The sequence below is a fragment of the Muscardinus avellanarius genome (assembly GCF_963383645.1).
Source record: "Muscardinus avellanarius genome assembly, chromosome: 2".
Lineage (NCBI taxonomy): Eukaryota > Metazoa > Chordata > Mammalia > Rodentia > Gliridae > Muscardinus > Muscardinus avellanarius.
This window is the reverse complement of record NC_137787.1, coordinates 149,236,257-149,303,525: the sequence shown is the minus strand read 5'-3', so window position 1 is coordinate 149,303,525 and position 67,269 is coordinate 149,236,257. Positions and strand designations below refer to the sequence as shown.

Here is a 67,269-nt window from a genome sequence, read left to right as displayed (position 1 = left end):
GCAAGCAAGCAAGCATCCCTAGGTCGCAGAGGATTTGGCTCTTGCAGCTGACTGGGCAAACCCAGGTCGCCCCGGCCACGCCCCTCCAGGCCACGCCCCTCCCTTCTCTGCGCTCCCGGGACCCGCCCGCGCATGCGCCCTGAGGGGCTCAGGAGGCGGCCCTGCCTGTCATCTTCCGGCCCGCGCTACTTTTCAGGGTGGTCCAGGCGAGCGAAAGTGTTCCGTGGAGACCCCTGCTGTCGCCGGCTTGCCAGACGGCCCCGTCCTGGCTGCCTGGCTTCAAGTCTGAGCCTCTGAAGGAACGCGGCGCCTGCGGCCGACTCTCGGCTGCAGCGGCAGGTCCGGGCGCCTCCCGCCGGCCGCGATGCCCGGCGTGCAGCTGCCGCCCAAGGAGAGCGCCCTCTTCAAGCGCGTCGTGGTGAGCGTCGGGTGCCGGGGCCGCGGGCGGCGGCGGCGCGGCCGGCCCGGCCTCCGTCCGCTCTATTTATCCCGGAGCCGACCGCCCCGCCCCGCCCCGCCCGGGCGCCGCGCCGACCTCCCCGCCTCTGCCGCGCTTTACGGAAACCTCCGCGGCTCTCCCCAGGCCCCCGGGCAGCGCCGGAGCTGTCCCCGGCCGTCCTCTGGGCGTCTCCGCTCAGGGGTGCCCAACGCTGCACGGAGCACCCCAATACCTGTCCAAGCGGGACCCCGCTGGAGGGGCGGGGCCGGGACTCGGTCGCCCTGCGGCCAGCCTGGCGCCTTCTCCCCTCTGAGCGAGGCCGGTGAAGTGCGGCTTTCGTACCCTTCTTGAGAAGTGAATAGGTGACTTACATTGCAGTTCTAAGTTGTCATGAACTCCAACATCTGGTTTGCTTTGAACTTGCACGAGTAATGAAAACAGCGCACATTGACGTTTTGCAGTCGGAGGACAGCATTTATTTTGTTTCCGAGCAGAAACTTGAATGATGCTTGCTGTTGAGCCGAGAGGGGTTTTCTTTTGGGTTGTGTACCAGCGTCCTGAGCTTTTCGCGGTTTTCCAGCGATATGCTTTGCTTTTCTCAATACACACTGGGCACCAAGTATTTTAAACTAATACTGTTAATAGATAGCTGATTTTTTCTTTATTTGTAGTACTGCAGATTGAGTTTCGGAAGCGTTCTACCCCTGAGATAACTCTCCCAACCCCCAGGTTTTTAAAATGCTCTGTAAACCCGGCGTGGTGGCGCAAGCTCGTAATTCCAGCATTCAGGAGGCCTGAGACTGGAGGATCGCGGTTTGCGGGCAGCCTCAGCTACTTAGGTCCTTTGCAACTCAGCGAGACCCTGTTTCAAAATAAAGAATACAAAATGGGTCTGGGGTTGTAGATTCGAGGTAGAATGCCCCTGGGTTCCATCCCCACAACTGCAAAACAAAAACAAACACAAAAAAAACCTCTGTAAATTGTTAGTTGGATTTAAGGATATTTGGCCTTATATCTAAAGGATGATAACACTTTTCTCTGGATATGGTCATTTTCTAGTTAAAATCATGTATCAGTATAAACAGTTACATGTTGTATTTCATTCAGGTTACAAAAAAGAAGATGCTGCTAAATTATCACCAGATAAATTGGAAAATGATATCTCTTTTCTTTCTGCTATACTGGGAATGGAACCCAGAGGCATTCTACCTCTGAGCTACACCCCAGCGCCCCCCTCCCTTATTTTGGATCTGGGGATGGAACCAAGAGACATTCGACCTCTGAACTACACCCCCTGCCCTATTTTTTATTCTTTTTTTATTCTTTATTTTGAAACAGGATTTCATTGTTGCACAGGGCCTCACTAAGTAGCTGAAGCTGTCCTCCAACCACGATCCTCCTGTCTAAGCCTCCCAAATGGTTAATCCTGCGTCACCATGCCCAGCACTAACCATTTTCTTATCTGGATATATAATGAATATTTGTTTGTTTATTTGTTTGTTTATGGTGCTGGGAATTGAACCCAGAAGCATTCTACCTCCAACCTACAACACAAGCCATATTTTAATTTTAGTTTGAAACAAAGTCTGGTAGTTTGATGAGATTCTCACTACTTGCTGAGGCTGTCCTTGAACCTGTTATGCTCTTGTCTCAGCCTCCCAAATACTAATATTACAGGCATGCACCACCACACCTGGCTTATTTTTTGTTTTGAAACAAGGTCTTGGAGCTGGTGCCTGTAACCCCAAAACAGGAGGATTGTAGGTTCAAGAACAGCTTCAGCAAGTAGTGAGATTCTCAACCTAACAAGATCCTGTTTCAAAACAAAATAGGGTTATGGCAGGGCGGGTGGGCTGGGGGAGAGGGTTTGGGAGAGGGTGGGGGTGTAGCTTGGAGGTGGACTGCCTCTAGGTTCAATCCCTAGTACCACTAAAAAAGGGGGGGTCTTGCTAGGTTTCTGAGAGTCCACTACTTGCTAAAATATCCTCAAACTTGTAATCCTCCAGTCCCAGCCTTCTAAGTATTGGGGTTACAAGTGTGCATCGCCACAACTGGCTTTATGATGTTTATAATAAAGTTGCATGAATTGGGCTGTGCGTGGTGGTGCACACTTGTAATCCCCGCTTGGGAGGTGGAGACAGGAGGATCGCGCTGGTTCAAAGCCAGCCTTGCTGGCTTAAGAGACCCTGTTTCCAAACAATAAGCGTGGGTAAAATTTTCCTATAATTCCATGGGACACAAAAGTCTATAAAAGCTAATTTTTTAGCCAGGTGTGGTGGTGGAGGCCTATAATTCCAGTACTTGGGAGGCTGAAACAGGAAGATGGCTAGTTTGGATGTCTAGGTCTCAATTTAGTGAGACCTTGTTTCAAAATAAAATATATTTAAAAAATGGCCTGGGGAAATAGCTTGGAGGTAGAATGTCCTTAGGTTCAATCCCTATTACCAAAATAAAAATTTTTTTTTATGGTACTGAAGATAGAACCTAGGGTCATTCTACCTTTGAGCTATACCCCAAGCCAGATTTTATTTCTTATTTGTAAACAAGATCTCTCTAGATAATGAGGTCTCACTAAATTGAGACCTAGGCATTCAAACTACTTGCTGAGGCTGTCCTTGAACCTGTGATCCTCCTGTCACAGCCTCCCAAGTACTGGGATTACAGGTGTGTGCCACTTCACCAGTTGAAAAGTTATTTTTTAAGTTTGGTTAGTGGACCAAAGTGCTTTGCACCAAGAGTAGTTTTTTTTTCTATTAATTATCAGTGTACTGAAATATATCCACATAGATTAACCACCTAGTTTATTACATATTCTGCTTGGCATACGTCTTAAATTTAGTAACTGTGTATCAAATTATCCATTTAAAGTGGATATAGAGCCAGGCTTGGTGGTGCACCAGGCTTGGGAGGCGGAGACAGGAGGATTGTGCAGTTTCGAAGCCAGCCTTGCTCTCTTAAGAGACCCTGTTTCCAAATAAAAATATAAAATAGGTCTGGGATTGTAACCCAGAGAAGGGTTCCATCCCCAGTACCACCAAAATAAATAAATAAATAAATAAATAAATAAATAAATAAATAAAATAAGTAAATAAAAAATAAAGTGGAGATAGTGTGTCTCATAGGTTTTCCTGGAACTTAAAGATTTTAAGAGAATCATGCCTGAAACTTAGCTTCAAATAGAGACATTACTTGGAAACAGGATCTCCTTAGTGTTGAGAGCAACCTAATGCTAAGTTACCGAGGTTGGCTTTGAATCTGCAATCCTGTCTCAGCCTCCCAAATACTGGGATTACAAGTGTGTGCCACCATGCCTGGCTTAAATCCAAAATCTTGATAGATAAGATTCTTAAACATGAAAAAATACTTTCCAGATTCCAAGGCCTACAGCTCTCTGTTGAGTGTATATATGTTCAACATATATAGTTAGGCTCATAAGAGGGATTCTACAGTTTTGTTATGCTTTAATATGTAGAGAGTATCTATTATTATTATTATTATTATTATTTTTATTTTTATTATTGGTTCTGGGGTTCCTGGAAGCCCTTCTACGTCTGGGCTACACTCCCAGAACTATTTTTTTACTTTTTTATATTTGGAAACAGGGTCTCTTAAGCCAGTGCGGCTGGCTTTGAACCTGCGTGATCCTCCTGTCTCAGCCTCCCAAGCGTGGGGATTACAAGCGTGCGCCACCATGCCTGGCTGTAGAGAGTATCTTTTAGAAAAGAGGTGGATGGTTGATCTATTTGGGAAAATTAGATGAGGTAAAACATAGGTTGAATATCCTTTATTTGAAATGCTTGAAACCAGAAGTGTTTCATATTTCAGACTTTTTCAGATTTTAGAATATCCATAGACTACCAGTTGAATATTTCTAATCCAGAAATCTAAGTTTTGAGAACATATTGAATCCATTGGTACTCAGAAAGTTAATGGATTTTGGAGTATTTTGGATTTTGGAGTTTTGGATTAGTTATGCTCAATATGTATAAGCATTTTTACATACCTGATTTCCTCTCTTACTTTGAATAGAACATTATGTTTATTTCTTGATTTCCTGTGCATAAAATTAGGACTATTTGCAACACAGAAGTTGTGTGAAGCTGGGAGTGGTAGTGCTTGTAATCCTAGTACTTGGAAGGAAGAGATGGAGGATTGCAGGTTCAAAGTCAACCTTAGCAACTTAGTGAGGCTCTCAGCAACTTAGTGAGATCCTGTTTCCAAATAAAAAATAAAATAGGTCTGGGGGTGTAGCCTGGAGGTAGAAGTCCTCTGGTATTTACCCCTTACTACCATACACAAAAAAAGTTGTGTGAAGAGACAAGAATTTTTATCTTTTGTTTTTTGTTTTTGGTGGTACTGGGGATTGGCCCAGGGGTATTCTACCTCTGCCCTGTACCCCCAGCCCTTTTATTTTTATTTTTTTGTTTTGAAATAGGGTCTTACTAGGTTGCTAACAGTTTTAATCAGTTGTTGAGGCTGGTCTTGAATCTGAGATCCTTTATCAGCTTCCCAAGTACTGGGATTACACGTGTATGCTATTACGCTCAGTTACATGCATTTTTTTCCTTTGGTAGATATGCTTTTTTATATATTTGCTGACTTTTTGTGTATAAATAATACCACTGTTCTACCATTGGATTGTTTATGTTGTATTGTTTTCTAGCACTGGTGTGGATAATGTCTGTATTTGTTTCATCCTTTTCACTGATACTATTTGTGAATCAGGTTACACATACAAATTACAATTCTATAGCTAGTTGATGTCTCTGAATATCCTGAGACCATTTTATTGGGAAAGAGGCAGACCCTGCTTACCTTTTTAGTAATGTTTAAAAGAATCTTTGAAGGAAGTGAAAAAAAGTCTTCATGTTATGGAATTTCAGAAATTTAAAGTGTGTTTTCAGGCTTTTTAGTTTTGGGACCCTTATGTAAATGGAGTCTGGAGAAAAGCTGAATCTGTAAGAGATGATAGATAGTGGTTATTAGGGCCTGAGCCAGGGGATCACCCTTCTGAAAACTAGAGTCTGTAGAGATCAAATTTTTTTTTTTTTTTTTTGCGGGCCTGGGGATGGAGCCCAGGGACATTTGACCTTGGAGCTGCATCCTTTGTCCTATTTTTTATTCTTTATTTTCAAACAGGGTCTCACTAAGTTGTGGAGGGCCTTACTTAGTAACTGGGGCTGGCCACAAACCGCGATCCTGATCCTCTGGTCTCAGCCTCCCGAATGCTGGGATTACAAGTGTGCACCACCACGCCCAGCGTAGAGATCAATTTAAAAATCACTGTTCATCTAGTTCCTTTGTTGTGGATTACTCAGAATCATTTTATTCGAAACCATCTTTATCTTCCATTAACTTTTTTTTAAAATTTTTTATTGGTGCATACATTGTAGTCATACATCTTAATGGGGTACGAGATGGTAGAGACGTACATGCCCACATCACCCAGTTAGTCCTTACTCAATTCCATTAATTTTCTTTTTTTTTTTTTTTTTTGTTGGTGATACTGGGGGTGGAACCCAGAGGCTTTTCTACCTCCAGGCTATATTCCCAGACCTTTTTTATATTTTATTTGGAAACAGGGTCTCACTAAGTTGCTGAGAGCTCACTAAGTAGCTGAGGCTGGCTTCAAACCCTTGCAATCCTCCTGTTTCAGCCTCCCAAGCGCGGGGATTACAAGTGTGCGCCACCACACCCGGCTCTCCATTAATTTTCAAACATACTCTTGGGTTGTCACTATGGTATTCCACTATTGTCCTTTTGAAATGTAAACTGATGTCCATTAGCCTAAGTAGAAGTAGTTGAAATGAATTTGTTCAAAATGAAATCTGTTCCAGTATTGAATAGGGTAACTCTTATGTCTCTCCCTTTATTAAGGTAGATTCGGTTTTTTGTGAGGTATAAAATAGATGCTGATTGATTAGAATTGATCTCAGGAAAGCTGTGAAATTTTTGTAGTAGATTCAATTCAGAAAGACTAAGGTGTCTGAATTGTTAATTTTTTCAGCAGGATAATATCAACCTCCTTTATAGCATCATCTAAAGGGAAGAAAGTATTTTAACAATTCATACTATCCTAAGGAATTTTAGGAAAGGACTTGGACTATTTTTTAAGCGAGAACTTAAGGAGTTTTACCTTTTGTGCTTAGAAATAATGAGATTAAAAAGATGGTGGCGCACGCTTGTAATCCCCATGCTTGGGAGGCGGAGACAGGAGGATCGCGCTGGTTCGGAGCCAGCCTCGCTGGCTTAAGAGACCCTGTTTCCACATAAAATAGTTAAAAAATAGGTCTGGGAGTGTAGCCCGTGGGAGTGTATCCTGGAGGTAGAAGAGCTTCCAGGAACCCCAGTACCACCAAAAAAAAAAAAAAATAAATAACAGAACAGAACAGTAATCCTTCACATTTCAAATACTAAAATAATGCTAAGAGAATAATTTGAATCTTTCATGTATAAATAGGATTTAATATTATTTTTCAGAGACTTTGGCTATGAAAGGATTAACATTGAACTGTTTAGGAAAAAAAGAAGAAGCATATGAATTTGTTCGTAAAGGACTTCGTAATAATGTCAAGAGTCATGTCTGTATCCTTTTGCAGAAGTCCTATGGCTTAATTTCATTCATTTAGTTTTTTCTAAATCAAAATAAAAAACTTTGCTATGGAAACTTCTTAATATACATAGAAGAGTATTTAGTGAAGTCTTTTTTTCTGGGGATTGAACCCAGAGGTATCCTATCTCTGAGATATACCCCAGCCCCATTTTTTATTCTTTATTTTAAAACAGGGTCTCACTAAGTTGATGAGGGCCTAAGTAGCTGAGGCTGGCCTTAAACCTGCAATCCTCCTGTTTCAACCTTTCAAGTACTGGGATTACAAGTGCACCACCAGGCCAGCTTGGTTTTTGTTGACACAGGGACATAGCTGATATTTCACTGAATTTTTCTTTTCATTTCTTTCTTTTTTTTTTCTTCTTCTGTTTTTGGTGCTAGGAGCTTGAACCCAGGGAGTTTATCACTTAGCTATACCCCCAGCCTTTTATTATTTTGAGACATGGTTGGCTAGTATTTTAGTATGTAAAAAAGTAAAAGTTCTTTTTAAGGATGGATCTTTGAAATTGATTTTCATTTTTCTTTTGCCCATGTACATGTTTATTCACAGTCTATTCATATAGGGTCCTTGTATCTTGATTTTTTTTAACATTTAATCCACTTAGTGGTTGTCTAGTATTGAACATAAGTAGTTTTACTAATGTTTTTATATATTTGGCTTAGGGTTCTCTCAAAATACTAAATACTTATTTTTCTATCCCAACTTACTCCAGAGTGAAGAGAAAGGGCATGTAAGTATGATAGTTATTTTTCTTTGTTTTTTTTTTGGGGGGGGCTCCAAGACATGCTAAGACTTTAATTTATGATAAGTAGAACTTAAGACCATTTTTATTATCTTTAATATCACTGCTTTATGATGGGTACATATTCTTTTCTTTCTTTCTTTTTTTGCTTCTGAAGATTGAACCCAGGTGCATTCTACCTCCGAGCTACTCCCCCAGCCCTATTATTTTTTTTATTTTGAAACAGGGTCTCCCTAAGTTGCAGAGGGCCTCATTAAGTAGCTGACACTGGCCGCAAACCTGGGATCCTTCTGTCTCAGTCTCCCAAGTACTGAGATTATAAGTGTGTGCCACAATGCCTGGCTACTTAGAATTCATTGAATGTAAACTTTTTTTAAAAGATGACTGCAAGCCAGTGTGGTGGTACATACCTCTAATCCCAGTACTTGAGCTGGATCACAGGATCCAGCTTCAAGCAGGAGGATCACAGGTTCAAGCATAGCCTCAGTATGTAGTGAGACTTATCAACCTATGGAGACCCTGTTTCAAAATAAAAATAAAATAGGGCCTAGGGTGTAGCTTGGAGGTAGAATGCCCTGGGCTCAATCCCCAGTAAACACACACACAGACATACACATACACACACAATGATGATTGCAGGCTTGGGGCATAGCTTAGTGGTAAAGCATGTGCTTAGCATGTGTGAGGCCCTGAACTTGATCCTCAGCACCATAAAAAAGAAAATAATAAAATAAAATTTACTCTTAAAAAAGACAATTGCATAGCCAGGCGCATGCTTGTAATCCCTGCACTTGGGAGGCTGAGACAGGAGAATGGTGCAGGTTCGAAGCCAGCCTCAGCTACTTAGTGAGGCTCTCAGCAACTTAGTGAGACCCTGTTTCCAAATAAAATATAAAAATAGGTCTGGGAGCATAGCCTGGAGGTAGAAAGCCTCTGGTTTCCATCTCTTCCGCAAAAAAAGACAATTGCAATTTTTGTATTGAGGTTACTGGGATAGATAAAGGGAAAGAGGTTAGAAAAAAAATATATAAAGGTATTTTTCCAAGAGTTTTCTAAAGTTACATTAAAAAATTATGGAAAGCCGGGCATGGTGATACATGCTTATAATCCTAGCATTTGGAAGGCTGAGATAGGAGGATTGCGGTTTGCGGACCGCCTCAGATACTACTTAGTGAGACCCTTTCTAACTCAGCGAGACTCTGTTTCAAAATAAAGAATAAAAAATAGGGCTGGGGGTGTAGCGCAGAGGTAGAATGCCCCTGGGGTTCCATCTCTGGTACCACATACAACACAAAAAAAATTATGGAAAATTTCAAACATGTAGAAAAGTGGAGAGAACTGAATAATAATCCCCTGTGTGCCTATGCCCTAGCTTCAACAATTTAACAGTTGTTAGTCAAGGCTGATTCAATTTCATCTTTACTCTTCAAAGTCTCTTTCCTTCTGGTATCTGGTTATTCTGAAACAAATCCCAGATAAAATGCTATTTTATTAAGGTTTTATGTGAGAGATAGAGCATAGTATATTCTTGTGTCTGTGAATGTGTCTATTTCCTTAACTTAATAGGTTGGCATGTATATGGGCTCCTGCAGCGTTCTGATAAGAAATATGATGAAGCTATTAAGTGTTACCGAAATGCCCTCAAGTTAGATAAAGATAATCTGCAAATCTTGAGGGACCTATCTCTGTTACAGATCCAAATGAGAGACCTTGAAGGTTTCAGAGTAAGTATTTTAAACATATATGTATTTTCTGTTGACATTAACATAGATGAAAAGCATGTGAATTCAAAATGTGATCATCATAAGCCAAGATCATGTATATTTGATTCATTAGAATCTGTAGTAAAAGCCAGGCATGGTGGCTCACTCTTGTAATCCCAGCATTTGGGAAGCTGAGATAGGAGGATCGTGTTCATGGACAGCCTCAGCTACTTAGTGAGTGAGACCTGGTTTCAAAATAAAGAATAAAAAAATAGGGCTGAGGGTGTAGCTTGGAGGTAGAATGGCCTTGGTTCAATCCCTAGTACCGAAAAAAAAAAAAATCTGTAGTAAAGCCAGGCATGATGGCGCTTGCCTATAATACCAGCACTTGCAGCACTTGGGAGACTGAGATAGGAAGATCGCAGTTTTGAGGCTAGCTTCAGCAACCTAGTGAAACCCTGTTTCAAAATAAGAAATAAAATAGGCGTGGGAGTATAGCTCAGAGATAAAATACCTCTGGGTTCAGTCCCTAGTACCACAAAAAAAGAAAAAGAGAGAAAGAAACCTAAATTAATTAATTAGCTTTCTTTATGATAGGATAGTAAATAATAATGGATGAAGGATTGCCAGTCACTCTTTGCCATTCACACCTCTTCAGACTTGAATCTTCTGCTCTCTGCTAGTCATCTCTATGTTTTTACTCCACTTAGTGCCTCAGAATCAGTATGCCACAGTGGAATCCTTTCACTTACGTGAAGGAACCACCAACTCTTTACAGCTCTCTGTAGAGACCCTTTAATTTCTTACTTTTGCACTCCTACCCAGATAAGCGCTTACATACCACACCCAGTGTTCTGGAGCAATTTTAAGGGTTCAGCTGAACTTCATAATAGCACCATGCTTCAGGGCGTGTGTGTGTCTGTTTTGTTTTGCTCTGCATTGTCTGGGTGTGATGGGAGTTAACATCAGTTATCTTCAGGAATGAGGCATAGAAATTAAGAATATTGGTAAGGTAGTGGTTCTTCAACTGGAGTGAAGGTGGGAATGCCACCAAGCAACAAGAGGCTGGGCAGCATAGGGGCAGTGGTCAGGGAGTGAGATACCTGGACATAAGGTTTCTAGGGTGTAGCTGTGGGAGTGAGGCCCTGGAACAGGGTGGAGAAGATCATTGATGAGGAAATCTTGGAGCTAAGGTATAACTATTGGATGGGTGACTCACATCCGTGTTGGAATTGCTCAGGATAATGATAGGATTTGGCAGAGAGAAGAAAACTGACTCAAGCTTAAATGGAATGGGAGTGACAGAGAAGCAACAGTGAAAAAAGGGAGAGAGTGATATAGGTAAATGTCATATGCTAGAAGGTAGAGCCCAAGTCATTTTGTCAAAATTATCTTGTTTTTTTTTTTCCTTTGTCAACTGCATTTTTCTTTTATTTAATTTGGCTAAGTTCTTTATTTTGTGTGTGGTACTGGGGATGGAACCCAGGGACATTCTACCTCCGAGCTATACCCCCAGCCCTATTTTTTATTCTTTATTTTGAAACAGGTTCTCACTGAATTGCAAAAGGACCTCACTAAGTAGCTGAGGCTGTCTGCGAACCACGATCCTCCTGTTTTTGTCTCCCAAATGCTAGGATTACAAGTGTGCACCACCATGCCCAGCTGGCTAAATTCTTAAAAGGACAGTCTTACCATGAAAGAGTTATACACAATTTAAACTGTGTACATATTAAATGTTTTTTCCACAAAATACTTAAAAATTTAAAGATTTTTTCTTTGCAGTACTGGGGATGGAAACAAAGGGCATTCTACCTCTGAGCTATACCCCAACCCTATTTTTATTCTTTATTTTGAAACAGGGTCTCACTGAGTTGCAAAGGGCCTCACTAAGTACCTGCTCAAGAACCACGATCCTCCTGTCTCAACCTCCCAAATGCTGCGATTACAAGCATGTGCCACCATGTGTGGATCTTAAATAAAGATTTTATTAGTGCATTGTAGTTATATATCATAGTGAGATTCAATGTGACACATCCATATATGTATACAACATCTCTTGGTACCTTTTTTTTCACTCCCACCTCCCCAAAGTGACCTTTTGTAGAAAGGATGTGAAAAGAATCCTTGTAGTATATAGTGTGGATGGACTCACTTGGCACCCACTCCACTCATCTAACAGTAGAGTCATGGAAACTGAATGCTACATTTCCCCTGCTTCTTGAAGTGTGACACCTATTTCTACAGGCATTGGCCCTTCCCTAAGACTTGGAGAAATGAATAGAAATGAGCATGGAGAGATAGGGCTGTGTAGTAGGCTGGACTTTCTGTTAGGGAAGATAATTTGATTTTTCTAGGGGAGCCATTCTTCATGGACAGTTGTATAATGACTATAACAGAGTTTTAATGTAATTCATGGAGGAATGTAAGTAAATAAGCATAAAAAGTCTTTATTGCTCTGTGACTTCTATTTGTTGATTGAATTAATTGGGAAGGTGTTAAAAGTATTAGATTATTTTCTCTTTTTTGTGGTGGTGGTGACTGAACCTTGGGGCATTCTACCACTGGGCTACACCCCCAGTCCTATTTTATTTTAATTAATTAGTTAATTAATTTTTTTGCAGGTCTGGGGATGGAACCCAGGGGCATTCGACCTCCGAGCTACACTCCCTGTCCTAGTTTTTATTCTTTATTTTGAAACAGGGTCTCACTAAGTTGCGGAGGGCCTCACTTACTAGCTGAGGTTGTCTGCAAACTGCGATCCTCTGGTCTCAGCCTCCCGAATGCTGGAATTACAAGCATGCACCACCACACCTGGCTTTATTTTTTAATTTGAAACAAGGTCTTGCTTAGTTACTGCACACTGACCTTGAGCCTCTTCTCCTCCTGCCTCAGCCTCCCAAGTAATAGGATTAGAGGTATGTGTCACTCCATTCAACTAGATTATTTTCTTAAAATTCTGATAATATGTTGGGCATGGTGGTGCACACTTATAATCCCAGCATTTGAGAGGTTGAGACAGGAGGATTGCAGTTTGTGTCCAGCCTCAGCCACTATTTAGTGAGGCCTTCTGCAATTCAGTGAGACCCTGTTTCAAAATAAAGAATAAAAATTAGGACTGGGGGTGTAGCTTGGAGGTAGAATGCCCCTGGGTTCCATCTCTGGTACTGCAAAAAAAAAAAAAAAAAAAATTCTGATGAAATACAAACATTTTAGAGAAAGTTAAAAAAGCAAAAAGATTTAAAAAAATTTTATTGTTGCATTATATTCATACATCGTATAGGGGTAAAAAACTTGTGTGTACATACATGTACACATCACCCATTTAGCCCCTACTAAATTCCCACCCCATTCCCTCCCCATCCCTCCTTCCCTTGCTTGGCTTAGTGGTTGACTTCTATATGTTTAAGTCCATCAACAGATGAATGGATTACAAAACTGTGGGATATATATACACAATGGAATTTTACTCAGCCATTAAAAAAACTCAATTACATCATTTTCAGGGAAATGGATGGAACTGGAGGACATTATGCTAGCGAGATTAGTCAGTCACAAAAAATAAGAAATCGGATGCTTTTCCTAATATGTGAAAGCTAAGGAGAAATGGGTCATTTTTTTTTTTTTAAGGAGACAAGATATCAGCTTCTTCAGTTGCGCCCAACACAGCGTGCTTCCTGGATTGGATATGCCATTGCATACCATTTGCTAAAAGATTATGATATGGCACTAAAGCTACTAGAAGAATTTAGACAAACTCAGCAAGTAAGAACTTTATTTTAACATTGTCTTCTATCTTTATAGACTAAAATAGTTGACTTCAAAGTTGATTCTCTCACAAACTTGCCTTAGTCTTTGGAACTTATGGAAAACTTGTGAATTTTCTGAAGTAATTGGAAAAAGTTAAAATGTATAATTCCTCAGACAAAATGAATAATAGAAAAATTTTATTCATTATAATTTCAGTAATATTCAAATAGATAAAGAAGACATGTAAAAATGAAAATAGTTATGGAATTGTTACACTGATACAATTTTATATGATTGGGTGGGTATATATATATTTTTTTCTTTTTTTTGCGGATCTGGGAATGGAACCCAGGAGTATTCAACCTCTGAGCTACATCCCCTGCCTTATTTTTTATTTTTTTTATTCTTTAGTTTTGAAACCGAGTTTCACTGAGTTGTAGAGGGTCTCACTAAGTACCTGAGGCTGTCAGCGTCTCAGCCTCCCGAATGCTGGGATTACAAGCGTGCGCCACCACGCCTGGCTATGACTGGGTATATATGTAGCTCAATGGTTGAGTGCCTGCTTAGCATGTGGGTAAAAACCCTAAGTTTGATCCCTATTATTACTTTCTGAAATGTGTATATACACACACATAGGCACATTATACATATATATTTATGTATCTTATGTATATAATCTATAGCTTATATGGAAATAGATTTATATGTAAAAGAAAATACAAAAGATATTTGTATATCATCAGAGAAATTAAGTAGATATATTAACATTTTTTATAATTGCTCCAAATTTCATTTAAAAAATAAAATAGATAACAAAAGTCCTTCCATGTGTCTCTCCAGAGGTAACTAGTATTCTGAAATTGGTGTAGATCATTCCTTGTTATGTTTCTGCATAAACCTATAAAATATACAGATTATGTATTTATTTATTTACTTACTTATTTATTTGGTGGTACTGGGGTTGGAACCCAGAGGCTTTATACTCCGAGCTATACTCCCAGTCCTATTTTATATTTGGAAACAGGGTCTCACTAATTTGCTGAAAGCCTCACTAAGTAGCTGAGGCTGGCTTTGAACTTGTGCGATCATCCTGACTCAGCCTCCCAAGCACGGGGATTACAAGCATGCTCCACCATGACTGGCTCAGATTATGTATTTTAAAATTCATGTGAACAATAGTTTTTTAATTTTAGCATTTTTTGGAGACATATCTATTTTTTCTCTTTCTTTCTTTCTTTCTTTCTTTCTTTCTTTCTTTCTTTCTTTCTTTCTTTCTTTCTTTCTTTCTTTCTTTCTTTTGCATGTCTGGGGATGGAGCCCAGGGACAGCTACACCCCCTGCCCTATTTTTTATTCTTTATTTTGAAAAAGGGTTTCACTAAGTTCCCGAGGGCCTCACTAAGTAGCTGAGGCTGTCCGCGAACCATGATCCTCTGGTTTTAGCCTCTCAAATGCTAGGATTACAAGCTTGCACCACCATGCCCGACTGAGACATATCTATTTCAATATACACAGAGCTAGTTTGTTTTTTTTTAGATTGAGGTTGACTAGGAATCAGAAGTACTTGAGCTCCCTATAGTTTGTCCATTTTTATAACAGTTTGGCGGTCCATTTTATGTACAAGTTTGTCCATTCCACTTTGTTTCTATTAAAAATAGTCCTGTGGTAAAGTGGGCATGGTGGCACATTCCTGTAATCCTGGTACATGAGAGGCTCAAACAGGAGAATCACAGGTTTGAAACCAACCTTAGCAATTTAGTGAGACTGTCTGCAACCAAAATAATAAAATAGGGCTGGGATGTAGCTTAGAGGTAGAATGCCCCTGGGTTCATTCCTCAGCACCACAACCAAAAAAAAAAAAAAAAAAAAAAAAAGTGCTATGGTGAACATCTTTGCTGTTTCATTGGTCATATTTGTGAGTTTGTGTACAGTGTAAATCTAAAACTGGAATAGCTCAACATATCTTCAACTTTGCTAGATCTTGTATCATCACACTTTGAAGTAGATTTATTTATTTATTTATTTATTTATTTATTTATTTATTGGTACTGGGGATTGAAATCAGGGGCATTCTACCTTCCAGTTACACCTCCATCCTTATTTTTCATTTTTCTCTGTGGATGTATTGAGGCATTCCTTCAAGACTCAACCAGGGAGTTGCTTCCTGCAGCTTGCTTCCTGCTTGTGCAGAATCTATAGGTCAGGAAGTAGTGAGTCCTTCAGGACTTTTCAGATTTTTCCTGAGCATACATATTGCCCTAGGCATGTATATGGTTTTCTAGATTCTCAGAAGTATTTTAGGGCCTTTCAAAGCCCCTGTGGATACCTTGTCCTTGAAGTTTTTCAGTTAGTTTTTTTGCCCTCTTAACCATTGCTTCAGATATTATAAAGGTGAAATACTTGCTTATGATTGCTTTTAACAAAGACCTCTCCCCTTCAACAGGCTTTCCGCTCTGGGTAAGCTTTAATATGTGGTCTCAAAAATCACCAGATCTGTCAGTTAATTGTGATTCTTTGGGAACCCTTGGGAGGCTCGAAAGAGCTGCCATTTGGCTCTTTTCTCTCCTGTGGCTGCCAAATTCTCTGGGAATACAAGGCATTCTTTACAGGGCTACTATAATAGAACACAGAATATGCATAAGGTAGACTAAAATACTGTAAAACTCACTTTTAAAAAAATAAATTTTTTCCAGGTTGTTGAAAGTCTTTGGTTAATTTCCAAAGTTCTGACAAAATCGATTAAGACAGGTTTTTCCAGTTCTTTCATTTTCTTTGCTTTTATGGAGGAGTGAAGTTTTAGAGGTCCAAATTGTGTGTGTGTGTGTGTGTGTGTGTGTGTGTGTGTGTGTGTGTGTGTGTTTTACTGGGAACTGAACCCAGAGGCATTCTATTTTCAGGCTATACTCCCAGCCCAGTTTTATTTCTAATTTGGAAACAGGGTCTCATTAGGTTGGTTCGAGTCTCACTATTTGCTGAGGCTGTCCTTGAATCTCTGATCCTCCTTTCTCAGCCTCCCATTGGTACTGGATTATACTGGCGTGAGCCACAGCCACTATGCCCTGCAAATTCTACCATTTTTGGTGTTGTGATACTTTTTGTATATTACTGAAGAAAACCTTTTCTTTTGGCAAATTAATTTAAAAACAAGAAATTGTGCTTTTTTGTTTTTGAAAGATGGCATAGCTAATTTTATCTGCTAGATAGACTTTCTTTTTTCATTTATTAAGTACTTCTTAATAGAGAGCCCATAGATAGTCCTTTCCCTCTCTCTCATCTATCTTAGACATTCTCTACCAGGTTTTGCTATGAAAGCTTAGTATATAGATATCTTTTATTACCTCACCATCTTTTCTTCCCCATTCTCAGAGTTATTCATACAGTCATATGAATATTTTTGGTTCTTTAAGTAGTTGTCTTTATTACATTATGGAATATATTTTCACCTTTGTGTCTTATACCAGCAACTACTTGGAAAATGTGTGTGTGTGTGTGTGTGTGTGTGTGTGTGTGTGTGTGTGTGTGTGTGTTACTAATGTCAACTCTAATTGAACCCAGGGTAGGGTTCTATGTCCAAGCTACACCTCCAGGCATTTTTATTATTATTTTTTATTTTGAAACAGGATCATAGTAAGTTACCTGTTGCTGGCCTTGAACCTATGATTCTCCTATCTCAGCCTCCCAAATACTTGGATTATATGTGTATGCCACTGTGCCAGGCTTGTAGTATATCTTTGCTTTCTACTTTGTAACCCGAAGATATTGGGGGCATTGTTCTTTTTTTTCTTTTTTTTTTCTTTTTGGTTCTGAGAATTTAACCCAGGGGCATTCGACCTCTGAGATACACCCCCAACCCTATTTTTTATTCTTTATTTTGAAATAGAGTCTCACTAAAACTAAGTAGCTGAGGCTGGCCTGGAACCCCATCCTTCTGTTTCAGCCTCCCAAGTACTGGGATTATATTATAAGTATGCGCCACCACGCCCGGCTGCATCTGTTCTTTTTTGTGTGCTGCTTGCCTCTCTTTCCCAACTTCTGTTATTTTTTTATTTACTTCTATGTTATCAAATTTGATAATATTTTGTAGTACTGGGCACTGAACCCATTGGCACTGTACCACTGAGCTACATTCTCAGCCCTTTTAGTTTATATTTTGAAACAAAGACTCCTGGCTTCCTTTTTAGGGGTATTCTACCTCCAAGCTACATTCTCAGCCCTATTTTTTATTTTTAAAAAAAAAGACTATATTCTTTTTTTCTATAGGTTGACTCTAAGTTTTCTTTTGACTTTGAAATAGTTTCTTATTTACAGATTTTACAAAAATAATAAAGAGCTATCTGTGTGTGTTTGTGTGTGTGTGTGTGTGTGTGTGTGTGTGTGTTATTGAGGATTAAACCCAACAGCCATTCTACCTCCAAGCTACACCCCAGCCCTGTATGTATGTATGTACGTACGTATGTATTTTATTTATTTATTTACTTTTTTGTGGAACTGGGGCCACTTTGGTGGTTTGTCTCCTTAAGTCTGTTGCTCTAGAGTTCCTTAAAAATTCTGGATGCAGCTGGGCATGATGGCGCACTCTTGTAATCCCAGTACTTGGGAGGGTGAGACAGGAAGATTGCAGGTTTGCAGCCAGCCTCAGCTACTTAGGCCCTTCACAACTTACTGAAATCCTGTTTCAAAATAAAGAATAAAAGCTGGGTGTGGTGGCGCATGCTTGTAATCCCCGTGCTTGAGAGGCTGAGACAGTAGGATCCTGCCGGTTCGAAGCCAGCCTCAGCTGGCTTAAGAGACCCTGTCTCCAAATAAAATATGAAATAGGTCTGGGAGTATAGCCTAGAGGTAGAGGGCCCCTGGGTTCCATCCCCAGTACCACAAAAAAATAAAAAATAAAAAGAATAAAAAAATAGGGCTGGGGTATAGCTTGGAGGTAAAATGCCCCTGGGATCAATGTCTCCAGTACCGTTAAAAAAAAAAAAAATTCTGTATGCAAGTTCTTTGTCAAATATATCATTAGAAAATATTTTTGTCCTAGTTTGTAACTTGTACTTTCATGATGTTAATAGTATCTTTTAAATGAAAAGTTTAAAATTCTGATGAAGCTTAGTATTTTCTTCGATGCATGTGGTCATAGACATTTTCTCCTGTTTTTCTAAGATTTTGAGTTGTAACTTAGGTTTCTGATCCATTTTGAGATAAGTTTGCATATGGCATGAAATGTGTTTGAGATCTTTTTTTTTGCATATGGACATTTAATTTTCCCAGAATTATTTTTTTAAATGTACCCTTCATTACATTTCTTTGGCATATTTCTAAAAAATCAGTTGACTCAAGCTGGGTGTGGAGGTGCACACTTGTAATCCCAGTACTCCGGAGGCTGAAACAGGATCGCAAGTTTTCCACCAGCCTCAACAACTTCTTGTGAGGCCCTCTGCAACTTAGTGAGACTCTGTTTGAAAGTGAAAAAAAAAAAGACTTGGGTATAAGCTCAGAGGTAGAATCTTCCTGGGTTCAATTCCCAGTACCACAATAAAAAAAAGAAAAAAAAATCAGTTGACTGAAATAAAAAGTTTCTTTTTGGCTTTATATTCTTTCATTGATCTGTTTTTTTCTTAAAATCTTTTTTATCCTACTTTCCTGAAACTTTTACCTTTTCTAGCTTCCTTCCTTCCTCCCTTCCTTACTTCCTTTTTTGTGATGCTGAAAATTGAACCCAAGAGGCATTTCGCCTCCAAGCTGCACTTCCAGCCCTTTTTTACTTTTTATTTGGAAACAGGGTCTAAGTTGCAAAGGGCCTTCCAATAAGTTGCTGAGGCTGGCAGCAAACCTGTGATCCTCATGTCTTAGCCTCCCAAGTACAGGGATTACAGGCCTGTGCCACCACACCTGCCTTCGTCTTTGTATTTTTGTATGAATTTTAGTATCAGCTTGTCAATTTCTATGAAAAAGCTTCCTGAAGTTTTGATAGAGATTGCATTGAATTTATTAAGAATTAATTACATTTATTAACTATTAAGATTTGCTATGTTAAACAGTATTCAGTATTCTGATTCATGAACATAGAATAAATAGAATGTCTCTCTGTTTACTTAGGTTTTTAATTTTTCTTGATATATTTCATAGTTTTCAATATGTAGGCATTGTTTCTTTTTGGTGCTATTATTGTGTTATTTTTGATGCTGTGGTCTTAGTCTTATTCTTGGTTTGATCACTGCTAGTATATAGAAAAGTTGTATGTTTTTGTATATTAATCTTCTGTGACCCTGCTAAATTCCTTCATTGGTTCTAGTGGGATTTTGGTAGCTTTCTTAGTATTTCAGTCACTTTTATACCTGGGCATAGAATTTTCTGACCTCTTCACTTGGGCCACAGACAGAAGCCCCATACATTTATTTATTTATTTATTTATTTATTTATTTATTTATTTATTTATTTATTTATACTGGGGATGAAATCCAGGGGCATTCTACCTTCGAGCTACACTCCCAGCCCTATTTTTTAATCTTTATTTTGAAACAGGGTCTCACTGAGTTGCAAAGGGCCTCACCTTTAAGTAGCCGATGCCATCCACAAACCTTGATCCTCCTGTCTCAGCCTCCCAAATGCTGGAATTACAAGCATGTGCCACCACGCCCGGCTCCTTTATTTGTTTTAAAAACTATAATAATTGTCTGTGCTGTTAATTCATCTTTGTATAACTGCTTGTGGGTTGCTCTCTTATGTCTGTACAAATGTTTCTCCTGAGAAGATAATTTAAATATCTGTAACTACTTTATACAGTTATACAAATTAAGATAATTTGGTCATTTTCTTTCAGGTTCCTCTTAACAAAATAGACTATGAATATAGTGAACTGATTTTGTATCAGAATCAAGAGATGAGAGAGGCAGATCTTGTTCAGGAATCTTTGGAACACATAGAAACATATGAGAAGCTAATATGTGATAAACTTTTGGTGGAAGAAATTAAGGGTGAGTTGACTTTTGTGATGACTTTAGTTATAGAAAAGAGATTATATACTTTATTCTAATACTTAAATAATTCTAAGCATTTTATTGCTAAGCCATTATTAAATAATTTAATCCTCATATCAACCATACAGTAGAGTTACTTACATTTTAGAGATGAGGAGGGACTAAAAAGTATGACTTCTTTTAACTGCTGTAATCTAGTTTATTTTGAAAGCCATTATTTGTGGTTTATGTTTAAAATATATCTAAATTTTTGCTAGATAATTTATAGTTACTGTATAATTTCAATGTAAATTTAACCAGTTATTATAGTTCAGTTCCATGTAGTATTAACATTTCTTCTTTCTAAATCTTGTAATAATTTTACCTTTTCTTTTAATTGCTTCTGATCTCTGGAATACTGTTCAGATACTGATTAATATATTTCCTCAGCAATTCCAAGGATGTCAGGAAAAGACAGTTGTGAAAGTGGGTAATGGGTAATGCCCCATTTGGGTCTAGATTCTATTCTCTTAAGCAGTATATTTTATTGCCTTCAAATATCAAATATGTATATCCCAATTGATAAAACACACTTAAAAATGATTACACTGGCATCATCATAAAAGCAAGTAATTTATTTTCATTGCAGGCTAATTATGAAAGTGTGATCCCTATAACATAATTTAGCAATGTTCATCAACAAAGAGTCTAACAGTCCCCATTCCTGAGTACTACTGTATTGGATAAAATGTCCAACTAAAAGAATAATTAAATTAGAACTAAAGTTTTATACAGTTACAGGATCTCTAAAACCTACCAAAATAATAGCTAATGTGTGTGTGTGTGTGTGTGTGTGTGTGTGTGTGTGTGTGTGTTATTAGGGATTTAACCCAGGAGTATTTCACCTCTGAGCTACACACTCAAGCCCTTTTGTTTGTTTGGAAACCAGATCTTGTTAGATTGCTGAAAGCCTTGCTAAGATTCTGAGGCTGCTTGAACCTGCCATCCTCTTGTCATAGCCTCCCAGTACTGGAGTTACCACCACACTCAGCTACTCATACTCCTACTATCTCTGTGTTTCATAGTATAGCATTTACAATCTGTTTAATTTCATTTAATATTTTAGCACTTTTAAGATAGATGCTATTTATTTTCCCTATTTTATAGTTGAGGAAACTGAGGCTTTAGAGAGAGGTTAAGGACTTGCCCAAAGTTACCCTGCCTTTTAAGTGATAGTTTCTTTTTTTTTTTTTTCCTTTGTGCACACATGTATGTATGTGTGGAACTGGGGATTGAACCCAGGGACATTCACATTCCAAGTTACACCCTCAGCTCTTCTTTTATTTGGAAAAAAATGTCTGCTAGGTTATTAAGAGTCTCACTATGTTGCTGAGGCTGTCTTCGAACTTGTGATCCTGCTTTCTCAGCCTCCCAAGTACTAGGATGACAGGCATGCACCACCACATCTGCCTAGAGTTAATATTCTAAACACATCACATCTTCCTGCTTTCAGAGCTCTTACCTTTATATATATTCTTTGAGGCTAGGGGGTGTATCTACATGGTAGAATACATGGTAGAATTTTATTTTATCACAGTAGTTTTAAGTGCGCAACAAAATTGAGCAAATGTACAGAGTGTTCCCACTCCCACTATCAAATTGTATGGGTTTTGACAAATGCCTAATGATAAATATCTACCTTGTGTTATTATAGAGTAGATTCATTGCCCAAAATTCCTCTGTGCTTCCCTTGGCAACCACTGATTTTTTTTTTTTTTTCAGTACTGGGGATTAAACCCAGGGGCATTATACGTCTATTCTGAGCAATACCCCCAGTCTTATTTTTTATTCTTTATTTTGAAACAGGGCCTCACTAAGTAGCTGAGACTGGCCACAAACCTGCTATCCTTCTCTCTTGGCCTCCAAAGTGCTAGGATTACAAGGGTGCGACTCTATGCCTGGCTTCCAATGCTTTTTTTTTTTTTTTTAATGTAATTTGAATCATACATTGTATAGTGTTTTCAGATTGACTCCTAATTTACTTAATCATTTGCATTTAAAAGTTCTCCATGTCAGCCGGGTGTGGTGGCACAGGCTTGTAATGCCTGGGCTTGGAAGGCTGAGATGGAGGATTGCATAGGTTCGAAGCCAGCCTCAGCTACTTAGTGAGGCTCTCAGCAACTTAGTGAGACCCTCTTTCCAAATAAAGTATAAAAATAGGTCTGGGAGTATAGCCCGGAGGTAAAAAAAAAAAAAAAAAAAAAAAAGCCCCTGGGTTCCACCTTCAGTATTACCAAAAACAAAGTTCTCCATGTCTTCTTTTTCTTTTTCTTTTTTTTTGGTACTGGGGATGGAATCCCAGTACTTACTTGGAAGGCTGAGACAGGAGGAGCACACACAGTTCACGGACAGCTTCGCTTCAGCTACTTAGTGAAGCTTTCTGCAACTTAGTGAGATCCTGTTCCAAAATAAAGGATAAAAAATAGGGCTGGGGTGTAGCTCAGAGGTAGAATGTCCCTGGGTTCAATCCCATGGCAAAAAGAAAAAAAAAATTTGCAGTAGAAGGGAGACAAATTCATAAGAATTATTTATTAGCATTTTACTATGTGTAGGCTTAATTATCTCAAAGGGTATATACAAATATGTTATAATGCAAAGATTGTATGTTAGTAATGCAGAATTTTTTTTTTTACTGACAAATTAAATCTTACATGTATATTTGGGGAGTGAGAGCTAGCCAAAAATGACCGTGTGGTAGAATGAGTAAATGAAGGATTGTTTCTGAAGGCAAACTTTGAATTAATCTCTTTAGTTATATAAACTGCAACATCTCCCAAGGGGAGATATAAGAGTTCTTTCATAAATATCCCCTAGTAATGCTTAATGAAATCTCTGAGATCAAAAACCTATTTAATGTTTAAGTAAAATGAATGTGACTCTAAACTTAATTTTAGGGGAAATACTGTTGAAATTGGGACGATTAAAAGAAGCCAGTGAAGTATTCAAAAGTTTGATTGATCGGAACGCAGAAAATTGGTGTTATTATGAAGGCTTGGAAAAAGCTCTGCAACTTAGTATGTAATGATGTTTCTCTCCCTTTTTTAAACTAATGTTTGAAGTTTAATGAAATATAAAGTTTTAATAATACTTGAGAACAAATTACTTTGGCATTAGTACTTGTTTTTCTGTTAAATGTGGGTGTGAAATTTAATTCAAATAATTACACATAAATGATAATACTAATGGATAATTTTAGGATCCTTGACAATTAAAATTCTTATCCTAATAGAGTAAGTGGAACCCAGGTGTGGTGGTGGCCTACTGTAATTACAGTGCCTCGGGAGCTGAAACAGGAGGACCGCAGGCTCGAAGCCCACCTCAGCAATGTAGCAAGTCTCTCAGTGACCTAGTGAAACTTTTTCAAAGTAAAAAATCAAATAGGGCTAAAGGGAAGGTGTAGCTTGGAGGTACAATGCCACTGGGTCCAGTCCCTAGTACCAGAAAGAATTGGGTCAAAGAAATCCAGCTGAGGGTATATAGTACGCAGCATCAACATGAAAATTATTCTGATTTCAAACTCAGCCAACTGTGTAGCAAAGTGTTCTACATTTTTTTAAATTTTTTAAAAATTTTTTATTGGTGCACTGTATTCATACATCATAGTGGGATACAAAAAAACTTTTGTAGACATACATGCACACATTGCCCCCCCCCAGTAAGTCCCCACCCCATTCCCTCCCCATCCCTCCTTCCCATGCTTGGCTTAGTGGTTGACATCTAGTATTATAGCAATTTATCCAAAATTAAAAATGATAATCTCACATAACAGTTTCATTTGTCTGATACCAAGCTTTTGATAACTTAAAGATAACATTTCAATATTTCTTTTTGCTTTCTTTCTTACCAGAGAATATTTTTTTCTTTTTTTTTTAGGTGAAACTATCATATATTTATATATTTATTTTTCAGAAAAAAATCTATCCTAATATGGAATATGGACTCGAGATACCCAAAACGATCTCAAAAAAGAACAAAACTAGAAGATATATATTTTCTGATTTCAAACCATATAAAGCTACAATAATTGAAACAGTGTAGTACTGTTCTAAAGGCAGATATATAAACCATTGGAGTTAAATAAAAGCCTAGAGCTAAATTCTTCCCTATATTGTCAAGTTATTTTTGACAAGGTTTCCACGAACATTTGGTGGTGGAAATAATAATCTTTTAACTAAATATTGTTGAAAAATAATAATTAAATGGAAAAGAATAAAATTGGACCCTTACCTAATCCCAAATACAAATATTAACTCAAAATAGATAAAAGACCTAAATATAAATCTTAAGACTATAAACTTTTAGGAGAAAACCTGGGTCATAAAACCTCACAACATTGAAATTGGCAGTGATTTCTTGGATATGATTTCAATGGCACAGGCAACAGAAGAGTATACAAACTCCCTAAAAAATAAAAAAAAATATTGCATATCCAAAGACAATGTAAACAGAGTTAAAAGTCACTGATAGAATGGGATAAAATATTTCTAAATGCTATATCTGAAGGTATATTAATATTCCAACTAGACATCCTAAAAATTAACAACAATAAAAGCAAACAATACCATTTAGAGATAGGTAAAAGACTAACATAAATAATGAATCTCCACAGATAACTAATCTTAGTTGTCTGTTGGATAGAAAATCTTGTTTCTCTGGTTCTGTTGTGTGTTACCTATTTCTTCTTTGTAGTTAATCTCTTTGAGTATTTTCTCTAGCGCTGGTTTTGAAGACATAAATTCCTTCAGTTTCTGTTTGTCATGGAAGCTTCTTATTTCTCCACCTAATTTGATAGAAAGTTTTGCTGGGTAGGAAATTTTTGGCTGGAAGTTGTTTTCTTTCAGAGTTTGGAATATGTTACTTCAAGCCCTTCTGGCTCTCATGAATTGGTTTGGGAAGTCTGGAGTGATTCTAATTGGTTTGCCTCTGAATGTCACTTGGCCCTTTGTTTTTGTTGCCTTTAAGATTCTCTGCTTGGCTTCCACATTGGTCATTTTGAAAATTATGTGGCATGGGGATCCTCTTCTCCGATCCTGTCTAAAGGGAGTTTTATAAGTTTCCTGGACCTGTGTATCGACCACTTGCTCTATGTTTGGAAAATTTTCTGCTATTACTTCCTTGAAAAGATTGTTGATCCCTTTGGTTTAACCTTCTTTTCCCTCCTCTATTCCAATTTTTCTTAGGTTAGCTCTCTTAAAATGGACCCATATTTCTTCAATGTCAGATTCCTGCTGTCGGATATTTTTTTTCTAAATTAGAAACTATGCGTTCATTTTTTGAATGATCATCTTCTAAGAGCGAGATTCTATTCTCCATGTGGTCTAATCGGTTGTTTGTACTTTGAATTGAGGCCTTTACTTCATTAATTGCATCCTTTATCTCTTTTTGGCTCTCTCTGAATTCTTTTCGAAACACCTCTATTATTTCTAAAGTTATTTTCCTGATTTGATCTTCTAGAAATCTCTGAATTTCTGTTTTATCGGGTTCTGATGTTGTGGGATTGTGGGCATTCATTGCTCCATTGTTATTCCTCTTTCCCATGATTTCGGAAGTTTGTGCCTTCTCTGGGTCTTCCCTTGGGTCACTATGACTTCACTTAAGGTGCTCTGGATCTCGAGTCTGTGGTATCTCAGATCCCACTACTCCTTTACTGGGTTGTATCACAGAGTCTCAGACCCAGGGAGTCGATGGAGGCTGCTTTAGACTATGGGGGGTGCCAGGTTGGGCGTTCTCCTATGTTGTGATATCTCTGCCACTGCCACTCCCCCATTGGGTCAAGTCTCTGGGAGTGCAGTACTGGGATTTCTCCTCTGGGGCCTGCAATTTGACTCACTGTTGTTGAGTACACAGATGGAGCTGTAGTGGCCTTGGTGAATTCGCTGCTGCTGTCGCCGGTGGCAGTATGGCTCTGCTGTCACGCCCTCGGCCGTGAGGCTGGAGTATTGCTTCTCTGGTTTTGAACTCACTCTGAGTCCCTCGGCTCACTGTCTGCCGCTTCTCTCTGGAGCCTGGTGGGCTGTTGAGTGCGTTGGTCTGTAGCCATAGCCATCCGGTGAGCTCGCCACTACTGGGGGCAGTAAGGCGCTGCTGCTGTGTCCTCGGGCGTGAGGCCGGCTTATCTCCTCTGTGGCTCTGAGCTCCGTTCTGAGTCCCCCTACTCTCTGGAGCCTGGAGATTTTTTTGTTTCTCTGGTGATGGTGTTTTCTGGCTATGAAAGGCACTGATTTTGTGGTAATGGAGATTGGTTGTTAGCGGGGCTCTTAAGCCCCGCTTTTCTCGGTCGCCATCTTCCCGGAAGTCTAAAAGTTTTATTTCAGTGTTCTACATTTTTTTGAAATTATGTATCCTTGACCCTTTGTCAAGATCTTTGGTTATTATAAAATGTGTTCAATACAAACTAATTACACTACTTTTTTTTTTTTTTAGGTTACTTAGGGCCTTTTCTCCCCCATGGTAAGTTCTGGAGCTCCAATTTGTGACTTAAGTTGGGAATAGAAATGGTATTATTTTGTCTTAATGTTTATAATACTCATGTCTAGAGTAATGGAGAAAATTTTTTTATACTTATAGCTTGTTATTTTCTAAAATTAGGAGTAAATATGAAAACTACCCTTTGAAAAAAAATCTCCAGTAGCCTTTGTTGTAAATGTCAGTATGAGGGTCTCTTAATATTTTGTGATGTCTCCAAATCATTAATAGAATGTGTAAGATAACTTTTCAGATATCCTACTTTTTTAAAAAGTCCAATTACATCAGAGCTCCAAAACATATTACTGGGGGAAGGAATGAGTCTATACAAAGTCAAACATTACCTCTTAAAAAGTACAATGTTTTTTTTTATAATCTTAATACTAAACACTACATTTACTGTGAGCATACCTTGTTAACACTAAGAATTATTCTTTGTTAACACTAAGAATTATTCTTATATTTCTGTGGTCTGGGATTAAAATCCACTTAAAACCTTACAGTTTGCTGGGCGTGGTGGTGCACACTTGTAATCCCCATAATTGGGATGCGGAGACAGGAGGATTGCGCAGGTTCGAAGCCAGCTGCGCTGTCGTAAGAGACCCTGTTTCCAAATAAAAATATAAAAAATATAGGTCTGGGAATGTAGCCCAGAGGTAGAAGGGCTTCCAGGAATCCCAGTACCACAAAAACAAAAAAACCCATCAAAACAAAAAACCTTACAGTTTAAAAAGAAGTTTGCTTTTTCTTAAGATTCTGCTGTAAATTGTCTTAGTGCTTATATAAAATAATTTTCCATTATAAATAATGTAGGATGTTATTTTAGAATAATGAATTGCATTCAGAGCCTATTCTGTGATACTCTCAAATTAGTTTAGTCTTGGTAGGGAAGGTGCAGTTTCTCCTAGAAGTATATTTTATGTCATTTGGAAGAAGTGACCCTCCCTCTCTTTTTTCTCCCCAGGGATATTCTACCTCTGAGCTACACCCCAGCCCTGTTTTGTTCTTTTTTTTTTTTTTTTTTTGTGGTACTGGGGTTCCTGGAAGCCCTTCTACCTCTGGGCTACACTCCCAGACCTATTTTCTGTATTTTTGAAACAGGGTCTCTTAAACCAGTGCGGCTGGCCTCGATCCTCCTGCCTCTGCCTCCCAAGCGCAGGAATTACAAGCGTGCGCCACCACGCCCGGCTGTTTTGTTCTTTTATTTTTTTTATTTTTTGTGGTTCTGGGGTGGAACCCAGGGGCATTGTACTTCTGAGATACACCCCTGACCCTATTTTTTTAGTTTTTTAATTTTTGAAACAGAGTCTCATTGAGTTGCGAAGGGCCTGGGATTACAAGTGTGCACCACCACACCTGGCTTACTCTTTTATTTTTTATATTTTAATTAATTAATTAATTATTATTATTATTATTTTTTTGCAGGTCAGGGGATGGAACCCAGGGGCATTTGACCTCCAAGCTATACCTCCTGCCCTATTTTTTATTCTTTATTTTGAAACAAGGTCTCACTAAGTTGCGGAGGGCCTCACTAAGTAGCTGAGGCTACTGGGAACCGCGATCCTCAGGTCTCAACCTCCCAAATGCTAGGATTACAAGCGTGTGCCACTACGCCAGGTTTATTTTATTTTGAAACAGAGTCTCACTAAGTTGCTGAGTGCTGCACTAAGTTGCTGAGGCTGACCACAAACCCATGGTCCTCCTGTTTTAGCCTCCCAACCAAGTACTCGGATTATAAAACCAACCAAGTACTCAGGTTATAAATATGTGCCACCACACCTAGTTAGTTATTGTTGCTTAAAGAATCTTGAGTAATTGGGTTCTTTTAATGGTGTTTCATTGAAGATTTAAGTATCAAAACAATCAGAAATTTAATTCATTTTTTTTGTGTAGGTCTGAGGATGGAACCCCAGAGGCATTTGACCTCCGAGCTATACCTCCTGCCCTAGTTTTTATTCTTTACTTTTGAAACAGGGTCTCACTAAGTTGCAGAGGGCCTCACTAAGTAGCTGAGGCTGTGGGCTAACCACGATCCTCCAGTCTCAGCCTCCCAAATGCTGGGATTACAAGCGTGCACCACTATGCCCTGCTAGTTCATGTTTTAAACTCCAAATAGTTTACAACTGTGGTCCTAAAACTGTTACTTCTTCAAGCTTAATCAACAGGTTAGTTGATTAAGGGAGATATATGTAGGCTTCATTGGTTTAGAATGTTTATATAAGATATATATCATAAAAGTACTTTCCTTTTTAATGGGTTGAGTGCTAAGAAATAGAAGTGCAATATATCACTGTGTGACTTGTAAGTATGTGATTTGAGTTAGATGTAGACTAATGTATTGTGATGAAAGAAGTATTGAATTTTGCTGCAGGCTGGTTTAATATGGTGATTTATTGATTATAGTGTTTCACTAGCACAGAATTTTAAATGTTATTATTGTCAAAAATGAGAGTAACTTTATTATTGATAATACAATTTTATTTATAACATAATTTTAAGATTGTTAGTGTTTTATCATAGATAAAAGTTGTAATGCTATGAATCTCATGTACATTTACTAATATTAGGTACTTTAGAAGAGAGACTTCAGATTTATGAAGAAATTAGTAAACAGCACCCCAGAGCAATTTTACCTAGAAGATTACCTTTGACTCTTGTCCCAGGTAATATTAGGATATCCTTTGTAACCCTAATAATTACTTGTTGAAATAACACCATTTGTATTTTACAATCTTGTTTTTGGTATAGAGTGTCTTTACTACAATTTTATGAATACGAGTGGACAGTTATAAATTTTATTATGCATATGTTAAGAATGTTATATTTCGCTGGGTGTGGTGGCGTACGCTTGTAATCCCCACACTTGGGAGGCGGAGACAGGAGGATTGCGCAGGTTCAAAGCCAGCCGTGCTGGCTTAAGAGACCCTGTTTCCAAATAAAAAAATATAAAATAGGTCTGGGAGTGTAGCCCTAAGGTAAAAGAGCTTCCAGGAACCCAATTACCACCACCAAAAAAAAAAGAAGAATGTTATATTTCAATATATTGCTAAATGTTGACGGCTAAGTATAAGTTACCCATACAAAAGTTTTTCTTATATGACTTAAAAAAACATGTTGCCTGGTGTGGTGGTGCACACTTGTAATCCTGGAGCTTGGGAGCCTGAGACAGGAGGATCACACAGGTTTGAAACCAGCCTCAGCTACTTAGTGAGGCTCTCAACAATTTAGTGAGACCCTGTTTTCAAATAAAGTATAAATAGGTCTGGAAGTATAGCCTGGAGGAAGAAAGCCCGTGGGTTCCACCCCCAGTACCACCAAAATATAAAAGTAAAAAAAATTTTAAAAACCAACATGTTGCCAGGTACAGAGGTGCACGTCTATAATCCCAACTACTTGGGAGACGGAGGCATGAGGATTGCAAGTCTGAAGCCAGTCTGGACAACTTAGAACCAGTCTCCAAGTAAAAAGTAAAGGGCTGGGAATCTGACTCAGTGATAGAACTCTCCTAGGTTTAATCGCTAGTAACACACACACGCACGCACACACCCACACACACACACACACACACTCAATACATTTAGAAAATGAAGTTCTCTAGAATGGATGAAAATTATGTATGAGATATTTTTATTTAAGTTGTAGTAGTTTAAAAGTTTTCTATTTTCTTTTTAGAGCATATATTCTGATGGAGTTATGAACTCTTTGTGCCCAGTATAGTGTTTAAGAAAAAGACATCGTCACCATTCTTTTGAAGTTATATCTTCAGAGTTAACTACTTTCCTGAATTTTACTTGTTATTATGCCATTGCTTTTATTTATAAAGCTCCACATATTTTATATCCTGTGTGTGTGTGTGGGGGGATTATACCCAGGGCCGTTCTACCTCTGAGATACACCCCTATCCCTTTTTTTTTTTTTTTTTTTTTGGTGGTATTGGGGTTCCTGGAAGCCCTTCTACCTCTGGGCTACACTCCCAGACCTATTTTTACATTTTTTATTTGGAAACAGGGTCTCCTAAACCAGCGCGCGTGGCTGGCTTCGAACCTGCGCGATCCTCCTGTCTCTGCCTCCCAAGCGCGGGGATTACAAGCGTGCGCCACCACGCCCGGCCCTTTTTTTTTTTTTAAGTTTGAAATAGAGCTTCACTAAATTGCTCAGGGTCTTGCTAAGTTGCTGAGACTGTCCTCGAACCTCCTATCCTCTGCCAGTACGTCATTAACATTTGTGGAGTGATTATATGTGCCAGACACTGTTTACTGCTATATGTTTACCTGTGTGAGCTATACAAGACTGTTCTTGAGTGATGTTGTATCCTCATCTTTCGTGGAGATGAGGTGGATAGCTGATGATTTTAGTGGACAAATTATTTGTCCAAGGCCACACACAAAGCAAGTGGAAAAACACACATTCTTTTAAAAAATAGAATCTCTTACTGTTTACCACAACATTGTTAACTTTTTTTTTTAATACTAGAGAAAGTACTAGAAAGATTTGATCTCTGAAGCTTTTAAAATTTTTTTTTTTATCTTTCTGGTGCTGGGGGTGGAACCTAGGGACATTCTATCTGTGGGCTATACCCCTATTTCTATTTTATTATTTTATTTTGAAACAGGGTCTCACTAAGTTTGGGGGGCATCACTGTTGCTGAAGCTGGCCTCAAACCTTGGATCCTCTTGTCTCATCTTCCAAGTACTGGAATTATAAGCATGGACCACCACACCAGGCTCTGAAACTATTCTGGTTGTTAAGGAAGTGAGGATGAAGTTCTAGCCTGGAGTGAAGGTTTGTGTTGTCTTGGTAATTTGTGGTTTTCAAAAGACCAGTACTTTGTATATGCTCTAATAAAGGATTGAAGGCTATCTCAAAAGAATCTTTATAATAGCTTTAAATTTAGCTTAAAATTTTCTTTCAAATTTTTATGGCATCTAATTATATTGCTTAGGCACATTTATTAAACTCAGTTCAACAAAATAACCATTTTGGGTTGTTGGATTTTGTTGTCCAGTGCTGTGATTTGTAAAGAAACAGGTCATTTCAGTAGCCTAACTTTTAGATGAGTCATGACATATGTGTATGTTTGGGAAAAAAAGAATCCATGTTCTTAAATATTAACCCTTACTGTTATGTTTTTGTATCTTCATATTTAAAATTAAAAATCAAAATTAAAAAAAAGTGACACCAAAAATGTTTTTGTTAGAGTTAAGTAATGGGATGCCGGGGTCCATCCCTAGCAAGAGTCGAGGTTCATGTGTTGGTGAGAGGAGAGCCGAGGTCGAATGAGAGAAGATCTGTCACATGAGACCAGATTTAAATTTCTCTGCTTTATTTAGGATTTTTTACAATTTTTATATTTTCTTTTTTGGCAGAAAAGCAAGGGCATAGCCATGCAAGCAGGAACTCCAAGGACAGGAAAAGTTTTATTTTTTTACAGAGTTTAGAGCAGGGTGCCAGACATTTAAATAATCATAGTGTGCTTTGTCTCACTTCACAAGGCTAACTTGAACTTAATCTTATACATTGGTCCAAACTAAGGTCAGTTTGAACTTAATCTTTGGCCCAAATTTTATCCTTGAGAAAAAATGTTTGCTGCCTGAGTCTCTCACAAGCCACTGCCCATCAGTTTTAGTTATAATGCTTATACATAAAATTCCAATTATATATATTGATCCAAATAATCCTAAAATAATTTTTTGAAGAAGGAAATGCTAAACATACATCATGGGTGATCTATGCCTTTGCAGGTCCCCTGATGGAGCTTTCTGAAGATCTGCATGAGATGCTGTAGCAATGGGATAGTTGTTACTTGATGTTGCAAATAGGGTGTGTGTGTGTGTGTGTGTGTGTGTGTGTGTGTGTGTGTGTATGTGTGTGTGTGTATGTGTATATGGTACTGAGGATTGAACCCCAGGGACATTCTGTCTCTGAGATATATCCCTCCAGTCCTACATGGTGGTAGGCTTTTTACATAACAAAAATAATGCTAATTGAATTTTGGGGTTTAAAACATGGATAGGGAGATAATTGTTCCGGAGGGAGTTTTATTTGTAAAATTATTTTAAGAATTGTATACATCAATCAAATATAACAAAGTATTTTTTGTTTCTAGGTGAAAAATTTAGAGAACTAATGGATAAATTTCTGAGGGGGAACTTCAGTAAAGGCTGCCCACCTTTGTTTACTACTTTGAAATCTTTATATTGTAACACAGAAAAGGTAAATTCTGGTATTCAGTTTTGCTCTTGTGTTTGTACTCAATTATTATAGGATAATCTCTATGTAACATGTTATGATTTAATTATTTTCTGTTTCAGTTAAGTTATTCACTTTTTAGTCTAATAATAGGAGTGTTGAAAGCCGGGCCTGGTTGTGCATGCTTGTAATCCCAGCATTCGGGAGGCTGAGACTGGAGGATCATGGTTTATGGACAGCGTCAGCTACTTATTGAGGCCCTCCGCAACTCAGTGAGACCCTGTTTCAAAATAAAGAATAAAACATAGGACAAGGGGTGTAGCTTAGAGGTCGAATGCCTCTGGATTCCATCCCCACACCAGAAAAAAAAAAATAGGTGTGCTGAAATTATATGCATATAAGTAATACCAAAGGAAATGTTAATCTATGAAATTTAGAGAAAATAAAAGCTTTATGAAAACTAAGATTGTTATAAAGGTTATCTTACAACGGGTCTAGTTTTCCTAGTAAGATTTTAATTTTTATATTATTACTAGAAGTTCATTTTTAGCTATTTCATGATTCGTTATTTATATTGTACAGTATGATTGTGGATTTTTCAACTTGTAGCGCATGCTTTTAAAGTTAGAACATGGAGCTGGGTGTGGTGGCATACGCTTGTAATCCCAGCGTTTGGGAGGCTGAGACAGGGGGATTGCACAGGTTCGAAGCTAGTCTCAGCTAAGTGAGGCTCTCAGCAACTAAGTGAGACCCTGTTTCCAAAGAAAATATAAAATAGGTCTGTGAGTATAGCCTAGAGGTAGAAAAGCCTCTGGGTACCACCCTCAGTACCACCAAAAAAAAAAAAAAAAAAAAAAAAAGTTAGAGCATGGAAAATTGAGTTAATAAAACAGTAAAATGCCGTTTGGTCAACAGAATACAGATGACTAGTCTTTAATTAAAAGTCAACTGGTGAGCTGGGTGTGGTGGTGCACATTTGTAATCCCAGTACTTGGGAGGCTGATCAAGGAGGATTGCAGGTTTGTGTCCAGCCTCAGCTACTCTGTGAGGCCCTCTGCAACTCAGTGACTCCCGGTTTCCAAATAAAGAATAAAAAATAGGGCTGGGGGTGTAGGTCAGAGGTAGAATGCCCCTGGGTTCAATCCCCAGTAGCATGAAAGGAAAAAAAAAGAAAGATGAGCCGGGTGTGGTGGCGCATGCTTCTAAACCCAGTACTTGGGGGACTGAGACAGGAGGACTGCAGAAGTTCAAAGCCAGCCTAGGCTACTTACTGAGGCTCTCAGCAACTCAGTGAGACCCTGTTTCCAACTAAAGAATAAAAAAAAAAGGGCTAGAAGTGTAGCCCGGAGGTAGAATGTCTCTGGATTTCATCCCCAGCAACACACACACACACACACACACACACACACACACAAATAAATAAATAGCTTCTTTTTTTTGTTGTGGTGCTGAGAATGAAGCTCAGGGCCAAGCTACACTCTTAGCCCTTTTAAATTTTTTTGTTTGGAAACAGGTTTTTGCTAGTTTTTTGAGAGTTTTGCTATGTTGCTGAGGCCATCATTGAACCTGTGATCCTTCTTTCAGCCTCTCAAGCAATGGGATTACAGCCATGCACCACCATACCCAGATAATAAGACTTCATTTTAATAGAGTTTTAGTGAGTTCCTGAATAAAGAGAATGCGTTTTTGCATGTATGTGCGTGCACATGCACACATGGTACTGTAGATTGAACCCAGGGGCATTCTACCTCTGAGCTACATCCCAGCCCTATTTTTTTTTTATTATTTATCTATTTATTTAGTTATCTAGTTATTGTGGTACTGAGGATATAACCCAGGGGCATTCTATATCCGAGCTACACCCCCAGTCCAATTTTTTATTCTTTATTTAGAAACAGGGTCTCAATGAGTTGCAAAGGGACTCACTAAGTAGTAGCGAAGGCTGTCCTTGAACTGCGATCCTTTTGTCTCAGCCTCCCAAGTGCTGGGATTACAAGCATGCATGTGCCACCACACCTGGCCTTATTTTTTATTTTGAAACAGATTTTCTCTAAGTTGCAGAGGGCTGTTTACTGAGGCTGGCTGGGAACCTCTGATACTCCTGTCTCAGCCTCCCAAGTGGTGAGATTATAAGTGTACACCACCACCACACCTAACTCTCTTTCCACTTTTTAAAATTAGAAAATAGGGGCTTAAATCTTGGTCATAAGTTGAAAAGATAATTAAATAATTAAAACTAATAGTAAATTATAGTTTTTTCCCAAGCATTGTTTCTTATTAAGGTCTGAAATCTTATGGTCTTTTCTATAGTCAGAATTTTTGTTTTGTTTTTGCAGTGCTGGGGATTGAACTCAGGACCTCTTGCATGCTAGACAATAACTCTGCCACTGAGCTATACCCTTAACTCCTCTATAATCAGAGTTTTTGAAAGTTATTATTGGGTAAAGAGAATTTTTATTTTTTATTTTTACAGTACTGGGGATTGAACCCAGGGGCATTCTACCTCCAACCAACACCCCCAGCCCTATGTTGATTTTTATTTTGTAGCAGTGCCTCACTAAGTTGCCGAGGCTGGCCATGAACCTGTTATGATTACAAGTGTGTACCACCATGCCTGGCTCAAGAAAGAATTAATTAAACCTCTATCACTTTATTTAGCTGTGACTCATAACTTGTAAATTAGCAGTAATTGTGAATAATAAGATATGGGAAATAATGTCAATGGTTAGTATAACTGATTATCAGATTGAAGCCTTTAAGGGACATACTCAAATCATATTCAAATCATAGCAGTTGGTGAGTTAATGATAAGCATTTTATGTTCTATCGTATGCACAACTCTTGGAGAAATTCTGGTTTAGTATGAAAGGCATTGCTTTGGAATCATGCCTGCTTTGGAATTCTGACTCTTATCACTTACTTGCTTGAATCATAAAGGTGGGGAAGATAATACTTGTGTGTGTGTGTGGGGTACTGAGAGCTGGGCGTATAGCTTGGATATAAAATGCCCCTACTAGGATTACAAGCATGCACCACTGCACTCGACAAGAAATTAGTATTTCTTTTTTTTTTTTTTTTTTTTTTTTTGGTGGTGGTACTGGGGGTGGAACCCAGAGGCTTTCTACCTCCGGGCTATACTCCCAGACCTTTTTTATATTTTATTTGGAAACAGGGTCTCACTAAGTTGCTGAGAGCCTCACTAAGTAGCTGAGGCTGGCTTCGAACCTGGGCGATCCTCCTGTTTTAGCCTCCCAAGCACGGGGATTACAAGTGTGCGCCACCACGCCCGGTGAAATTAGTATTTCTTAAACATTTCTGAAGCCAGCAGTCCTTAAATCAATCCTTAAAGTATTATCTTAGCTGGGATTGAGAGATGTTTTAGTTATATGACGTTTTTAATATGCTTGCTTCAGAAATGTTTAAGAAATACTAATTTCTTGCCAAGTGCGATGGTGCATGCTTGTAATCCTAGTAGGGGCATTCTATCTCCAAGCTACACCCCAGCCCTATTTTCAGTTCTTTATCTTTGAGACAGGGTCTCACTGAGTTGCAAAGGGCCTCACTAAGTACCTGAAGCTGTCCATGAACCTTGATCCTCCTATCTCAGCCTCCCAAATGCCCGGCTGGCTATTGTATTTTATTATCAAAGTGGACTCTGTGTGTGTGTGTGTGTGTGTGTGTGTGTGTGTGTGTGTGTGTGTGTTACTGGAAATGGAACCCAGGGACATTATACCTCCAAGCTACACTCCCAGACCTATTTTTTGTTCTTTTTTAAAATTTTGAAACAGGATCTTGCTGAGTTGCAAAAGGCCTCACTACGTAGCTAAGGCTGTCTGCGAACCATGATCCTCCTCTCTCAGCCTCTCAAATGCTGGGATTACAGACATGTGCAATCATGCCCGGCCAAAATGGACTTTAAAAGTATTTTTTTTCTGGAGATGCACAAAGGTATACTCTATTTAAAACCTGTGATGGATATAGCTTTTGCAAACTCCCAGTAGATGGCAGTATCAGCTCATGGAAAAAATTGCTTCCGTAAATTGAAGAATTCTGAGTATTAACTTTCTAAGCTTGGAAGAAAGTTTTTTAAGTTACAAAATTGGTTTTTTGTTTGTTTGTTTGTTTGGTGGTTTTGGGGATTGAACCCAGGGGCATTATACCTCCAAGCTGCACCTCTTTCCCCCACCCCATCTTGCCAGTTGCATTCAGGGGCATTCAACCTCTGGGCCTATTTTTTATTCTTTACTTTGAAACAGGGTCTCACTAAGTTGAGGAGGCCTCACTAAGCTGAGGCTATTCACAAATTGCGATCCTCCAGTCTCAGCCTCCCAAATGCTGGGATTACACGCATGTGCCACCACACCTGGCTCTTATTCTTATTTTAAAACAGTGTTTCACAATGTTGATGAGAGTCTGACTACTTGTTGAGACTCTCTTCCAACCTGGAATCCTCCTGTCTCAGCCTCCCAAGTACTGAAATCATAAGCGCTGCCCCTATGCCTGGCAAGTTACAAGGATCTTATGTGAGATTGGTGGCATAGTTATGGTGGGTCAAAAGATGTCTTATTATATTTTGTTTTGTAGTAAAAACCTTTTTACAACCTTTTTTGTGTGTATATGGTACTGGGGATTGAACCCAGAGGCGATCTACCTCAGAGCTACATCCCGAGCCCTATTTTTTCATTCTTTATTTTTTTGAAACAGGGTACACTAAATTGCGTAGGGCTTCACTTAATCGCTGAGTCTGGCCATTAACCTGCAATTCTCTTGTCTCAGCCTCCCAAGTAATGGTATTACAAGCATGTGCCACAATGCCAGGCAAGCTACTGCTTTTAAATGAAGCCATTGTTTTAAATGTACATATTTTCTATCATCCTAATCTCGTTGATCACAATTTTATTGAGAATGTTTCACTAAACACATGTTTTAATGAGGTCATAGTGTGTGTAAATTTTTTTATATTCTGTTTTTTTATTTATACATTTTTATATTTTACCCTATTTTTTTTTACCTTATTTTCCTGTTGTCTTAGTTCTACTAGGGAATTATGCTATATTGTGCAGCATTGTATGAGAAAGATATTACATAGGCCTGAAAAGTGTTCTACTTTTTTTTATTTACCCTTTTTATCAAGGGTAAATGGTTATTGGGATTTTGGCCAGTGGGATGGTCAGTGACTTCATGGATACTATTCTGTGATTTTATTGGGTATAGATTAATTTAGATCAAAAAAGCTAATTGAATCATACCATCTTCCTTCCAGTAAGTGGAACATATCTACTTACTGGATGTGTTCTTTTGTAGCTGTATATGCTAAATCTGTTTAGGACTTTGTGATTCATAGTCTGTTCTTCAGTGGCAAGAGAACTGTAGTAAATTTTCATAGGTTTTTTTTTTTAAAGGCCTGGGAAAGAAATATAATTTATTTTCTTTTGGAAAATAAAAAAATCTGAAGTTTCAGTTTTCACAAAATATTAAGCAGTGTTTCACATCTTAGTTTTGTAGTATGCAAATAAGAAAGTTGGGTAGAAAAATCTATACTTATTAAGTACTGATTTTACTTTCTGCTCTTTACCAGGGTTGCTAACACTAATGAAGTCTCCCCCACCCCTTTTGGTACTGGGAATTGAACCAAAGGGCATTCTACCTCCAAGCTACACCTCCAGCCCTATTTTTTATTCTTTGTTTTTTAAATAGGGTCTCACTAAGTTGCAGAGGGCCTCACTAAGTAGCTGAGGCTGGTCTCAAACCTGTGATCTTCCTATCTTACCCTCCCAAGTACTAGGATTATAAGCATGGGCCACCACACCCAGCTGAGATGAGAAGTTATTAAGTTTCTATTGAGTTACTATTAATATTTCTCCATCCCTTCCTTAAATGTTTATATTGGGAAGAAGAAAATGCAGGCAGACTAGTATTTTTGTTAACTTATAGGTCTAAAATAAGCTGCATATTTTTTCAAATCTAATCTATAAATAAAAATACTACCTTCAATAAAATATTTTTAAATTAAAAAATGTTTCTTTAACAGGTTTCTATAATCCAGGAACTTGTTACTAATTATGAAGCCTATCTTAAAACGTGTGACTTTTTTAGCCCTTATGGTAAGTTTAAATTAGATTGAATTGAAATTTGATTTCTCATTTCAGTCCATTTTAACCACAGTAATACTATTTCATGTTTATTATGTGTGTGCTATATAACATATACTTATTAGTTTTTTAATGAATGAATGAAATGAGATTACTTTCAATCTTATTTAATTTAAATTTTCCATAATCCTGTGAATGAGAGTTAACTCTGTTTTAACACAGTGAGACAGACTTAAGTTGAATGGCTTGCCCAACATCATGCAATCAGTTCAATTGGAACCCATTTTTCTGAATTCCTGAATTCTCTACTTCTTCTACTCTTTTATTACTTTTACTTGTATAAATTGGTACTTTGTTTCAGTTTGTAGGGTAACTTGAAAATCATAGTAACTTAATTTAGAAAACCTTGTGGAAAATTTTTAGTTACACATAATAAATATTTTTAGATATATAGTCAGGGTTTTTCTGGAGTCTTTTCTATATCATTAGCCTTTGAGAATTTTTAAAGCAATTCCAGACATGTTATTTCACCTGTAAGTACCTTAGAATACATCTCTGTTTAAAACAGAATTAGTTGGGTGTAGTAGTACTTGCCTATAATTCCACCTACTTGGGATACTGAGGCAGGAGGCCATGATTTTTTTTTTTTTTTTTGGTGGTACTGGGGTTCCTGGAAGCCCTTCTACCTTCGGGCTACACTCCCAGACCTATTTTATATTTTTGAAACAGGGTCTCTTAACGCCAGTGCATCTGGCTTCGAACCTGCGTGATCCTCCTGTCTCCGCCTCCCAAGCACAGGGATTACAAGCGTGCGCCACCACGCCCGGCGAGGCCATAATTTTAAGTCCAGGCTTGGGCCATGTAGCAAGATTCTATCTAAAAAAAAAAAAAAAATACACGAGACTTCCAGGGAGATGGCGACTGAGAAAAGCAGTGTTTTAAGAGTCCTGCTAACACTTGATCTCTATTGCCACAAAATCAGCGCTTTTCATAGCTAGAAAACACTACCAGCAGAGAAGTAAAAAATGTAAACACAAGGGACAGAGAAAAAGAAGACTAGAAGAACAACCAGAGACCAGAAAAGAAACCAGCCCACATTGTGGTGGCGGAGCCGTGCCAGCACCATCTTGCCTCACAGCACCAGGCTCCAGAGAGGAAAGGTAAACAAGGAGCTGAAGTGAGAGCTGCAGATCATTCAGGTGTAATTCAGCAGTTCTGTCAGTGCAAAGAACGTCTAAAACTCCCAGTGGCCAAGCTCATCACACCTTCCAGGGACTCAGAACCAGAACAGAGCTCAAAACAAGAAAAGAAATATGCCAGCCTCATGGCTGAAGGGATGGCAGCGGCCATATTGCCAGCAGTGGTGACGAGTTTATCACCCCTGTGACAACTCCAGATCAGTGCCAACAACAACTGTAAGTGAAATTGCGACACCTAAAGGAGAAATCCCAGCACTGCACTCCCAGGGATTTGCACAGCTTCAATAATCTCCCTGGGTCTGAGATTTTGCAGTCCAACCCAGAGAAGGAGTAGTGGTGGCAAAGATACCACACCATAGTCACATCTCCCCGTGGGAAAATGCCCAGCTGGGCACCCCCACGGTCTCGCACAGCCTCGATTAACTCCCTGGGTCTGAGACTTTGCGATACAACCCAGTAAAGGAGTAGTGGCAGCTGAGATTACCACAAACTCGAGATCCAGAGCACCCTAAGTGAAGTCGTGGTGACCCGGGGAAGAACCCAGAGAAGGCACAAACTTCTGAAATCATGGGAGAGAGGAACAAAAGTAGAGCAGTGAATGCCCACAACCCCACAATATCAGAACCTGATAACACAGACATTCAGAGATCTCCAGAAGATCAAATCAGGAATATAACCATAGAAATAATATAAGACCTTCAAAAATAATTTAGAGAGAGCCTAAAAGAAATAAAGGATGCAACCATTGAAGTAAAGGCATCAATTCAAACTATAAATAATTGATTAGACCACATGGAGAATAGAATCTTGCTCCTAGAAGATGATCACTCCAAAAACGAATGCATAATTTATAACTTAGAAAAAAATCAGACAGCAGGAATCTGACATTGAAGAAAGATGGGCCCATTTTAAGAGAGGTAACCTAAGAATAATCGGAATAGAGGAGGGAAAAGAAGGTGAAGCCAAAGGGATCAATAATCTCTTCAAAGAAATAATAGCAGAAAATTTTCCAAACATAGAGCAGGAGATTGATACACAGGTCCAGGAAACTTATAGAACTCCCTTTAGACAGGGTCAGAGAAAAGGTTCCCCATGTCACATAATTGTCAAAATGACTAATGTAGAAGCTGAGCAGAGAATCTTAAAGGCAACAAAAACAAAAGGCCAAGTGTCATTCAGAGGCAAACCAATTAGAATTACTTCAGACTTCCCAAACCAAGTCATGAAAGCTAGAAGGGCTTGGAGTAACATATTCCAAACTCTGAAAGAAAACAAATTCCAGCCAAAAATTTCCTACCTAGAAAAACTATCTATTAAATTAGATGGGGAGCCGGGCGTGGTGGCACACGCTTGTAATCCCCACACTTGGGAGGTGGAGACAGGAGGATTGGGCTGGTTCGAAGTCAGCCGCACTGGCTTAAGAGACCCTGTTTCCAAATAAAAAAGTATGAAAATAGGTTTGGGAGTATAGCCCAGAGGTAGAAGGGCTTCCAGGAACCCCAGTACCACCAAAAAAGAAAAAAAAAATTAGATGGGGAAATAAGAAGCCTCCATGACAAACAGAAAGTGAAGGAATTTATGTCTTCAAAACCAGCACTAGAGAAAATACTCAAGGATTAACTACAAAGAAGAAATAGGTAATACACACCAGAACCAGGGAACAAGATTTTCCATCCAGCAGACAACTAAGCAAAGAAGAATAAACAGTATTTCAAACAGAAATAAAATCTTAACATGTTAGGAATTAAAAGTTGTCTCTCAATAATCACGCTGAGTGGCCTCAATTCCCCAATAAAAAGACATGAAGTGGCAAAATGGATTAAAAACCAGAATCCATCCATCTGCTGCTTACAAGAAACACATTTTGCAAGTAAAGAGAGTAAACAAACTCAAGGTAATGGGCTGGAGCAAGGTAATTCATGTTAAGTAGCCATCCTAACAAATGTGAAGTAGTATTTCACTATAGTTTTTATTTGTATTTCCTTAATGATTAGTTATATTATAATAATGACGAGTGATAGTCATGCGTTTATTGGTCATATAAAAATCTTTGGAGATTCATCTATTTTAATCTTTTACCTATTTCTAAATTGTATTGTTTGCTTTTATTGTTGCTAATTTTTAGGATTTCTATTTGGAATATTAATATACTTTCAGATATAGCCTTTGGAAATATTTTATCCCATTCTATCAGTAACTTTTAATCTGTCTACATTGGCTTTAGATGTACAATTTTTTTATTTTTATGAAGTTTGTTTGTTTATTCTTTTGTTGCCTGTGCCTTTGGAATCCTATTTAAGAAATCACTGCCAATCTCAGTGTTGTGAAGTTTTATGACTGAGGTTTTCTTCTAAAAGTTTATAGTCTTAAGATTTACATTTAGGTCTATTACCTGTTTTGAGTTAATATTTGTATATGGTGTTAGTTAAGGGTCCAATTTTATTCTTTTTCATGTAATTATTATTTTTCAACAATATTTAGTGAAAAGATTATAATTTCCTTCACCAAATGTTCTTGGAAACCTTGCCAAAAATAACTTGACCATATATGGAAAAATTTATTTCTAGGCTTTTTATTTTACTCCACTGGTTTATATATCTGCCTTTATAGCAGAACTACATTATTTTGATTATTATAGCTCTATAAGGTTTGAAATCAGAAAATGTACATCTTCCAACTGTGTTCTTTTTCGAGATTGTTTTGGATGTTTAGAGTTCATATTTCATGTTAGAATAGATTTTTTCTGAAAAATAAATAAATGTAATAAAAATACACAAAGTTAATTTTATATCAGAGTATCTCATACCCATTTCATATTCAGCTTTCTCTCATTATCCAGATCAATTGTTGTATGTTTAAATCTAGATATAGTTAAGGTCCACATTTTGCATTATATTATGTTCTGAGGGTCTGGGATGGAACCCAGGGGTATTCAACCTCCGAGTTATACTCCCTGCCCTATTTTTTATTCTTTCTTTTGAAGCAGGGTCTCACTAAGTAGCTGAGGCTGTCCACGAACCATGATCCTCTGGTCTCAGCCTCCCAAATGCTGGGATTACAAGCGTGTGCCACCATGCCTGGCTCTGATGTTCTTTTAAAGTGGAGCAATAGTTTCCCTTCTCTTTTATTTTTTTTAAATTATTTTGAAACAGGGTCTCTCTGAGGATTGCAAGCTGTTTTGCCACACCTGGCTTTTCCCTCCCTTTTAAAAACACCTTTTGTTGGAAGTCATTCATTTATGGTGGAATATTCTGTTCTAGCTTTGTGGCTTTTTTTTCTTTTTCTTTTTTCTTTCTTTCTTTCTTTTTTTTTTTTTTTTTTTTTTTTGCAGAATTGAGGATTGATCTTAGGAGCATTCTATCTCTGAGCTATATCCCCAGCCCTGGGTCTCACTAAGTTGCAAAAGGCCTCTGGGTTCAATCCTAGTACCAAAAAAAAAAAAAAAAGGTATGTCCATATATGAAGTTATCACTACCAATCTAATCTCACTAACACATACAGGAGAGAGGGGATGTATGGATGGAAACACACAAAGTACTGTGTGCAGGGACCTGGAAGTATAGCACAATGGTAGAGCACCCCTGTGTTCAATCCCAGTACTACCAAAAAAAAAAAAAAAAAGGAAAGAAAGAAAAGAAGAGTAAGTCAGGCCAATATACCTTAGTGGCTGCTAAAATCCTTAGGTCAAAGGCCATGAGAATCTTTTTTTTTTTTTTTTGCAATACTGGAGATTGAACCCAGGAGCATTCTACCTCTGAGCTACACCTACAGCCCTATTTTTTTATTCTTTATTTTGAAACAAGGTTTCAGCAAGTTGCAGAGGCCCTCATTAAGTAGCTGAGGCTGGGTGCAAACCTGTGATCCTCCTGTCTCAGCCTCCCAAGTACCGGGATCACAAACATGAGCTACCATGCCTGGCTACCATGAGGAACTTTCTTTTCTTTTTTGCAGTACTGGTGATGGAACCCCGGGGGGAATTTTGACTAGGAGCTACACTCTCAGTCCTATTTTTTCTTCTCTATTTTGAAACAGGGTCTCACTGAGTTGCAAAGGGCCTCACTAAGTAGCTGAGGCTGTCTATGAACCGCGATCCTCCTGTATCAGCCTCTCAAATGCTGGGATTACATGTGTGTGCCACCACACAGGGCTCCCCCAGCCTTATTTTATTTTTTATTTTTATTTTTTTACGGGTCTGGGATGAAACCCAGGGGCATTTGACCTCTGAGCTACACCCCCTGCCCTATTTTTTATTCTTTTATTTTGAAACCGGGTCTCACCGAGTTGCAGAGGGCCTCACTAAGTAGCTGAGGCTGTCGGCAAACCTCAGTCCTCCAGTTTCAGCTTCCCAAATGCTGGGATTACAAGCGTGGGCCACCACACCAGCTTTTTATTTTTTATTTTGAAACAAAGTTTCACTAAATTCCAAAGAGCCTCACTAAGTTGCTGAGGCTGGCCTAGAACCTGTGATCCTCCTGTCACAGTCTCCCAAGTACTGGGATTACAGGCGTGCACCACCATGCCTGGCCTGACCAATCTTATAATCAAAAAGGAAAGATAGTCAGAATGCCTCATTCTCTTATTATGATAAAATATAAGTCCAAAACACGGTGGTGAGGCATACACACAGAGCCTGAATTCATTCAAGCCTGTGAATGAATGTTCTGGGCGGGGGTCGAGCGCAGGGCACGCCAGCTGGGGCCCGGGTCGCGGGACTCTGGGTCCCGGCCGAACTGCGCATAGCACGCCAGACCCCTGGAGAAACCAGGCCCAGTAAGATGCTGGGTTCTGGGCAGGGGTCGCGCGCGGGGCACGCCAGCTGGGGCCCGGGTCGCGGGACTCTGGGCCCCAGGCCGAACTGCGAGTAGCACGCCAGACCCCTGGAGAAACCGGGCCCAGAACAGAAAAAGATAGAGAAAAATATTGGAGAGGAGGTAAGAAAGCCGTTATGGATGCCAGGACACTGGAGATGCAGACAAAACTTATCTAAATGCACTGGAACTTATGGAAAAATTCGCCGTGAAAGAGGACTGCTATTTCTCTATATTGTTAAGAATCTCAGACATCACATATAAGGAGGAGTTTAGCTGAGACCAAGGAGAAATGCGGTGTTGAAAGAGTTCTCCGCGATGGTGGTGGAGACTTGTATTCAGGAGAAGCAGAAACCGGATCTTACCAACTTTATTTTTTTGGAGAAATTACACCAAATGTCGAATGCTACCATCACGCATGCTTAGGAACACTGGACAACATTCAGAGTGGAAAAAGAGCCTGGGAAGGATTTGAAACGGTGGAGGCAGTGGCAATGCCAGTGGCCAATATTCGGGGGAGGCAGAGATCTGATACATTACACCTGGAACCTTTGAAATAATAACCACAGAGACAGTGATCGGAACCTGCTGAGAGGTTAGGCGGGCGCCGGGGCCAGGGGCCGACATCGGAGCTTGCTGTGAGGCAAGGCCACTACTGAGGCCTCCGTGGCCGGGATTGGAACCTGCAGAGGGGTTAGACCGATGCTGGGGCCAGCGAGGCCGGCATTGGAGCCTGCCATGAGGCAAGGCTTGTGCTAGGGCCTCCGAGGTCGGGTCCGGAACTTGCTGAGGGGTTAGGCCGGTGCTGGGGTCAGCGAGGCCGGCATCGGAGCCTGCCGTGAGGCAAGGCCAGTGTTGGGGCCCCCGAGGACAGGACCGGAGCCTGCTGAGGGGTTAGGCCGGTGCTGGGGCCAGTGAGGCTGGCATCAGAGCCTGCCATGAGGCAAGGCCGGTACTGGGGCCTCCGAGGCCAGGATAAGAGCCTGCCGAGGGGTTAGGCCGGTGCTGGGGCCGGTGAGGCCGGCATCGGAGCCTGCCTTGAGGCATGACCAGTGCTGGGGCCTCCGAGGCCGGGATTGGAGCCTGCCGAGGGGTTAGGCCGGTGCTGGGGCCAGTGAGGCCGGCATCGGAGCCTGCCGTGAGGCATGACCAGTGCTGGGGCCTCCGAGGCCGGGATCGGAGCCTGCCGAGGGGTTAGGCCGGTGCTGGGGCCAGCGAGGCCAGCATCGGAGCCTGCCTTGAGGCAAGGCTGGTACTGGGGCCTCGAGGCCAGGATAAGAGCCTGCCGAGGGGTTAGGCCGGTGCTGGGGCCAGCGAGGCCGGCATCGGAGCCTGCCGTGAGACATGACCAGTGCTGGGGTCTCCGAGGCCGGGATCGGAGCCTGCCGAGGGGTTAGGCCGGTGCTGGGGCCAGTGAGGTAGGCATCGGAGCCTGCAGTGAGGCATGACCAGTGCTGGGGCCTCCGAGGCCGGGATCAGAGCCTGCCGAGGGGTTAGGCCGGTGCTGGGGCCAGTGAGGCCGGCATCGGAGCCTGCCTTGAGGCAAGGCCGGTACTGGGGCCTCAAGGCCAGGATTAGAGCCTGCCGAGGGGTTAGGCCGGTGCTGGGGCCAGCGAGGCCGGCATCGGAGCCTGCCTTGAGGCATGACCAATGCTGGGGCCTCCAAGGCCGGGATCGGAGCCTGCCGAGGGTTTAGGCCGGTGCTGGGGCCAGTGAGGCCGGCATCAGAGCCTGCCTTGAGGCAAGGCCGGTACTGGGGCCTCCGAGGCCAGGATAAGAGCCTGCCGAGGGGTTAGGCCGCTGCTGGGGCCAGTGAGGCCGGCATCGGAGCCTGCCTTGAGGCAAGGCCGGTACTGGGGCCTCCGAGGCCGGGATCGGAGCCTGCCGAGGGGTTAGGCCGCTGCTGGGGCCAGTGAGGCCAGCATAGGAGCCTGCCATGAGGCAAAGCCGGTACTTGGGCCTCGAGGCCAGGTTAAGAGCCTGCCGAGGGGTTAGGCCGGTGCTGGAGCCAGCGAGGCTGGCATCGGAGCCTGCTGTGAGGCAAGGCCGATACTGGGGCCTCTGAGGCCAGGATAAGAGCCTGCCGAGGGGTTAGGCCGGTGCTGGGGCCAGTGAGGCCGGCATCGGAGTCTGCCTTGAGGCATGACCAATGCTGGGGCCTCCAAGGCCGGGATTGGAGCCTGCCGAGGGGTTAGGCTGGTGCTGGGGCCAACGAGGCCGGCATTGGAGCCTGCCATGAGGCTAGGCCGGTGCTGGGGCCTCCGAGGCCGGGATTGGAATCCTTCCAAGGGGTTAGACCGGTGCAGGGGCCAATGGCCAGCATCGGAGCCTGGCGTGAGGCAAGTTCACTCCTGCGGCCTCCAAGGCCGGGACCAAAGCCAGCTTAGGGGTTAGACCGGTTCAGGGTCCAGCGAGAACAGAACTGGGGCCTCCCATGAGGCAAGGCCGCTGCTTGAGCCAGCGAGGTCTGGATCAGTCCACTGAGTAGCCAGGCCACTACTGGGACCATCAAGAGTGGGATCGGTACTTGCAACGCAGCATGCACAGAGAAATATCACAGAAAATATAAATCATACGCTTCTCTTAATCAGCAATAACTAGGAGGAAAAGGGCAACAGGAAGAGGTTGAGCTATAGAAAGGGCCCTATAGTGAAGCAACTAATGTGACCAATCAGAGGGTATGTAATACTGGAGGAGGGAGCCTCTTTAAAACTCAGGAGGTACATAAACAAATGTATCAAAGTAAATCACCAAAGAAGTGTGGGATGGAGGGAGGGGGAGGGAATGGGATGGGGGCTGGAGGAGGGCTAATTGGATGATGTGTGCTTGTATATCCTCTCAAGTCTTGTACTCCAATGTGATTGATATATGACTACAATGCACCAATTTAAAAAATAAATTAATTAAAAAATAAAATAAAAGGATAAAATATTTTTGATAAAAATAAATAAATAAATAAATTAGGGCTGGAGTTGTAGCTCAGAGGTAGGAATGCCCCTGGGTTCAATTCCCAGTACCAAAAAAAAAAAGGGTCTTGCTAAATTGCTAAGGCTGGCCTCCAACCTGTGGCCCCCCATCTCAGCCTTCTAAATACTGGGATTGTAGGCGAGTGCCACCATGCTCATCTTGACAAATGATTTTTACACATAGATATACATATTCTTTTCTTCGTCTCCCTCTCCCACCTCTCTCTTTTTTTTAACTTTTATTAAAGGCCATACCTATAGAACTTTTATTGTTTCTTATAAAAAGTGTTTTCTCATATGAAACAGCCTAAAACTGATACTTATTGCCAAGCTAATAATTGTTTACCATTTGTAAGGGGAAATAGAAAAGTAGCTTTAATGTACTGAGTTAAGTTTTTTAGTTTTTTTTTCCTCTCTGTAGTACTGGGGATTGAGCCCAGAGGTATTCCACCTCTGAGCTATGTCCCTAACCCTATTGTTTTATTTAGAAAAAAGATCATGGTAGGTTGCTGAGGTTGTTCTCCAACCTGCAGTCTTTCTGTCTCTGCCTCCTAAGTACTAGTATTACAGGCATGCACCACCACACCTGGCTTGAGCTAAGTGTTTTGTATACATGATATTATTTAATTCTTAATCCTACAAATCATCACCCCTGTTAAGAAAATGTCTAGAGAGGTCAAGTCATTGCACTAGCTGGAGATCACTCAAGTACTCATTTAGAGCCAGGATTCTGCATTGAGTGTCTTTAATTCTGAAACCTATGTTCTTAATGTTAAATTGGTCAGAACTGTATAAAAGTTACAGTTATCATAATAACTACTGTTTCTATTTGTTTGTGTGTAGGGGGTACTGGGGATTGAACCATTGAAGCCAGGGGCATTCTACCTCTGAGCTACAACCCAGCCCTGTTTTTAATTTTTATTTTGAAACAGAGTCTCAGGTTGATAAGAGTCTCTCTCCCACTACTTGCTGAGGTGATCCTCCTATTTCAGCTTCCCAAGCACTGGAATTACTGGCATGCACCACCACATGTTGCTTTAACTATCATTTCTAGAACTCAGATGCCAGATGGGCGTGGTGGCACACAGCTGTAATCCCAGTACTTGGAGGCTGAAACAGGAGAATTGCAAGGTTGTGGCCACCCTCAGCAACTTACAGAGGGCCCAGAAACTTAGTGAGACACCGTTTCAAAATAAAAACTAAAATAGGGCTGGGGGATATAGTTCAGAGACAGAATGCCCCTGGGTTCAATCCCCAGGACCACAAAAAGAGACTCTTAAGATGCCATAGTATTGATAGCAGATACAAAGTATATGTGAATGTTGGGAGAGAGGATTATAAAAAATGATAGATATTGGAGCTGGGCGTGGTGATGCATGCTTGTAATCCCAGTATTCGGGAGGCTGACGCAGACAGCCTCAGTTACTAAGTGAGGCCCTTTGCAACTTAGTGAGACCCTGTTTTAAAATAAAGAATAAAAAATAGGGCAGGGTGTAGCTCAGAGGTAGAATACTGCTGGATTCAATACCTAGCACCATAAAAGAAAAAAAAAGGTGTAGATTTGCTAATGCATATTTGATACTTAACTTTTTTTTTTTTTTTGCGGTACTGGGGGTGGAACTCAGGGACATTCTATCTCTGAGAGACAACCCCAGCTCTAACTTTTTATTTTATTTATTTATTTATTTATTTATTTTTGGTGGTACTGGGGTTCCTGGAGGCCCTTCTACCTCCGGGCTACACTCCCAGACCTATTTTTTTATATTTTTATTTGGAAACAGGATCTCTTAAGCCAGTGCGGCTGGCTTCGAACCTGCGTGATCCTCCTGTCTCCGCCTCCTAAGTGCGGGGATTACAAGCGTGCGCCACCATGCCCAGCTATCCTTTATTTTTGAAACAGTGTCTCACCGAGTTGTGAAGGACTTGCTAAGTAGCTAAGGCTGTCTGTGAACCACTATCCTCTGGTCTCTACCTTTCAAACGCTGGGATCACAAGCATGAGCCACTACACCTTGTGATAACTATTTTTGATAAACTTGTTTTTTCTTTTTTTTTTTTTTTTTTTTGGTGGTACAAAGCTTGAACCCAGGGGCATATTACCTCTGAGCTGCATCCGTGGCCCAATTTTATTCTTTATTTTGAAACAAGATCTCACTAAGCTGCGGAGGCCCTCACTAAGTAGCTGAGGCTGGCCATGAACCCAGATCCTCCTCTCAACCTCCCAAGTACTAGAATTACAAACGTGTGCCACCACACCTGGCTTGATAAACTTTTTTTATTTTTTATTTATTTTTGTGGGTCTAGGGATGGAACCCAGGGGCATTCAATCTCTGAGCTACACTCCCTGCCCTATTTTTTATTCTTTATTTTGAAACAGGGTCTCACTAAGTTGCAGAGGGCCTCACTAAGTAGGTGAGGTTGCCGGCGAACTGTGATTATCCGGTCTCAGACTCCCAAATGCGGGGATTACAAGTGTGTGCCACCATGCCCGGCTTTTGATAAACTTTATGAAATGAAAAGTTAATGTTCTTTTAAAGATGTGTTGATCAAAAAATTAAAAATATATACAGCTATAAAGAAGTAATAAAATATATCTATAATTCTGTTTGCCCAGAGATGAGAACTTTTAAGGCTTTTAATAAATTAAGAGACTTGAGCCGGCATGGTGGTGCATGTAAACTACTTAGCTTGAGAGGCTTCAGCTAGTGAGCCCCTCTGCAACTTAGTGAGATCCTGTTTCAAAATAACGAATAAAAGCCAGGCATGGTGGTGCATTCTTGTAATCCCAAAATTTGGGAGGCTGAGGCAGGAGGATTGTGGTTCGCAGACAGCCTCAGCTATTTAGTGAGGCCTTTTGCAACTCAGTGAGACCCTGTTTCAAAATAAAGAATAAAAAATAGGCTAGAGTTTCACCCCCAGTGCCTCCCCCCCAAAAAAAAGATTTTTTTTAATTAAAAAAAAAAGAATAAAAAATAAGGTTGGAAGTATAGCTTGGAGGAAGAATGCCCCTGGGTTCCGTCCCTAGTACTGAAAAATAAATAAATACAATTAAATAAATAAAGTGACCTGAACTAATAAAAAATGGAAGTAAAAAGAACTGAAGACTGAAGTTATTTGTATACATATGTCTTTGCCATCTGAACTGGGATCTTGCAAATATATTGAAAAGTAAGTTTTCTTTTAGCCAAGCACCATGGTGTATGCCTGTAATTCAAACTACTCAGGAGGCTGAGGCATGAGGATAGCAAATTTGAGGTCATCCTGGGCAACTTAGTAAAACCTCTGCCTCAAGAAAAAAATAAAAATTGGGCTTGGGGCTGCAACTGAGTGGTAGAGTCTTTGCCTACAAGTGTGAGACCCTGGATTCAATCTCTAGTATCACAAAAATAAAATGAAATAAAATATCTCTTCTAAACTTGACAGAAGCCAGGCGTGGTGGCGCACGCTTATAATCCCAGCATTTGGGAGGCTGAGACCAGAGGATTGCAGTTCACCTTAGCTACTTAGTGACGCCCTCCGTAACTTAGACCCTTCTTGAAAATAAAGAATAAAAAACAGGGCTCGGAGGTTGAATGTCCCTGGGTTTTATCCCCAGGCCTGCAAATAAATTAAAATAAAATAAAATAAACTTGACAGAACTCCAGTGCCCCTGCACGGGAAGTAGTTACTTTATGTCTTCCACTCAGAATTATCATTGAGCTTATAAGTATTCTTTTTGTGTGTATGTGTGGTACTGGGGGTGGAACCCAGGGGCTTTTCTACCTCTGGGCTATACTCCCAGACCTATTTTATGCCTTATTTGGAAACAGGGTCTCACTGAGTTGCTGAGAGCCTCACTAGCTCAGGCTGGCTTTGAACCTGTGTGATCCTCCTGTCTCAGCCTCCCAAGCACTGGGATTACAAGCATTCGCCACCACACCTGGCATGAGCTTAAGTATTCTTAACATATCCTTAACAAATACAGACATTAGGTTGATAGCATACTGCAGAGGAGAGATAGCAAAGTAGAAATGTTACCATAGAATAGAAAATGCCATTATAAGCAGATGGGAAAAAAAAAAAAAGGTGACAGTGGATAGCATAACTTGAAGCAAGGAGATTGGGAAACTGAAAGACTTCTTGGAACTATTACTAAGAGATTCTACAATACTTGGTATACATAATAGTGACCCCAGTTAGCAAGGAAAGGGTAAGTAGCAGAAAGAAAAATAAAAGCAGAAAATAGGCAGCACTCATAGCATTATTGTCTTAAGTAGTATAAATAAAACCTTTATTATTTAAAAGCTGTTTTAGTAATCTAGTCTTTACAGTGCAAAGTGTTGAAATATCCCAACAAAGCTTGATAAATAAGACATTATGTAATTTAAAACCAGTAGGAGCCATTGGAAGTACATTAATGTGTCTGTTAATTGCTATTTATTGTCATAATAATACTTGTAACAAGAGTTGTAAAAAATGAGATGGGATCTGTTGTATTGCATTCAGGAAGGAACGTCTGCCTTGGAGAACCTCAGTGAGATGCAGTGCATGTGGTTTCTGACAGAATGCATTTCAGCCTATCAGCGGCTGGGGAGATACGGGGATGCTTTGAAAAAATGCCATGAAGTAGAAAGGGTAAGTCGTTAGTATTTTGACTTTAGTTTTCTCAGGTAACAAGAAAAGCAAGTCAATTTCTACACGGGATGTTCTGTCTCTTCTAACTACTTTGACAGCTTACTGTGAAAAGAAAAAATTCTGAACATTCAGATTATAAACAAATTTTGCTTTTTTGGTCCTGACATGATTATGCCTTTGACATGCCTATATATTTTTGTTTGATGAAAGAAGAAAAGAAGACTAATATTTTTAACCATTGTTACTATTGCTGACATAAACTCAAAATTTCTGTTCCCTGATTGGGCCAATTTTTGGTTTTCATCCCTAAGAGGACACACAGCTGATGGCAACCTCATTTCTCTTGTAAATGTCAGATCTGGTCTGCTGCAGTCAGCCTCTCTCCAGTTGTCTTCCCGGGATATTGACTCTCACCTTTAGTACTCTGGACAGCACTGTGTAGCCAGTTTGCAGGCGTATTTGATTTGCTTTTAGAATTGTGTGTGTGATGTGCCTTAGTGAGGGGACCTTTCTTTTCCTTTGTGTGAATTTTTGTTTTCCTGTTCTTTGTCATCTCTGAAGCACTCTCCTTCCACATGGACCACAGGAGGAAATGAGCCGCAAATGCACCCCTGGGGCAGTCCTCAGCAGCCCTCAGTTGTGGGGCACTCGCACCACCCTTCCCCTGCTGACGCAGTATAAAATCACAGGCATCGTAGTCAGGTGAGCCGATGTCTGCATCATAGCAGTCACTTTGGCCTTCTTCCCATGGGAGATTTCTGAGATTACCCCCCAAAAGGAAGGCTTTATCTTTGGGGTGCCTTTTGATGGTAACTGGACTAGGATTAAATCAAAGCCTTTATAGAAATGACCTGATTTTTCCTTTGCTCTGTTTTTTGGGGTCCCCCCCCCTTTTAAATAAACCGTGATGGTTGTATCTCTAGGGAAAAGTCTTTCTCATTTCTTTTTTCCTAGCAAAATATAAAGTCCTTGGGTGATAAGTGAAATAGCCAAGCATTCTCATTTAAATTCGGCTCTTATTCTTTGATAAGAGCATAGATCACTAGCTTTTTGAATACTCCCTAAGGTACTCATCACCATAAAAGCTGATACTGGGCGCTGTGGGGCATATGTATAATCCCAGTACTTAGGATGCTGGAACAGGATTATAGGTCCAAGATCAGCATCAGCAAGAATGTTTTTGGATTAGTAATTCTAGCAAGACTATAACTTAGAAATTTACCAGATTTTCTAAATGAAATTTGAATATTTTAGGTTCATTATAGATGTGAACTTCTCAAACTTAAATCTTATTATACCTCCCAACATTAATGCCTATATTGTTTCATTCTTTCTACTGTTTTGAGAATCGCTGGAATATAATTAAATCTTCTGTTACCAAGTTTCATTTATTATTTTCTCTTAAGTTTGTAGTGCTTTTGACTGAGTAGAATGAAATAAAATTTTGTTAATGAAATAGAATGTCAAGTTAAGCTACTTTCTAGTTTAAGACATTTAATTGATAGAAACCATTTTTGAAGTAAAAAAATTTCAAGTAATTATTGGTTATCAAAGCTGGGCATGGTGATACATTCTTGTAATCTCAGTTCTTTGGAGGCTGAGATAGGAGGATCACAGGCTTGTGGCCAGCCTCAGCAACCTTGTGAGGCCCTCTGCAATTTAGTGAGACTCTGTTTCAAAATAAAACATAAGAATAAGGCTGGGGGTGTATGTAGGAGGTAGAATGCTCCTGAGTTCAATCCCCAGTAGTGCCAAAATGTGTGTGTGTGTGTTGTGTGTGTGTGTGTGTGTGTGTTACCACCCTTTGGTCACATCACATAATTATTGCTAGAAACTGTGACTATCTTCATTCAGATTTTGCTGTTGGCATTTGAGAACAAGAAGGTCTAGAAACAGCTAAAAAGAAATTCCTCTTTTACTTATAAGCTAGTCTTTTTTATAACAAATATATCCATACTAAAAGTATATAGGAATTAATAACTTAAGATTATTAATGTAGATTTTACATATGTGGCTATATGTAGAAATGTGTTCATTAGATATAGTATAACTAAATGTTTATTGAATGAATATGTAATGCTCCTTAAATTAATTTATGTATATGTGGTACTAGGGGTGGAACCCAGGAGCCTTCTACCTCTGACTGCCTACATCCTTAGCCCTATTTTATTTGAAACGGTCTCACTAGGTCGCTGACAGCCTTGTGATGTTGAGGCTGGCTTCAAACCTGTGAACCTCCTGTTCAGCCTCCTGAGTACTGGGATTACAAGAAAGCACCACCACACACAGCTTAATTAACTTTTAATAAAATTAGTATAATCTGAAATAAAATTCATGATGATGTTGTATCATTGGAAGGATTTAGAAGTAGTTATAAAATTCAAAGATTTATTGTAATAAATATCTGCATATCTACCCTGGATTTTGATTCTTTTTAATGTGGTACTGAGGATTGAACCCAGGGGCATTCTGCCTCCAAGTTATACCATCAGTCCTATTTTGTATTTTTTATGTTGAAACAGGGTCTCACTAAGTTGTGGAGGGCTCACTAAGTAGCCGAGGCTGTCTGAGAATCTGTGATCCTCCTGTCTCAGCCTCCCAAGTACTAGGATTACAAGTGTGCGCCACCATGCCTGGCGATTTTGAATGTTTTAATAAGAAAGTGAAGACTTTGAAAAGTAAACACCGTGAGACTGTAAATTCCCTTCTAAACAGAAGTTAATTGAGAAGCAAGTTTAAATAAGCGCTGTCTAGGCTGTCTAGGTCTTTATTTGGCTCTCAAATACTCATTCAAGTGACATAGTAGCATGCTGCTGAAGTATCTGCTAGGGAGAATGGCAAGTTGAGGCCAGCTCCAGCAAATTAGCAAGACCCTGTCTTAGAATTAAACACAAAACAAAAATAAACATTAACCTAGGTCCAGTGGCATACACTTGTAATTCCGCTACTTTGGAAGTTGAGGTAGGAGGATCACAAGTTTAAGGCCAGCCTGAGTAATTTAACAAGACCCTGGCTCCAAATTAAAAAAAAAATAAACTATAACATTCACTTAAGAATTCTTTCACTGAAGACAGTTTCAGCAAGGATATATATTGCTATGAGCTCTTCATAATGGATTTAAAATGTTAGAATTCTAGAATAATTCATTAGAATACTTTTTTTGTCTTTATCTTGCCCTTCTAGGAGGATTTTAGTATTATATGTAAAGGTTATATAGTCCAACCCAACCTCATGTTTGAATTTTAGCAAAATAAAAAGTTTTGAAAATATTAACTATAAGTCAGGCATGCTGGCATGCACTTGTAATCCCAGTACTTGGGAGGCTGAGGCAGGAGGGCTGCAGGTTAGAGGTCAGCCTCAGCAATTAAAATAAAACAGGGCATTCTACCTCTAAGCTACACCTCCAGCCCAGTTTTATTTCTTATTCGGAAAGTGTCTCACTAGGTTGCTGAGAGCTTTGCTAAGTTTCCACGACTGGCTTTGAACCTGTAGTCCTGTCTCAGCCTCCCATGTACTGGGATTATAAGCATATGCTGCCATGCCGGCTGACTTTAAACTATTTTGTCTTTTAAGAGTTGTATTCTTAGCTGGGCACAGTAATGCACTGCTGTAATCCCAATATTTGGGAGACTGAGGTAGAGGATTGCAGGCCAGCATGTGGTAACTTAGCAAGACCCCATCAAAATAAGAAGTAAAAAGGGCTGGGATGTAGCTCAGAGGTAGAATGATACCGGTTTCAACCCCTAGTACCACAAAAAAGGAAGAAAAATGTTCTCTTTATTTTCCTTTAAAATAATGATTGGGTTAAGCCAGGCGTGGTGGTGCACGCTTGTAATCCCCGTGCTTGGGTCTCACAGGTTCGAAGCCAGCCTCAGCTACTTAGTGAGGCTCTCAGCAACTTAGTGAGACCCTGTTTCCAAATAAAATATAAAATAGGTCTGGGAGTATAGCCCGGAGGTAGAAAGCCCCTGGGTTCCACCTCCAGTACCACCAAAAGAAATTAAAAATAATAATAATGATTGGGTTATTATAGTGTATTGCCAAACAGGACAAAACGCATATTTCTGACTTGATCTAGGAATTCTGATAGATAAAACCTTTTGAATTAACTGTTACCAAGTTGACATATGTGCTTTTTGATGACAGATTCTCTAAAAATAAAGTTGCTTTTTCTCCTAGTTGATCTAGTTTTTAAGTCCAGGGGGTTTTGTGCTTTTCTTTGCTTAGGCTTTTTTTTGTAGTCTCAGCCAGGAAGCCTGATAAGTGATGGGTAGGAGAATCTGGGCTTGAAAAGAGGCCCTAATACAGGATTCCTAAAGAAAATTATACTCTAAAACTGGGAATAACTTTTCTTACTATTTTGCTGACTTGTCTTAATATGATTCAGGCCTGATTCTGCTATCTTCATCAATTTGGGCCAACACCCTTCTCCTGCACACCCCCCCCCCCCGGAAGAAAAAGAGATGGAGGGAGAAATTAGTTTTCATTGTGTGTGTGTATGTGAGGGTGTGGTACTCAGGATTGAACCCAGGAGCATTCTACCTCTGAGCTATACTCTCAGCCCTATTTTTTTTTTTTTTTTTTGACACAGGGTCTCACAAAGTTACTGAGCCTGGCCACAAGCCAGTGATCCTCCTGTCTCAGTCTTCCAAGTACTGTGAGTATAGGCATGTACCACTGTGCCTGGCTGAGAAACTAGTATTTTAGGATGAGGAAGAAATATTTCAGGGCATGAGCTGTCTGTTAGGATTTGGTTACCCAGTTTTTTACAGTGATCTGATAGGTAGCCTTATTATGTCCTTTGTGTTTGGCCCAAAAGCGCAGAGAAACTAAGTATATGTGTTTTGTTATCTAAGTATACATATGTTTGTTTTACAGAGTTGAGGAACTAAAAAATAAAAAAATAAATCCAAGATAGTACAAAGAAGAGCTTTGTGGCTATGGAATAATTACTGACTGTGTTAGTGGTTATGAGACCACACATGATAAAATCACATACAAACATGCATTGTACCAATGTCAGGTGCTTTGTTTTGATATTGTTCTGTGATTATCTATTTAACCTTTGAGGGAGTGGTATACAGGACCCCTCTCTACTGCCTTTCTGCCTTCTTCTGTGTCTATTCCAAAATTTGAAAAAGATGAACTCAAGATTACTCAGTTGTTTATGAAGTATTCTGTAATACATAGTTTCTTCCAAAGCAAAGTATGAATAAGCCATAGCTGCAATATTGTACTTGTTCTGATTTAATCTAGCCACCTTCCTTTTGCCATTATTACCTTATTATGGAGTGATTGACCACCCACATTTGTCAGTGGCTGAGTGGTTCTGAGGCATGGTGCTTTCAGTGGAAAAACTAGGAATGTTTCTGGAAAACTGAGATAAGTTGGTCCCCTGTTTATAGAAGACATTAACTGGAGAGAGGCAGCCTGTGGGCTGTTCCTGATAAAAAGGTGGCTTAACTGTTTGTCATTCCAAATGTTCTAAGACTTAAAATCTTTGTCTATATAGGCTTCTAGGAATATCTCTTGGAGTTTATCATCTGCTTTTTTATACACTTCTCTTTTTTATACACTTCTCAGCCTATGAAAGTTCTATAATCTATTAGATATTTTTATCTCATTATTGTTCCATGACTTTTAGCATTGCCATTTTTCCTTGGTCAATTGTATTGAATTTAAAGATATTATGGTGTCAGATATAACTGGATTTACATTAAGGGAAACAACTAACCACTCTATGAAATATATAAACCTGTGATTAAAAAAAACAAGATAGTGTTATTATTTAGGAGTTTGCTTTTGGTGGGAAGAAAGCAGTTTTAAACATTATTAAAGCATGACTTTTAGTAATAAGTATAATGTGAGATGCTCCTTTTTTAATTTCTTGTACTCCATACTATTATTCTTAGAATTCTTCTCTGAGAGTCTCAGATACTTAATGTCTATAGCATGTTTCTAATTACCAGAATGATTAAAATTACCAAATAATAATGGTAATAATAATAATTACCATTATTATTAATGGTAATTATTAATGGTAATAATAATAATTGCAGACATTTCTTTTCCTGCACAGTGAGTTACTAGACTCCTCAGGGTAGAGAGAACAAGAAATAATAGAAAAGCTTGATCTACTTTGATGTATTCATTCAGTTTTTTTGGTGTGATTTTGGAGAAATTAAAGCAGGAGGAAAAAAACAGAAATTCATGCAGGGGAGAAAATAAAATTATAAAATTGTTTTGTGGGGCTAGGGACTTAGTTTTTTCCTTTCCATGGAAGGAACTAATTCTTAACCTTTTGGGCCATGGGCCCTTTGAAAATGGAATGAAAGCTTTGAGCTCTCTTGTTAGGAATAAGTTATTATCCTTGTTTATAGATTGATTTCTGATGAAAACTTTTGTAAAATGGAAAATAGGTAGGCAAATGAGTTCTTTACTGAGTAAAAGACAACTCTAATGCTCTGTGTTGTGTAGCAGTTGACTATTGAGAACGAACTTTAAAATGGGTTCTTATTTGATCCTTTAACAACCTCAAGAAATTGCAGACATTTCTTTATTTTTAACTTAATTAAAGCTTCGGGAAATTAAAAGACTTAATTCGAGTTCATGTGTCTGATAAGCAATTTATGTCTTGTGTTGGCAGATACTATGCTTATTGAAGGTCTCCCATGTGGTAGGCTCTATGCCAGGCAGGGGAGTAGAGATGACAAGCCCTCTTACCAGCCTAGGGTTGAATGTAGCAGCCAGATTGGTAATATTTAGTGTGAACCTACCTATGTTTAGTCTTCATTTGGAATTCTGTGTAAAACTTTGTTGGTTTTTAGTGAATATAGAGAAGAAATATTTCATTAAGACTAAAATATCAGTAAATACTACCTTACAGGTTTAAAAAATAACCAGATTATTTGACTTATTGCATTTGAGTATTATTTTAAAACATGATCTATAGGGAATGGAAATTCATAGAACTTGACATCCTTTATAATGTTAAAATAGGAGAGAGCAGTCAAGTAAAATTGTGACTGGGGGGCTTTTTATAATATTCTTTCAAAAGGCAGATACTACTGACATAAATGTAAGGGATAATTCTGTGATTTTTGTTTTTAAGCATCTTTTTGAGATAACTGATGATCAATTTGACTTTCATACATACAGCATGAGAAAGATGACCCTTCGTGCCTATGTTGACCTTTTGAGATTAGAAGATATTCTCAGAAGACATGTCTTTTATTTCAAGGCTGCTAGATCAGCAATTGAAATATACTTGAAACTGTATGATAATCCCTTAGCTAATGAAAGCAAGCGACAAGAAATAAATTCAGGTAACTGAAAAGGTACTTGCTTTAAAAAGATTTGAAAAGAACATTAAACTTCAGAATGTCATTAATATAAGTAATTGACATAGAAAAATATGTTGTCATATGTTTAAGGAGATGTTATCTACCCTGTTCTGATAGTTGTGTACTATGTGCATGTTTGAGATGATTTCACTGTAACCCCTAAATTTGTACAACTAACATAGTAATTAAGAAAAAAGTTTATTATTAAATGGATATAAAACCCATAATAGATAATTGATACATTAAAAAAAAAAAAAAGCCAGTGGGATAATGCTCTGTGGCTGATGCTTCTCAGCCCCCTAGTGGAATGACTTGCAATCTTTCTTATGTTTATCTTCAGTAAGATCAGTTTGGGAAAAATACAAATGTCTGTGGGCTGGTTTCTTTTCTTTAAATTATAACTGAAAATAGCTTTTAGCCGCCTAGGGAAAAATACATATTTCTAAAACCTCCAGTACCTACTTTATTGACAATAAGAATACCAATGAGAATATTTTTACAGCTTCTTATTCACAAGACTGTTGATATCTAGAAATATTTGAGAAATATTAACATATTTTTATTTAATTTATTTCTTTTTTGTTTTTTATTTTTTTACTTTAATTTTTATTGGTGCATTGTATTTATGCATCATAATGGGATATTTCTAAGCTTTTATTTCTAATATTTGTATAACATTTAGAGATTTTGTTCATTTGGATATTTTTAGAAAACCTGTCAGCTAAAGAATTGAAGAAGTTGCTTAGCAAGCAGAGAAGAGCTCAGAAAAAGGCTAAATTAGAAGAGAGAAAGTATGCAGAAAAGGAAAGTCAACAAAAAATTCAAAAGAAAAAAAGAGATGATGAAGAAGAGGAAGCTAGTGGGCTTAAGGAAGAACTTATACCTGAAAAATTAGAAAGGGTGAGATGGATTTGCTGTTGCTATATTTGGTAAAATTTATACTGTTTTGTTCTGTTCTGGCCATAAACGTAATTTATTTAAATCTACAAATCAGAATCCATTTTTAGTATCTCAAGGTAATTATGATAGTTATCAATTATCTTTGCATGACAATGTGTACATTTTGACTAACACAAATTATACATAGGATTATTGTGGAAGCCAGAGTAATAGTCCTCTAAAGATGCCTGTTCTAATCCCCAGAACCTGTGAATATATGAGCAGAGGAGAATTAAAGTATCAGATGGAAGCCGGGCATGGTGGCGCACACTTGTAATCCCCGTGCTTGGGAGGCTGAGACAGAAGAATCCTGGCTCATGGCCAGCCTCAGCTGCTTAGTGAGGCTCTTTGCAACTCAGTGAGACCCTGTTTCAAAATAAAGAGTACAAAATATGGCTGGGAGTATAGCTCGGTCTAAAGTGAGAAGATAAATATATCATCTCATGGTTGGGGAAAAATACAGTAAACCATAAAGCTAAATAGTTCCCTAAATCTGGTGCCAAAATAATTATTTTCACTTTGAGAAAATCTGGATATGAGGTGTTATGTATTTCTAGTTAAAACATACATAGTAAGATATATAAAATCAGTTTATATTGTATTGCTATTTAATACATTAACCAAAAATGTAGTTGCTTAAAACAACACAAACTTATCTTGCAGTTCCATAGATTAAAAGTATCCTATGGGTCTGTCTAGCTGGGCATAAAATCAAGGTGTAAACAGATATGCACTGTCTTTTGGAAGGCTCCAAGGGAGAATTGATTTCCCTGACTTTTTCTGCTTCTAAGGGCTGCTCACAGCCAGGCCTGGTGGCACACACTTGTAATTCCAGTACTTGGGAAGCTGAGACAGAAGGATCACAGGTTCTAAGCCAGCTTCAGTTAAGTTTCAAAAACAGAATAAAAAATAGGGCTGGAGGTGTAGTTTGGGTATAGAATGCCCCTGGGTTCAATACCTAGTTTAAAAAAAAGAAAAAGGCTGCCCACATTCCCACATTCCTTAGCTGTGTATGTGTATGTAGGGATGGAAACAGGTCATGCCACCTCCAAGCTACACATTCAGCCCTTTTTTATTTTTTGTTTTGAAACAAGGTCTCACTAGGTTGCTGAGTCTTGCTACATTGCTGAGGCTGTTCTTGAACCTGTGATCCTTCATTCTCAGCCACCCAAGTACTGGAATTACAGGTATGCACCACCACATCTAGCTCTCTCCCTCCATCTTGAAAGCCAGCAAAAAAGAGGATGGAACTTCATACATTATAACACCCTGACCTCTTCTGCCTTCCTTCTCTACTTGTAAGGCCCTGTCTGACCACGCTGAATCACTTGGATAACCCAGGCTACTATCTTGAGATGACAATGTGTATATATATAGAATATATTTGTTGTTTGTTTATTTTTGGTACTGAGGATTGAACTCAGTGGCATTCTTTTTTTTTTTGGTGGTACTGGGGGTGGAACCCAGGGGCTTTCTACCTCCAGGCTATACTCCCAAACTTATTTTATACTTTCTTTGGAAACAGGGTCTCACTAAGTTGCTGAGAGCCTCACTAAGTATCTGAGGCTGGCTTAGAACCTGTGCGATCCTCCTGTCTCAGCTTCCCAAGCACGGGGATTACAAGCGTGCACCACCATGCCCAGCTTGAACTCAGAGGCATTCTACCTCCAAGCTACCCCCTCAAGTCCTATTTTTTATTTTTATTTTGAAACAGTGCCTCACTAGGTTAATGAGTGTCTCACCACTTGCTGAGGCTGTCCTGAAACCTGCTACCCTTTTGTCTCAGCCTCTCAAGTACTGGGATTACAAGATATGCCACCACACCCAGAAATTTTTATATTTATTTATTTTTGTTGTTGTTGTTGTTGTTTTGGTGGTACTGGGGTTCCTGGAAGCCCTTCTACCTCTGGGCTACACTCCCAGACCTATTTTTACATTTTTATTTGGAAATAGGGTCTCCAAAGCCTGCGCGCATGGCTGGCTTCGAACCTGCGCGATCCTCTTGTCTCTGCCTCCCAAGCGTGGGGATTACAAGCGTGTGCCACCACGCCCGGCTTTTATATTTATTTTTGTAGTACAGGTGATGGAACCCAGGGATTCTACCTCTGAGCTACAAACCCAGTCCTGTTTTATTTTTATATGGAACCAGGGTCTCACTAGGTTGATGAGAGTCTCACTACTTGCTGAGGCTATCCTTGAACCTGTGATCCTCCTGTTTCAGCCTCCAAGTACTGAGATTGATTACAGGCATGCATCACCATGTCTGACTCTAGAATGTATTTATATTCCAAAGAAGCAATGATATTTTTATGTAAAATATGTTAAGCTTAACACTAAAAACAAAGGTTTTTCAATTGATTTGTTTCAAAGAACAGGTAAAAAAACAAATCCAAATGTTTTTATTTTTTGTAGTGTCTAATTGTAGCACTCTTCCAGACATTGTGAACAAAGTTCTGTTTCAAGAAATGCAGAAAATATTTGTCAACAAGGACTTAAGAAGTTTTAATGAGGATTTTCTCAAACATAACACTACCTGTCTTCAGCATCTACTTTCAGGTTCATATTCATATTCATTTGTTATGGTCAACATGTTTATAGGAAGAAGAAAGTGGAGAAAAACACTTGGGGGGATTTTCAACCTCACTCTATCATAGGAAAAAGAAATGAACATAATACCATATATGTTTTTCAATGTAGAAAACATTTTATTTGTTTAAAAGGAGGATCTGATGGGCTGGGATGTAGCTCAGTGGCAAAGTGCTTGCCTGGCAAGTGTACCACCCTGGGTTCGATCTCAAGTCCAAAAAAAAAAAAAAGACCTCCTTTAAAAAAGGAGGATCTGGAGCCAGGCATGGTGGCACACACGTGTAATCCCAGCATCTGGGAGGCTGAGACAGGAGGATTCCAGTTCTCAGACAGCCTCAGCTGCTTAGTGAGGCCCTGTGCAATTCAATTCAGTGAGGCCCTGTTTCAAACTAAAGAATACAAAATAGAACTGGGGGTGTAGGTCAGAGGTAGAATGCCTCTGGGTTCCATCCCCAGTATTGAAAAAAAAAAAAAAAAGGAAGATCTGATAAAAACATGGCCAGTCAAGCAATCTTGTGCTTTGCTGCTTGGAGTAAATTGGCCCAGCCACTTAGGAAAGTAATTTGTTATTCTTATTAAGAACTGCACATTACTTGTATCTTTTGATATGATCATAATAGTTTTGTAAATAATTTAAAAGAAATTAATCCAAAGCACAGAAAGAACTTTAAGTGCAAAAATATCTAACAAATTGCTGGCTATGAGTATGGGGAAAAGAAGAATGGGAACAAATATATGTCTAGTAATAGGGAATGTAATACTAGGTAATCTTTTTTTTTAATTAAAAAAAATTTATTTTTTTGCGGGTCTGGGGATGGAACCCAGGGGCATTCAACCTCTGAGCTACACCCCCTGCCCTATTTTTTATTCTTTATTTTGAAACCGGGTCTGACTAAGCTGTGGAGAGCCTCACTAAGTAGCTGAGGCTGTCTGCAAACTGTGATTTTCCATTCTCAGCCTCCTGATTGCTGGAATTACAAGCGAGCGCCACCATACTGGCTCTGACGTAAACTTTTTAATTTTTTAATTTTTTATTTTTTTGGTGGTACAAAACCCTTCTATCTCCCAGAATTTTTTTTTTTTTTTTTTTTTTTTTTTTTTTTTTTTTTTTGGTGGTACTGGAAACCCTTCTACCTCCGGGCTACACTCCCAGAACTATTTTATATTTATATTTGGAAACAGGGTCTCTTAAGCCAGAGAGGCTGGCTTCAAACCTGCATGATCCTGTCTATGCCTCCCAAGCGCAGGGATTACAAGCCTGCGCCACCACGCCCAGCTGACTTAAGCATTTTTTGATAAAGCTTTTTAGTTCTAATATCTACGGAAAAATATTTTTATTAAAAAATTACATTTCTTTTGTTTTGCTTTGTGGGTCTGGGGATGGAACCTAGAGGCATTTGACCTCCGAGCTACACCCCCTGCCCAATTTTTTATTCTGTATTTTGAAACAGGGTCTCACTGAGTTGCAGAGGGCCTCACTAAGTAGCTGAGGCTGTTTGCGAACTGCGATCCTCTGGTCTCAGCCTCCCAAATGCTGGGATTACAAGCGTGTGCCACCATGCCCGGCTTACATTTCTTTCTTTCTTTTTTTTTATTTTTATTGGTGCACTGTATTCATACATCATAGTGGGATACAAACTTTTGTAGACATACATGCACACATCGCCCAGTCAGCCCCCACCCGATCCCCACCCCATTCTCTCCCCATCCCTCCTTCCCATGCTTGGCTTAGTGGTTGACATCTAGTATTATAGCAATTTATCCAAAATTAAAAATGATAATCTCACATAACAGTTTCAGTTGTCTGATACCAAGCTTTTGATGACTTAAAGATAACATTTCAATATTTCTTTTTGCTTTCTTTCTTACCAGAGAACATTTTTTTTCTATTTTTTTTAGGTGAAACTATCATATATTTATATATTTATTTTTCAGAAAAAAATCTATCCTAATATGGAATATGGACTCTAGATACCCAAAACGATCTTGAAAAAGAACAAAGCTAGAAGATATATATTTTCTGATTTCAAACCATATAAAGCTACAATAATTGAAACAGTGTAGTACTGTTATAAAGGCAGATATATAAATCATTAGAGTTAAATAAAAGCCTAGAGCTAAATTCTTCCCTATATTGTCAAGTTATTTTTGACAAGGTTTCCACGAACATTTGGTGGTGGAAATAATAATCTTTTAACTAAATATTGTTGAAAAATAATACTTACATGGAAAAGAATAAAATTGGACCCTTACCTAATCCCAAATACAAATATTAACTCAAAATAGATAAAAGACCTAAATATAAATCTTAAGACTATAAACTTTTAGGAGAAAATCTGGGTCATAAAACCTCACAACATTGAAATTGGCAGTGATTTCTTGGATATGATTTCAATGGCACAGGCAACAGAAGAGTATACAAACTCCCTAAAAAATAAAAAAATATTGTATATCCAAAGACAATGTAAACAGAGTTAACAGTTACTAATAGAATGGGATAAAATATTTCCAAATGCTATATTTGAAGGTATATTAATATTCCAACTAGACATCCTAAAAATTAACAACAATAAAGGCAAACAATACCATTTAGAGATAGGTAAAAGACTAACATAAATAATGAATCTCCACAGATAACCAATCTTAGTTGTCTGTTGGATGGAAACTCTTGTTTCTCTGGTTCTGGTGTGTGTTACCTATTTCTTCTTTGTAGTTAAACTCTGAGTATTTTCTCTAGCGCTGGTTTTGAAGACATAAATTCCTTCAGTTTCTGTTTGTCATGGAAGCTTCTTATTTTTCCATCTAATTTGATAGAAAGTTTTGCTGGGTAGAAAATTTTTGGCTGGAAGTTGTTTTCTTTCAATGTTTGGAATATGTTACTCCAAGCCCTTCTGGCTCTCATGACTTGGTTTGGGAAGTCTGGAGTGATTCTAATTGGTTTGCCTCTGAATGTCACTTGGTACTTTGTTTTTGTTGCCTTTAAGATTCTCTGCTTGGCTTCCACATTGGTCATTTTGACAATTATGTGGCGTGGGGATCCTCTTCTCCGATCCTGTCTAAAGGGAGTTCTATAAGTTTCCTGGACCTATATATCAACCTCTTGCTCTATGTTTGGAAAATTTTCTGCTATTACTTCCTTGAAGAGATTGTTGATCCCTTTGGTTTCACTTTCTTTTCCCTCCTCTATTCCAATTATTCTTAGGTTAGCTCTCTTAAAATGGGCCCATATTTCTTCAATGTCAGATTCCTGCTGTTGGATATTTTTTTCTAGATTAGAAACTATGCGTTCATTTTTGGATTGCTCATCTTCTAAGAGCGAGATTCTGTTCTCCATGTGGTCTAATCGGTTGTTTGTGCTTTTAATTGAGGCCTTTACTTCATTAATTGCATCATTTATCTCTTTTTGGCTCTCTCTGAGTTCTTTTCGAAGCACCTCTATTATTTCTACAGTTATTTTCCTGATTTGATCTTCTAGAAATCTCTGATTTTCTGTTTTATCGGGTTCTGATGTTGTAGGGTTGTGGGCATTCACTGCTCCAGTGTTATTCCTCTTTCCCATGATTTCGGAAGTTTGTGCCTTCTCTGGGTCTTCCCTTGGGTCACTATGACTTCACTTAAGGTACTCTGGATCTCGAGTCTGTAGTATCTCAGACCCCACTACTCCTTTACTGGGTTGTATCACAGAATCTCTGACCCAGGGAGTCGATAGGGGCTGCTTTAGGCTATGGGGGGTGCCAGGTTGCACGTTCTCCTATGGTGTGATATCTCTGCCACCGCCACTCCCCCACTGGGTCAAGTCCCAGAGAGTACAGTACTGG

General features: G+C 39.2%; 2 protein-coding genes across 2 annotated transcripts in view; both read left to right on the top strand.

Annotated features, from left to right (window-relative positions):
- Nucleotides 1–6,924: 6,924 nt before the first annotated feature.
- LOC308258454 (N-alpha-acetyltransferase 16, NatA auxiliary subunit-like) lies at nucleotides 6,925–38,965 on the top strand (the record flags this gene model as incomplete). The annotated part of the gene is made up of 7 exons (XM_080689056.1): nucleotides 6,925–7,024; nucleotides 9,359–9,516; nucleotides 13,123–13,257; nucleotides 20,056–20,209; nucleotides 23,146–23,265; nucleotides 29,284–29,379; nucleotides 38,937–38,965. Exons 1-7 carry the CDS (start codon nucleotides 6,931–6,933, stop codon nucleotides 38,963–38,965), a joined length of 786 nt encoding a protein of 261 aa, XP_080545182.1. The 5' UTR covers nucleotides 6,925–6,930.
- An 11,666-nt stretch (nucleotides 38,966–50,631) lies between these two features.
- Nucleotides 50,632–67,269, top strand: part of LOC308258843 (N-alpha-acetyltransferase 16, NatA auxiliary subunit-like) — a gene marked incomplete at both ends in the record, with an annotated part of 18,310 nt that continues 1,672 nt past the window's right edge. Inside the window, 6 exons of the mRNA XM_080689466.1 lie at nucleotides 50,632–50,643; nucleotides 52,455–52,583; nucleotides 59,695–59,908; nucleotides 60,636–60,826; nucleotides 60,921–60,942; nucleotides 63,278–63,421. Coding sequence (XP_080545592.1) covers nucleotides 50,632–50,643; nucleotides 52,455–52,583; nucleotides 59,695–59,908; nucleotides 60,636–60,826; nucleotides 60,921–60,942; nucleotides 63,278–63,421 — 712 coding nt within the window. The remainder of the gene's footprint in view (nucleotides 50,644–52,454; nucleotides 52,584–59,694; nucleotides 59,909–60,635; nucleotides 60,827–60,920; nucleotides 60,943–63,277; nucleotides 63,422–67,269) is intronic.